The sequence below is a fragment of the Phascolarctos cinereus genome, unplaced genomic scaffold, assembly GCF_003287225.1.
Source record: "Phascolarctos cinereus isolate Bilbo 61053 unplaced genomic scaffold, phaCin_HiC Scaffold_4;HRSCAF=312, whole genome shotgun sequence".
Classification (NCBI taxonomy): Eukaryota; Metazoa; Chordata; class Mammalia; order Diprotodontia; family Phascolarctidae; genus Phascolarctos; species Phascolarctos cinereus.
This window is the reverse complement of record NW_027555847.1, coordinates 290838456-290910544: the sequence shown is the minus strand read 5'-3', so window position 1 is coordinate 290910544 and position 72089 is coordinate 290838456. Positions and strand designations below refer to the sequence as shown.

The 72089-nt window shown below is 37.5% G+C and overlaps 1 protein-coding gene across 1 annotated transcript; it reads right to left on the bottom strand.

Annotated features, from left to right (window-relative positions):
• Window positions 1-11973: 11973 nt before the first annotated feature.
• RIOK2 (RIO kinase 2) lies at window positions 11974-47029 on the bottom strand. Its single transcript, XM_021009158.2, has 10 exons — window positions 46905-47029; window positions 44224-44362; window positions 38670-38786; window positions 35729-35904; window positions 32060-32148; window positions 31287-31478; window positions 20212-20304; window positions 18583-19125; window positions 17167-17260; window positions 11974-13989 (listed from the first exon to the last, which is right to left on the bottom strand). The coding sequence occupies exons 1-10, from the start codon at window positions 46968-46970 to the stop codon at window positions 13828-13830; spliced, it is 1671 nt and encodes a 556-aa protein (XP_020864817.2). The 5' UTR covers window positions 46971-47029; the 3' UTR covers window positions 11974-13827.
• Window positions 47030-72089: the final 25060 nt, after the last annotated feature.

Below are 72089 nucleotides of genomic sequence, written 5' to 3'. Positions count from 1 at the left end.
GAATCAGAGTGGAGGTCCCCTATGGAGTTGCTAGAGAAGACATAAAGGAGAGAATGGAGACAAAGACAAACTTTTCTTACTTGCTCAGGGTCAGTCCTGTTTACCTTCAACTGGGCAGAGACAAATAGAAATTGAGCGGAGGCATTTTTGTTATGCTCAAGGCCAGGAATGCTTGCCACTCTACTTTACGTGATTTATGAAGATTTTAAAAAGATAGATATAGCAGACAGATCTTATTTAACCATTCCCCTATTGTTGTATAGTTATGCTTTAGTAAAGCAGCTGTCGCCAGGGAATTTGTTAATTTAGATAACACTGTACTCATGAAACCATACAGCAACAAGTGCAGATTGAATGCTTCTAATATATCAGCATTTAAGGATAAACAAGTAGCAGAAAACAGAAGAAAAATCACAGTAAATTCCTAAATTAGCTTATCTATATATTGAACAAACTTTATTATCTCTGCCTTATATATTTTAAATATACAAGAATATCCCTGCCTCCTTATTTTGAAAGAAAGGGAACAGAAGGATTTTTCTGGATACTTTCCCTCCTCCCCTCTTTTTTTTCTGTGGATGAAACTGGAATCTCTCAAATTCCTGAAGATTTTAAGATTGTTAATTTGTCTTTGGGAGGGCAGATATAGGGTTAACTCTCCAGTAAGCGAGCCAAGTACTAGAAAGCCTGGCTGGCTGCATATACATAATAAAGGCAGGAATGTGGCTGGGTTGAGGGAAGATAAAGACCTTGCCCTCTGGGTGAAATTTTATTTCAGTCTCTCACAGTGGGGTCTCCTTCACCCCAATACCTTCCAACTATTCTTTTTGGATGAGAAGAATCATAGAACCATAAATTTAGAGCTAGAAGGTACTTTAGGCCTTGTTTAGTCTAATTCCTTCATTTTGCAGATGAAGAAATTGAGACCCAGGGACCTAAAGTTACTTTTCCAACATACCAGGTCTTACATAGTTGAGTCAGGATTTGAACCCAGTCCTTCCCACTACAAATTATCTATGAGAGAATCCAGACCCTGAGAGATCAGGAAATTTGTTGGGAATGTAGCCTCTGAAGTGGATGCTGGTTAGGTGTAGTATGGCCAATGCAAACTAATAGAGGAGACTCAGAAATCACCCATGTTAAATGAGAAAAATGGTCTCCAATGGACAGACAAATTCTAGAAAGTTTAGTTAAAAAAAAATTAGTTTGAGCCTGAAGGCACTAGTTGCTGTAAGTGACTGCTCTGTATCTAGAGAGTTCCTGCTGGAGATTGGTGATGTCATCAGCTCCTAATGAGATTTGGGGTGCTAGGAACCCCAAAATGCAAGGGTACGGGGGGGGGAGGTGTTGAAAGAAGTCAACCACTCAAGGGTTCTTTGAGTCAAAGTAGCAGGGTTTATTGTAACGCCAAGGAGTGGACAAGATTCCTAATAAATCTGCAAAATTTAATGGGGTAAGATTGATACTTATATAAGAAAAGACAGTGAAAAGATCTGGATGGCAATAAGGAGTGGCAAGTAGCATGGGGTGGGTCAGGTGCAGACAATGAAAGGAGTTAAATGGTTGGAGAGCCACAGTAAAAGGGCAGTTAAAAGGAATATTAAGTATTTAGGTGGACTGGGCTGGGCCAGATGCTTCAGGCCAGACACCAGGGACTGGGTTATTGAAATGTATAGGAAAATTCAAGGTCCAGGTCCCATCACCCCATCACTCCCATCATCCCTCTGCCAATAATTCTCAGATCTACTTTTTAAGCCTTAACCTCTCTCCTGACCTCTAGTCTTGAATCTCCAACTGCCTAATAGACATCTTGAAATGGACATTCTGTTGTTGTTACTCAGTTGTTTTTCAGTCATATCTGACTCTTCTTGACCCCATTTTGGGTTTTCTTGGCAGAGATACTGGAGTGGTTTGCCATTTCCTTTTCCCGCTCATTTTACAGATGAGGAAACTGAGGCAAATAGGGTTAAGTGACTTGCCCAGGGTCACACAGCTACTAAATGTTTGAGGTCAGATTTGAACTCAGGAAGATGAGTCTTCCTGACTCCAGGTCCAGCACTCTATCCACTGTGCCACCTAGATATCTCAAAACCTACATGTCCAAAACTGAACTAACTCATTAGCTTTCCCCTTCATGGTCTCTCCTCTTCCTAACTTCCTATTACTATCCATCATTATTAGTACCATCATCTTCCCAGTCACCGGGTTCAAAACTTAGATATCATCCTCAACTCCTTACCCTCTCTCAGCCCCTCATATTCAAACAATTGTTAGGTCCTGTTGTTTTTCTAGCTTCATGACTTCTTTCATATTTCCCTTCTCTCCTTTGATATTGACACTTCCTTCATGCAATCCTGGATATCACCTCATTCCTGGGCTATTACAGTAGCCTTCTTTTTTTTTTTCTTTTTTTTTTTAGGCAGTTGGGGTTAAGTGACTTGCCCAGGATCACACAGCTAGTAACTGTCAAGTGTTTGGTCTGAGGCCAGATTTGAACTCAGGTACTCCTGATTTCAGGGCCGGTGCTCTGTCCTCTGTGCCACCTAGCTGCCCCTACAGTAGCCTTCTGCTTAGTCTCCCTGCCTCATCTCTCCCACTTCAGTCCATTCTCTATTCAGCTGATGAGGTGGTTTTCCTAAAGTGCAGGTCTGGCCATGTTACATCCCATGACACCCTCCCCACTACCTCAATAAATGCCAGTAGTTCTCAATTAACTCTAGGATCAAATATAAAATTATCTAGCTTTTAAAGTCCATCATAACCTGGCCCCTTCCTACCTTTTCAATCTTCTTATACCTTGCTCCCCTTCACATATGCTGCAATCAAGTCGCACTGGCTTCCTTGCTATTTTTCAAATAGGGCACTCCATCTACCACATTTTCAGTGGCTGTCCCCATACCTAGTATGCTCCCCCTCCTTATTTCTGCCTCTTGGATTCTCCAGCTTTTTAAAAATTCTTGCTAAAATCCAATCCTCTGCAAAATTCTTTTCCCAAGCCCCATTAATGCTAGCACCCCTCTCCCCACACTGATCATTTCCATTTTTCCTGTATGTATCATCTGTACAAAGTTGTGTACATGCTGTCTGTCCCATTAGATTGTGAGCTTCTTGAGAGAAATAATTATTTTTTGTTTTCCTTTGTGCCTCCAGCATTTAGCACAGTGCCTGACAATTTAATAAATGATTGTTGATTTGACTTATTCTAGGAAATACTGTGAAAAGAACATTAAGACCATTCCTTGACCAAAAAAGGAGGTTTTTTTCTTCTTTTTTCCCCCTCTAGGGAGGCCTTTTCTAGTCTGTGGCTGACTGGATTAAGAGTTGCTGTTTGCTAAAGAAGCTATAAAAAACCTCTGGTCTTTTATGGTAGTGTATGTAGAATACCATAGAATATGGTACAGCCCGCTCTTCTGATGAGGCAGATATTAACCCACCAACTGAGGACTTTAGCTGAAGCCAGAAACAAGGAGAAGGTCTGTAACCACATGCTCAGTTGATCCTTGTTTGAAGAAATACAAGAGAACCAGGGGACCAGAGAAGCAGCTCACAGAAAAGAAAATGCGTCTTACGTATACAAAGAGATGGTTAAAATAAATCTTCATTTGGATATTAACGCAGCAAACTCTGGAAGAAAAAGTTAAAAGGAGTTTATTCAACCTGCCAAATCAGTGAGCTTTGGTTGGGTCTGCCTCAATTTGAGCTGTGCTCTGCCTTTTACAGATAGAAGTAGGCAACTTCCATTTTAGAGCAAAAGTATGTGGATTGGATAGGCAGCTAGGTTGTACAGTGGATAGAGTGCTGGGTTGAGTCAGGAAGATTCATCTTCCTGAGTTCAAATCTAGACTCAGACATACTAGCTGTGTGACTTTGGTTAAGTCACTTAACCTTGTTTGTCTCAGTTTCCTCAAGAAAATGACAAACCACACCAGTATCTTTGCCAAGAAAACCCCAAAGTCACACAGCTAGTAAATGTCTGAGGCCAGATTTGAACTCAGAAAGATGAGTTTTCCTGACTCCAAGCTCTATCTCTACTCTTCCAGTGAGCCACCTAGCTGCCCTGGCTGGCCCAGCTGCCACGTAACTCAGTTTTAAACAAGGTTTTAAAAGGCAGTCACTCAGACTGACTCAGTACAAATAGCTGACTTTGCACAAGATAGCTCGTCTTGAGGGTGAGGGGAGACATTGAGGAGGGGGCCCATTGGCTACAATGCAATCTCATCAGAAGACATTGCTGGGCTGCAGCCCCTTCATGAGTGAGATAGGGCCATTTATATTCACTATTTGTGTGCTCCTTCATAAATATTCCCCACCTATGCCCACTCTTCCTACTTCTGTGGGAGTGCCCCAAATTTATGGGGAGATATATATTTTTTCTTTTCTTACTTTTCTTCTTTTCTTACTATGCTATTTCAGCAAATGCCTTTGCTTTGAAGTAGTTATGCCTTCTAGCTGATTTTTAAAGACAATCACATTTAGTGGGGGTTCATGAGCTATGATTTTGAGTAGATGCAGATAGACAAAATACCTTGAACTTGGTACTACAAGACACTGCCTTCCCTGGGAGACATATTTTACGAGTTGAGAGTGCCCCTGATAACACTCAGAAAACACAGTTAACCAGAATGTCCCTCTCCTGAGCATTCTGGTTAGCTGAGCCTTTACTCTGCCACACCAATTTGATTTGGAGATTTTGGATAAAAACCTTATGCAATTAGTGGTAATATATATCTCTTTTACTCTAGCACTAGCAGATAATTTGGTTTTGTGAAAAGTTGTTTTCTAAAAAGGACATTTTAGAAGGTTTGACTGAAATGAGAGTTTTACCTTACTTGATTAATTTGGCTCTATTTAAGGCAGGGGATTTGGCTCTATTTAGACCAGGAAATGCAGATATTGTAATTTAAAATATACTGAAGGATAACATCAAATCATTAGTACATGTTTTATACTACGTAGCTGTACTATAATAAGCGGAAAATTTTGCAGGAATTTAGCTGGCCCCCAGAACACATTCTGAAAATGATAGTGACTTCTCTAACAGCTCAATTTACTATGACCTTTACACAAATATTCACCCTAATGGTGAAAGATTACCATTCATTTTCTCTCTCTCTGTCTCTGATTTTCTCTCTGTTTCTCACTTCCTCTTTCCGTCTCTCCTCTTTTTGTCTCTTCCTCTGTGTAAAATATGAATATAAAATACGTATATGGATTTACATTCATGGCTTGTAAATTCAATTCCATTGATTTATGATCACATCTCATACAATATATATAATGCTTTCACAATTGTGATATTGGGGAAGAAGTGTAACAACCCTCAGATTATATCTGGCTTTTTCTGCATGGAGTTATGTTTCTGGTGATAGGATTTCATTTGTGGTATAGCTAAACAAGTGCAATTATAATGAATTATATTATAATAGAGGTCTAGCATATTTTGAAAATAAATGAAAATGGCCTAAAATAAGACAAAGACAAGCTTCTATTGATCATGAGTAAATCTTACAAAAGATACTAAAAATAGTTTGCAAAAATGTTAGGATCAGGAAAGCCAGTAATTATATAGTTTTATGTAGTTAGTTAATGTTTCCTGGCACGATTGCATTATCAGCATATTCTGCATTATATTGCTGTAGGCTACACTTACAAATATGCTTATATTAAATTAAACACTGTACTTCTCCATTTTGAACTAAAAAGGATAATTTTGACTGCACTACCAATGCAGTTGCTGTCACAACATCGCATGTCATGGTCATGTTTTAGCACCTGTTGCTAGACTTCTTATTGTCGTTCAGTTGTTTGGTGGGATTCCCCTCTTCATGACCCCACGGAGTAGAGCATACCAACTCTATCCTCCACTACCTCCTGAAGTCTGTCCAAGTCCATGGTTACTCGACTAGACTCAAACTAAGACCAAAACCACATATATGTCACCTTTTAATTCCAGGGATCCAAGCAGGACCAGAGCTTTAGGAACCAGGACTCTTACCTCAATGACCAGGACCCAAGACTCAGATCCCAGACCTCAGGCTGCCAGCACCTCATCTAAAGGTAAAGTCACTAACACCAAACCAAATCTCCTTTCCTTTCTAACACTTGAAAGAAAACTAATGCAACTGGGGCCATTCGTTGGACCCTAGCAAACTCCTGCCTCTTCCCCTTCCAGCAGCTGGAAGTTCAGTGGAGGATTCTGATTCATAAAATGAAGAGCCATTCCTCAATATCTAAATGATCAAAGGATGTGAACAGAAAGTTTTTAAAGGAAGAAATCTAATCTATCAACAACCATTTTGAAAAAATGCTCTAGAACACTAATAATTAGAGAAATTCAAATTAAAGCAACTTAGAGTAACCACCTTGCACTCATAAGACTGGTAAAAGTGACAAAAGGACAAATGTCGGAGGGGCTGTGGCAAACAGGTACATTAGTGCCATGATGGTAGAGCTATGCATTGATCCTGCTACTCTGAAAAACAACTATGCCCCCAAAGTTACTAAAATGTGACCCAATTATACCACTAGTAGGCCTACATCCCAAGAAATTCAGAAAAAGGTAAAATCGCATATGTACAAAAACATTCATTGCAGCCCTTTGTGTGGTAGCCAAAATTCAGAAACTAAGTGGCCATTCTATTGGGGAATGGCTTAACAAATTGTGGCATATGAATACAATGGAATATTCTTGTGCTAAAAGAAATTATGATATGCCACAAGTCCTCAGTCTCACAACCTTGGAATTATCATGGATTCTTCAAAATCTCTCACCTCTCATATCCAAACTCCTGTCAAGGCCTGTCAATTTTCTGCTTTACGATATCTCTCCAATCCTCCCCCTTCTCTTCTCTGACACAGCCACTACTCTAGGACAGGCCTTCATCTCCTCACAGCTGGACTACTGCAGATTGGCGGATCTGAAGGCCTCAGGTTTCTCCCCAGTCTAGTCCATCCTGCTCCCCAGATTAATTTTATTTAAAGAAAAAATTAAGCTGTAATGAAAAATGGATATTTCTGCTATGTTGTACCACTTTTCTTTAGGTTCTTCCTTCCTTCCTTTTTCCTTTCTTTTCTTTCTTCCTTCCTTTTTTCCTTTCTCTTTCTCTTTCTTTTTCTTCCTTCTTTCCTTCCTTCATTTCTCTCTCTCTCTCTCTCTCTCTCTCTCTCTCTCTCTCTCTCTCTCTCTCTCTCTCTCTCTCTCTCTTCCTTCCTTCCTTCCTTTCTTTTTTTTTGCTTTGTGGTGCATTGCTCTGAATTGAAACAAGTACTGAACTGCACTGCCAAAGAGGAATGGTGAAAATACCCTACATCAACCTGCTACCCATATCTTGATCCATTATCTTAATGAGGCAGAACTATTATTGGTGTTGCCATTGTTGGTACTCAGTGGAGTAGTTATATATTGGGGAAAAGAAACAATTTAAGTGCACAGGATTTAAAATGAACATCATTTGTATTCTAAAATAATTATATTGCTAAGACATATATGCCATGTAAAAGAAAAGAAAAGCGCAAGCAGTTGTGTCAGAATGAGAGAAGTCCCCACTGGAAAGCCACTTTAGGAGTGTAACTTGTCCTGACTATCAACATTCCGCTTCAAGTGATACTGTTTGAATTGGTGGAGAAATACACCACTACGTATATGGTAGATTCTCTCTAGATGTCTAATTGAGTGCCTTTTGTTTCAAGCTGATTTCTGGTTAGTCCAGTAAAAGAGAAGCATTGGTTGGGACTGTGGTTTTGAACAGATGCTGAATCAAAGCATGCCCTGAACTTGGGGTAACTTTCATAGGCTTCATGTTTGGGGGAAGGGAGGAACTGGGCTACACTTTAGTTTTTATCATAACACTCTGATTAAAATCTTCAATGGTTTTCCACACCACAAAACCTAAACTTTTCTTCTTGGCTTTTTTGGTTCTTACTGATCTGGATACTTAAATTCCATGAGGACAGGAACCTTCCTTTAATATTTATCTTTTCCTAGCACTTAGTACAGTATTCTCACATTTTATTTAACCCTTGCACTTCCCTATGCTAATGTAGCACTCTGTATATGGTAGGTAGGTAAGGTACTGTCCTTTGTTTGTGGAAAGGGGCAGAAACAGTTTTGAGAGAATCTTGGAGAAAATAGCCCCTTAGAGAAAAGTACTTGGGGATTTGAAAACACAGACAGTTAATAATAATAGTTAACACTTATAAAGTGCTTACTACATGCCAAGCACAATGCTAAGTGATTTACAATTCTCTAATTCGATTCTCACAACAACTCTGGGAGGTAGATGCTATTATTAACCTCATTTTGCAGATGAGGAAACTGAGGTAAGTGACTTGCTCAGGGACACACAGCTAGTAAGTATCTAAGGTGGGATTATGAATGCAGGTCTTCCTGATTCTAGGCCCTGTGGGGCTATCCACTTCACCACCTAACTGTCCCATATCTGGGAAGACCTGAGTTAAAGCAGACCTCAGAGAAAGAGATCCTTTATATGTCTATTAGGAGGACTTTGAGTGTGATAGGTGAGAACTCTGATAACTAGGACTCTTTGGTAGTTATGGGACAATTTTACATTGCCTATTTGTAGTGAGTCTGCTGATGTGATTTTTGGTTTCTCACCCTAAGGTAGAAGTGAGTCACTTCTCACAAGGAAACCTACCTTGAGACAGGAGAAGGAACAAAAGCAAACAGAGAAGATGGAAAAAGAGGAAGCTGATAAAGGGCAGTGCAGAAAAGCTAAGCCCAAATGAGTGAATGGCATGCAGAAAATCAGCCAAACTGAGAACTGAAAAAACTTTAGAGCAGGGGTCAATTTAGGGTCCATGGAAAGCATATGCATTAGCGTTCTTTTCAATTTGGAATTAAAGAAATAAACATTTTTTTGAGAAGGGGTCCAAAAGGCTTCACAAGACTACCAAAGGGAATGACACAAAACAAGCTAAGAACCTCCGGTTTTGAGCCTGTGTTTCTGCCTGCCTCCCCCAGATTTGGTCTCCCTACTCCCTCCCCTCCTCCTCCCCCATCCCCACCTGCTGAAAGGAAGACAAGTTCTGTATCTACTGCTAAAAGCTAAGCCTATCTGAGGAAAAGCCTTATGGTTGGGAGTCTGCTGGAAATTGCTGTATTGACTGGAACAGAGACTCAGAGAATGGACAAGCTTGACTGCCTTGCCCTTTATCGCCATCTACAGCTTGAGGGAGAAAACTACCCCAGAATGTAGTCTAGAATAGCCTTAGTGGAACTCCTTTTGCTAAGGCGGAGAGACCTTTAGAATTTATCAAAGTCTAGGCACAGGAACCAGTGGAAAAAGGGCTCCATTCCCGAGGCAGCTTCTAGGGCAGACTATTTCTTAAGGAGACCAAGGACATCAAAGACTGCAATGCAGAGTTAGAATTTGCTTTGGGCCTATGAGTTCCCCCACTCCAGGGGGTCTTCACCTCTTTTATGTATGTGCCATGGATCCCTTTGCCAATGTACTGGGGGCCCCTTTCTCAGATATATGGACGTCTACTGTACAACAATACAATTATATAATCAATATATGATTGATAATGTCTCAAAATAACAGAACCTATCTCCAGTTATGGCAATTGGATAGAAATCAGCAGAGAATAAATTGTTTGATTATGCTACACAAAATATTTTATTTCTTTTAAAAATTAAAGAAGTTTGTTGATGCTTTTAATAGTCATTTCTAGAATAAAACATTACATTTTAGTCATTCTCAAACTACTATTAAGTCAATTAAGTGGCACCAGCAGAGAAATGTAAAGTCAAAACCCCATACAAATCTGAACTTTAAGAACTTAGTCATGGTGCAATGAATGAAATCAGAGTCCCCAGACAACTCTCGCACCTAGAGGAGGTGGTTTTACGTGGAACCAATTTTATTACGAGGAACGTTTGATGTACTACATACTTGGAGGCCTCTATGTAGTGATGACTATAATGACTGCTCTGAGGCTCAGGAGTCACCTGCATGGTGAAGGTGTTTCTTGTGTAAAAAAAAAACTCAGCATTTTTAACATGGCCAAAACATGTAGAAGTGACCTAACTACAATTATGTAGACAGTGCTAAGCAGAGAATCCTTTGTCTTGGAACTTTTGTAAAAAGGGTAGAGATTTTACTGAGTTTAGCCAACAACAAAAAAATCCCTCCTATTCCAGAATAGAATCAGGAAGACATCTTTTTTTATTTAATCAATTGAGGCTCCTTAGTATTTATTTAAACTCTTCTGAATGCTTTTAGTTTTTCTTTAATCTTCAAGTCCTGGATTTTGGTTATGCCATTCCTGGGATTTTTCATTTTGGGGTTTCAGGAGGTAATTGGTGGATTCAATTTTCATTTCACCCATTGCTTCTAATAGTTATAGGCAATTTTCATTCATATTTTCTTGAAATATATCTAGGATTCTTTTTTTTTATCATTTAGGTTTTTAGGTAGTCAGATTATCTCCTCTTGACCTATATTCCAGGTCAATGGTTTTTGTTAGATTATACATTTTCTGGTTTTAAAAATATTTTGGGTTTTTACTATTTGTTGTCTTTTGGGCCTATTTTTCAGTCTTTTACTTGAGTGTTTTGTATCTCTTATACTAAGCCATTTATTTATTCTTCCAATTCTTTCTCTAGAATTCACATTTACATTATCAATCATTTTAAAACTTACTTCTTCCAGGAACTCAGAGCATTTGGCAAACTTGTGATTTTGACATTTTGCTTATACACGAGTTCCTTTTTTTCCCCTGGGTTTATGTCTATGGCTCTAAAATATTATTGTCGGTGTTTTCTTATCTTTACTCATTTTTCCAGCCTTACTTCCTGAATTGAGCCTTCTGAGTCAAGGATAAGCTCTGCCCTTCTACAAAGAATGGTGAGGCTTTCTTTGGTACTTATCTGTATTGTCTGGGCAATCTGTCAGATTCTTCAAGGACCCCATGAACAGCTCTCTACGCAGTCAGGCAGTTTACATGAGAAATACAGGGCTGAATAGTGAAGAGGTGCTCTGACCCAGGAGGTGCCCTGATAGTTGTCACCTTTGTCCTATTCCTCAGGCTTTTGTCCCAAGAGAGATCAGAATAGAAGCTACAGGATCCAGGCACCCTAGACCCCGTACCACGTTCCAGCCCAACATTCCCTGGCTAGATCTCATCCGCAGTACCACAGGCTTCTGTCTGCTTATGTGGACTTGTGCTGGCAACGTGCATTTACTGTAGTTTCTCCTTGGGTTTTTTGGTCATTTCTGTCTCATTCTCTTTTTCCATCCTGACTAGAGTAGTGAGATGGACTGTTTTGCTTCCTCTCACTCTACCATCTTGACAAGTACTGTCCAGTGAGTATGAAAGAGCTATGATGACTTCAGAGACGGAAAACTGTGCAAGTAATTAAAAAACAAACATGGACTATACATATAACATGAGATGAGAGGACAAGTGGATTGTGGAACAAGTGAGAGGAGCTTTTCTGGGAATGACTGAAATCACACATTCAGTAATCAGTCAAAAAACACTAATGTGCATAGAACTACACTAGGCCCTGTGGGAAACGCAAATTTTAGAGAAGACTGAACCCCTGCCCTCATAAAACTTACGTGGATTAGCATGCAAATAAGGGGGAAAGGCAAGCAATTCTCACATGGGCATCCCTGGCAACAGAGAGGAGAAGTGCTATGAAGCCTTCTTTTAGGAACTGTAGGACCTGGCAGTGAGGGGCAGTATCCTATCATTCTGACCTTAGGTTGCTAGTTTTTTTTAAATATGGTGTTGAGTGTGTTTTCATTATTCAGTAAAGTGAATTTCTCAGGACTCTAGATAGGGCTCAAGCCAAGAATATCATTTCTAAAGGGTAACCTGGGCCTATGTAACGCTTTGTACCATATGACAATCTGGACTTCAAATGCCAAGAAATTACATTTTATGACCAAGCAAAACAGGGTCAAATTTCCCACCAAAATTAGTACTTACAGAAGATACAACTGGTCAGCATTGTCTTACATTTGTTATTAGATGTCTTACATTTCTTTAACGTCTTCTATTCAATTTTTAAGCAACTTTAACAATTGTTTTCCACTTAAATTTCTAAACTTCCAACAGTGCCTAGTACAGGGCTTCATACAAAGCTGAGTCAACTGAGTGTCTGGACAGTTAAACTAATGAAGTCAGTTGAGCATGAAATCACATTTATTTTCTCTTTTGGATTATATAGTTTAAAAAACAATTACTTTCATCTGGATTACAACTAAGTTCTTTTGGTTCTATTAAACAATTTTGCCATGAAATTATCATGTCAGCAATTTAAAAAACTAAGTGATACTATCATTTGGTGGTTTTTATTTTTTGATTTTTTTGTTGGCAGCTCCTACCACTACCTTGTCTACAAGGCAACATAGGTCATCAAAATCAAATGTATTTAATTTAGCATCTATCCATCTGCTTACAGGGATTATTTCTTTTCTTGGACTTTGTATAAATGAATGAAGTACTTATATGTGCAAAGCTGTGGTTAAGCTCCAGGGATACAAAGAGAAAAGACAGTTCCTGCTCTCAAGGGGTCACATTCTAATGGTGGACACATTTAACACATACGGGAGGGTTTTCAGTGGCAAGTCTGATTGAAAGGTCCCAACAAAACAGATGGTAATGTCTCTTTTTAAATGTCACTTCCACTGATAAAAATACCAGTTTTTGATGTTGAACCATTTGCCAGTGCGGAGGACTCTGGAGACAATAACTTTCTTTTCTCAATCTTCAGGTTCTTAGGCTGTGTCTACGGGGTCTAGGTGGAGCTGATGGTTAAGGTGGTCGTGGTGGTTTGACTTGTCTGCACATGCTGGGTTGTTTCTTTCCTAACGTACTCTGTTGCCTCAAGCAGGCTGGCTTGCCTGTCCTGTGAGTGGCTGTTGGTGGGAATGGCTAGAATTCCAGGAAGACTGTTGGTGTAGGGGGTGGGTATGCTGCCACTCCCAGGACTCTTGTGCTGTCCATATGTTGGTGGCAGCTGGTCAGCTGTTGGTGCAAGTGATGAGAAAGGTGAGCCCTATTCCACAATGATTTCTCCCCTCAGTAATCCTCAGTGCCTAGCATAGTTCCAGGCATGGAGTAGGTGTTTATTGATTGATATTTCCACTTACAGTTAGGCTACCACATGCCCAATGCTGCCCCTTGTACAGATGCACTCAATAACTAGGTGTTGATGATCTAGTCAATAGTAGGTAGTAGTCATGTGAGTTACACAGACATGGTTCTTGTCCCACACACATAAGACACATAATACTTTTATTGTCTCTTATTCTTAGGTCACACTTGTATAGAAGTTTATAATTGCAAATAACTTCAAAGAAACAGAGTAACTTGAGAAGTTCTTGTGGTTATGTCAAAACTTATTTGTAGGCTTCAAGTATGAATGACTTGCTGGGGATGTTGTAAAGGTCCAGCTCAGACGAGATGAATTTAACTCTGAGGAGTCGGTGACTCTATTACTCTAAGGGCATATTTCAGCTGGGTATTTAGAATATATTTTCTTTGTCAAACTTCCACGGCATTGAAATGCTCTAGTTACCAAAGGCTCAAATATGACAATTCAGTATATGTAATATTGCTCCAAATGACTTTCAGAAAGTTACCATTCATTAAACTGGCAAAAATTTTTGGTAAGTGTTCTCTTGAAAAAATTAATTACTTCAAAATAGAGTTTCCTATTAGAAAAGGCAGAGTGGCCAGCTATACATATACACACATTTACATAACCAAAAATTACAGAAAAATAGGATCTTCAAGATAACACTTTCCCTCCAATATTTTAAAAACTACACTTTTAGAAAAAAGTTTCAATAATTATCCCCAAAAACTAGCTGCTTCTAAGCTTGACTTAATGTTGTAGGCGTTTTCTCTCCTTTGCTTGGTATAAATATTTGCCTCTCCCTTCTGTAACCGTCGTCTCACTATAGCTTTTTGTTGTTTGGTCAACTGACGTTTCACCTTCTGTTTCACCAGTTCCTGAAAATGAGAGGTAGCACATCATTAGCATTAATGACAGCTATCTTTGGCAAGAGGTTAGAGTCACAGGAACAGAAACTTAAAAATTCCTGCTCTAATTTTACACTCTTATCAACATAAACTTGGCCAACAGACCAATGCTAACAACTAAAAAGAGACAATAAAATCCAAACTGTCAATGACAGATTCTTAACAAAAACACTGGTTTTTCAAAAAAGAAAAAAAAAACTGTTCCAGCTTTCCTAATTCGATGAAACACTGCCACCTACTGTTCATTATAGGGGGAAAAAATAGACATGTTTCCTACTGACCTATAAAATATTTATAGCACACTATTGGCAATTATGCTGTTTTTAAAGGTACTTGCCATTTGGTCAAACTACATAAAACAATTTCCTTATTTACTTCAGAAATTTCCTGTTCTGATAGCAGGAATACATAAAAAAGCCATAAATAATTTGGAGAAGATATAGAATGCTTTCTTGTGGTAAGAAAAACCAAAATTAGCTCAACTTACTTTAAGTCTTATTCAGTTATTTATTTCAATTACACAAAATAAGCCCAATGGGAACATATCAATAGAATTTTCTCCCTTTTTCTAAAGTCCTAAGGAATTTAAAATCTACTTCAGAAGGACAGGACAATCTATATTTTCTCTTTTGCCCCTGGTGTCAGGCAAGACATTCTAGTCTACTGAATTTAACTGAATTCTGAATTTATTGCAGTAACTTATTTCACCTTTGTATCTTCCATAATGGCTGGCTGTGCCCTATACATAATAGGTGGTTAAAAAATGTTTGCTACACTGAATTAATAAATACACATAGAATTGGATTATTAGAAAATAATATTAAGAGATACAATGACTAGAAGGATCACTGCATTGTTTGTGAACCTGATTTTCCATATCTAGAGCATTTTATCCCTGGTTGGAGGAGCTATTGCTACCCTTACCCCCTATATAGGTATGATAGGTTTCACAAAATTTAGATCATTTTAAACAGGCCAGACTAAATAAACCTGAAGAATCTATTAAGTCAGCAATTTTGCTATTGTCTTTTGCTTTATAATAGAAGACTGAGTCCTATATGGCACATCTGAGAATCTGGTTGAAAGCTAAATTTTAAAACAGGTAGTGGGAAGGCAGGTAGGGGAAAGGTAAAGGAAAGAACACTGACTCAGAGTGAGGACAGAACTGGGTTTGACTCCTTACTCAAACCAGCTGCATAACCACAGTTATGAAAGTTCTTATTAACCTTTCAATATATTTCATTATGGACACAGTAATATTGTAGCATCTACCTCATAAGAATACTGGAAAGATCAAATGATATAATAAATGTAATGTATTTTGTAAATGTTAAAAATGCTATACATATATGCTCCAATGAATATGACCTCATTGACATATGCTGTCCCTTCCAACGATGTAGACTGAGAATCTACCATGCCTACACGTTCTGTGTGACTTATCCATGTCCACTCAGAAATCTGATAAAGGGGGTCTACCCAAAGAACTGATTGGACTGGGGATCTTTTCATATATTGTGACTATCAGTGAATCATGTGTCCATCAACTATTCTTTAACTTACGCAATAATATAACCTATTCATTGTTTTCTACTCATATATTTCTGACATTCTTTGCACCACTTTGCCTGTGTGACTTGTCACAGCCTGTCTGCTCATATCCTGAACGTCTATAGAATTCCATGACTTGAAGCCATATATCACCATAAGAATATTGGCATTAAAAAGATAGGCCTTTGTTTCAGAGAAGTCTCAGGTCATTAAATGCACTGTGTAATTTCCCAAAGAGCAATCCAACTGACTTTTCTCTCCCTTGTTTATTTCTAGGCCAAGCTTCGTGTCCATTTGCATTTTTAAACCCCTAGATAGATGTACTGATGGATAATCAAATTTAAAATATCTAACAAATGTCACAGGAAAATTACATTGCCTTTCCACAAATAACAGGCCAGAATCAAAGTTCAGGGCAAGTACAACTTTTAAAACCTTTTCATAAAATACTTTAAATTTCCTCCTCATATTTTAAAAGTGAAAAATTAGTTCAATTACAAAATTAGTTCAATGAAAATTATAGAGCATGAAATAAAATTGTCCCCAATTCTGTGTACTGAATAATAGATGCTATTTATGTACAAATGAATCCTATGTTATCACCAATATGAATGGCTCCTTCTAAGAATGAAGCCTGTAACCTATTCATGCCTGCCAATCTGGTGTGAGTCTAGTCTATGTCTTCCTATAAATCTGTCAAGGAGATCCACTGAACGTTTTGAGGCAACTTTTGAATTCCTCTCCACACTGAGAGGATACTAGGGTAATACAGGGCTATTCACTGTCACTTTACCAGCCCATCTATTTTGGCTCACACTATTTGGATGACTTCCTTTTCTCTATAAAACCCTTCAGAACACAGTATCTCAACTGATCCTTTCAACAAAACCCTGTGAGACAGTATTATTCTACATTCTCTATAATTTTGACTCTAGTTCTGTATTTGCAGAAACGCAATGTATTTTTTTTGTACTATTTGTTTGGTATTTATATTTGTTTATCCATTAGCACATCGGTCTGGTTTTTTTAAAATGCTGCAAATGGACAGCAACCAGATGAGGAAACTGAGGCTTAGGAAGATTAAGAGACCTGTGTCAGAGGTGGATTCAAGCTCAGCTCTTTCCTGACTCCAAATCTAGTACTTCTGTTCTGTATCACACTGTATCACATAGAATTGAGACTATGTGATTACTAATTGTTTCAAACCATGAAAACCAATAAAATACTAATTAAAGCATTTAGGTTTCTGATCCTAGGGAAGGAAAAAAAGGGGAATGGAAGAAACACACAACTTCTCTGAAATCTAAATTTCTTTATCTGTAAATGGGAAAAATAACTGCTTTGCCTCTCATGTTATTAAGGAATAAATGAAATTTCTGTAAAAGTGCAAAAAACCATAACTTTTTATACAGGTGTTAAGGTGTTAACACGTTACTGTTAATAATAAAGTTATTTATATTGTAGGTATCTTAATCTCTCAGCTAGATTATAAAATGAGCATAGAGACCATATTTTATACAACTCTACACTCTCAGGAGCACTTAGCACATTATCATGTCCACTGTAGGTAATTAGCAAACATTTAAAATTACTTACCGGAGGAATCGTGGAACAGCTTACAATACTGCCTACAGAAGTAACACTCTCAGTTCTTGTTCTATGGTGATTAATTTGTTCCATGTTTTCATCCCTAAAACAGAAAGCAAATGTTACTGTATCAAGCAATAATTTAACTTTAATGTACAATTATTATAGTATAATTCAGCACATGAAAACCTAAAATCACCATCTAAGTGTTTCTAACAATACTTTAAGATTCTAGTCAACAGCTTAAATGCTCCACAGATAAGAGACATAAAATATCTCTGTTTTGGCTTTGTTACTTCAGAATCTATCAAACTAAAGACATATTACTATGTAGGAAAAGTTGAAGTACTGAAATTAAGACTCTACTTTCTGATTTTGTAAATTTAAAATCTCACCTGGCACTCTGACACATCTTTTCATGAAAAGCATATGAAGGCATCTACTTGTTAAAATCTCTATAAATCAATGATGTATGTCATTGGAAGTACTAATGATTTGATCAAATAAATAAATAATAGATATTCTTTACATCCTCTAAACCTTCTACTTCTTCCTTGATTCTTTTAATTAAATTATTTTTCCATTCAATGAAACTATTGAATGATCTATAAAAATCTACTACTGGCGCAGTCTTCTCCTTCACTTAACACAGAGCTCAAGGAAGCTGAGCCTACAGTTTGTAGTGTTAGAAAAATCGCAATTTAAGGGATTCCTCTGCCAAACCATCCATTTCTACAGATCAAAGCTGTGATATTTATGAAGCATTAATTCCTAATAGTCATTATTTTCCTATCTGGATGGAGGGAATTTATTTAGTCACTATGTCACATTGCTTCAAACAGAGGTTATATCCCTAGAATTTATTTTTTGAAATATAAACACACATATAAATCTATAATAATGTGCCCCCCCCCCACTCTTTCTCTTTTTTTCTTTCCCCTTTCCTCGTCCTCCTTCCCAACTGATACTTCATCCTTCCACCGTTCTGGAGGCAGATACACTCTGGTCCCAAATCTGTGACAGAGACTAGATGAATAAGCATCAGTATTTACAAAAGAAGCACAATGTAGACATATGTAATAAGAAAAAGAAAAAGCGAACACAAAACCTTTTTCTTTCAATAGCTTGCAACTAATGACTGTTCAAGAGCACCTGCAAATTCTTTAGAAGTTACCATTATGCATTACCATTAACAGAAGTCTAATAAAACATTTACTTAAAAGCAATCAATAGGCTGCCTTGGATCAAGAGAGCAAGTGTAAAGGAATAAAATTTGGGGCTTTAAAGACAAAAAATTACACATTACGTTTCCATTTTACACAAGGGCAACATGTCAGGCTTTTTGAAAGATGATCATTTATGAGAATCAAGAGAAAGTATTGAAGCAAAGATTAAAGGCATGGTCCAATCAATAGAAATCCATACCTGAAAGGCCTGAGTTCTTTGTTTAATGCTGACAAGTTAACCAGATCAGGGCATTCATCTTCATATTCCTGACAATCAGGAGGAACTTCTCCTTGAAGCAGTTGATCTTCTCCCTCGGTGATATTTTCAGTGCTGTTTTCCTCTTCTCGAAAATCAGTCGCAGAATGCTTCATGCAACTTCTCTTCTTTCCTTCAACAATCTCTCCCTGAATTTCTCCTAATGAATGACTGAATTCAGTCATTTCCAAACACTGTGCACTATCCTCATCCTCAGACAGCACATGTGTATTCCTTTGTACCAGGTCTTCAGAAGAGTTCATTTTACAATCATCATCTGACTTATCTATGAAGTTTCTTCCATTTTCCAACTCAGAAGTCTTTACCTTCTCTGTCAGTTCTTCAAGTGATGAAGGATATTCAGATCGTTCATCTGTTTCAAGACTCTCATCATCAGGACCTAGTGGATGAAGTAGTTCATCATCTTCCTGCATTTCTTTTGTATATCCACTGGCAGAAATTTCTACATCAAGAGAGTCCTCCTTCCTAGTAAAAACAGCAATTTCAAGCATTAAAACTTCCCAACAAAAATCTTGTACATTCAGAAAGTGAGAGTTTTATAGTGCAATGTTTTATAATTACTCAAGAACATATTGTATACATATTTTAAGTATATGGATTTATAAAATTTAAGCTATTATAATTATATAATTACAATAAATTGAGTATGGAATATACTAAATATAATAAAAAGGTTACAGAAAATTTTAGGAAAGATCATTACCTACTAAGTTTTTAATAGTTTAGTTTTATTTCTCCCCTGTGTAAGCAGTAACCATTTCTACTAGGGTGGGAGAAATTCTCCTGGGGCCTGAGCTCTGTGCTCTTCAGGGCCCCTCCATGGAGGATGTGGAGAGAATTATTCTGAGGTTCAGGGGTAAGTTCAGGGGTAAGAACAAAAACTTGCCTTGATTTGGATTCTCTCATGGGTGGGGTGTGGGGAGGTTACTTCAGGGCTGCCACAGATGGCTGGCTTTATCCACATACAATCGTAGTTATTGATAACTGCTGGCCCAGCTTCACTGTCAATTCCAATAAATGAATAGTTTACACAAATATGACACCTTTAATGTGGGTGAAGCTTCCCAAACTTCCCCAAGACTCTTCTGGACTGGGCCCAACTCATACCAGTCTCCTGGTAGTTTAGGTTTGATGCAGAGATGCCGCTATAGGTCACTCAGCAGTTAACAAAGAGAGATTTGGTTGGCCACAGCAGGAAGATATTATACAAGGACAAGCACTGTGGACACCTCGGAGCGATTCAAGTGAGTGCAGCTACCCTGCTGGAGGTGATCAGCCAAACATCAGAGCATGCCTAGAGCTCCGCCTCGTGGCCAGAAGAATGCGAACAGCTTCAAGTCTTATTCTCTGGAGCCAAACAAATCTTGAGGATGGTCTCAGTATCTTTTAAGGAAAAATTATCCTAACCTGCATGGGGGTAGGAGCTCCTACCACAGCAATGTTCAATATTTTCCTCAGTTAGCGAAAAGTATCAAGGTTTGAGGCTAATGAATCATCACATAAGCAGGGCTACATCAATTAAAAAAAATCTAAACATTTCACACAACTAACCTGATATCTCCAAAGGCTGGATAAAGTTCACTTTCATAATTGAAACGTCTTATGAAGAAATCTCGGATGCATTTAACATCTCTGTCAAAGTACCTGCAAAAGTAAGAATCATTCTGTATTATTTAAATTGCTCCTATATCCTCCTTTTCTTATTTGCCCATACATATTGCTGTTCACTTATTCTAATATGAGAAGAAAATATATTATTTAAAGACAGAGACAGGGAGTAGATCTGTAATTTCACTGGTAAAGTGAACTACCACTGCAAATCTCTGCAACTTTAAGTCTTAGAGAAAACGGGCAGCATGTGTGGTTTGAACCTAGTTCTTCCGGTCTCTTGACTGACTACACCAAGCTGTTATTCAAAGATAGTCTTTAAAACAAGGACACAATAATGGCTCATACTGTGATAACGTAAAATACTATAAAAGAAGCAAAATCAAACATTTTATAATCAATCATGAGAAACAAATGCTGTTTAATACTTTATTGTGAAAACTGAGGCTATGCTCCACAAGCTCCCCTCTCTTCATCTCAAAAACCACTGACCCTATTCCCAACTCTTTCCTTCTCTACTCTAGTCTCTGATAGTGACAACATTTTCTTCAGTCTTCTCCAGCAGATTGTTCCCCCTAACCTTCCACCTCTCCCAGTTCCTTCCCAATTGCCTTAAAACACACCGAAGACTCCAGCTTTAAAAAAAACAAACAAAAAAAACCGACCAAAAAGCCCTTTACTAAGCCCCAACATCCCTTTGTTAGACTGCCAATCAGTCAAATATTACTTATTAAGTCCTTGTAACCTACCAGGTTCTATGCTAAGTTCTGCATTTACAAAAGAGAACAAAAACATAGAAATGGTCTCTGCTTCCTAGAAGCTTATTTACTGATGGAGGCATGTAAATTAACAGGTATATATATATATTTATATCTATCTATCTATCTATCTATCTATCTATCTATCTATCTATCTATCTATACACACACACATATATATATAAGCTATAAAGTGGAAGGAAAATAACCTCAGAGGGAAATTTATCAAGTGGCTGGGAGGCAAGGGACCATAAAAGCCGCTTGTCAATGAAGATAAGGATGTCAAGAGATGGAAGGGAGACAGAAATGTGGAGGACAGTCAATGCAAACGTTTAATAAGAGGAGATGGAGTGATGTGTGGGAGGAACATCAGGGAGGCCAGTACTGACTCACCATAGAATACACCGAGGGAAGAAAAATGTGAGAAGACTGGAGAAGAAGGGGCACAGGTGTGAGGGGCTTTAAATGCTAAATACAGGGCTCTATATTTGATCGTGGGGGAGCCAGTGGAGTTTAGTGAGTAAAATATACTTTAGAAAAAACAGTTTGGTACTAGCATGGAGGAGAGAGACTTAAGGCAGGGAGATCAAATAGAAAGCTACAGCAATAGTCATTAAGACAAAAGATGAGGGCCTGAAGTAGGGTGGTACCTGTGAGAAAAGAGAGAAGGGGACATATATGAGATACTGTAAAGGTAGGAACAAAAAGAACTGTGAATGGATGGGATGTGTGGGGTCAGTGCAAGAGATGAATTAAGGATAACACTGGGAGGATGGTGGTGCTCTTCAACAGTGATAACAGAAGTTGCGAAACTACATGGAAAAGGGGAGAAAGGAACACAAATGTGTAAGTTTAACTCTCTGTCCTCAAGCAGATTACAATGTAGCATTAAGTATCATACGAATGGTATTTTAAGAGACTATCAATTTTTTTTCAAGTTAAAAAACTTGCCCAGGGTCACACAGCTAGTAAATTTCAAGTGTCTGAACCCAGGTCCTCCTGACTCCAAAGCTGGAGCTCTATCTACTGTGCCATCTAGCTGTCAAGAGACTATCAATTTAAAGGAGAAATCACACCTATCTCTCTCCTTCCTTTCTCAGACAAACCCTTAGAGAAATCTGCCTACACTGATTACCTCCACTTCCTTTCTTCATTCCTCAAGTCACTGAAATCTGGCTTCCAACCTCATCACTTAGTCTCTAGAAAGTTAACACTGACCTTTTACTTTATTTATTTATTTATTTGAAATGGAAATATAATTGGGTTTTTATTTAAATGTAGCAGGGAGTTTATGCTCATTATAGAAAACAAATGAATGAAGACGAATCACTCCTTGGCTTCATCATGCACACAAGTACTGGTGGTTAGGCACAGTCAGTGGACTTGGGCACACACCCAGAGCCTTGATTCTGCTGCAGCTAAGCTGCAGAGCCAGCAACATTAACCCTGATGATCAGGCTTCTGCAAATATGCACACACAGGTTGGTTTAAGAGAAATGTTTTTTTTCTTCACATGAGGAAAGAGGTGAATCCAAACAGGATTAATTATCAGGGGTGGACAACCTGCAGCCCCAAGGCCACACGTGGCCGTCCAGGGCCTCAAGTGCAGCTCTCCGACTAAATCCAAACTTCACAGAACAAATCCCCTTAATAAAGGGATTTGTTCTGCAAAACCCAGACTCACTCAAAAGGCCACGTCAAGGACCTAGAAGGCCACATGTGGCCCTGAGGCCACAGGTTTCCCACCCCTGAATTTTTTTTTAAATTTTATTAATTTATTTTGATTTATTAACAATCACTTCCATATGCTTTTGAGTTGAAAATTTTTCTCCCCCTTCCTCCCCCCACCCTCCCCAAGACGGTGCACAATCTGATATGGCTTTACATTTACATACCCATTAAACATATTTTCACATTAGTGAAGTTGTAAGTAAAAATTTAAACCAATAGGAGGAACCATCAGAAAGATGAAACAAAACTCAACAGAAGGTAAAAATAAGTGATAGCAATTCGACTCCATAGCTCTTTCTTTCGATGTGGACAGCACTTTCCATCCCGAGGCCTATGGAGATGTGTTAGATCCTTCTAATGCTGAGAAGGGTTCAGTTTAACAATCTTAGTCATTGCATAACGTGGCTGTTATTGCGTACAAAGTCTTGGTTCTGCTCACTTCACTCAGCATCAGACCATATAAGTCTTTCCAGGTTTTTCTGAAGTCAGCCTGTTCATCATTTCTTATAGCACAATAGTATTCCATTACATTCATATACCACAACTTGCTCAGCCATTCCCCAATTGATGGGCATCCTCTCAATTTCCAATTCTTTGCCACCACAAAAAGAGCTATGAATATTTTTGTACATGTGGGTCCTTTTCCCATTTGTTTGATCTCTTTGGGATATAGCCCTAGAAGTGCTATTGCTGGATCAAAGGGTATGCACATTTTTGTAGCCCTTTGGGCATAGTTCCAAATTGTTCTCCAAAATGGTTGGATCATTTCACAACTCCACCAACAATGTATTAGTGTTCCAATTTTCCCACATCTTCTCCAACATTTATCATTTTCCTGTTTTGTCATGTTGGCCAATCTGATAGGTGTGATGTGGTACCTCAGAGTTGTTTTGATTTGCATTTCTCTAATCAATAATGATTTAGAGCATTTTTTCATATGACTATAGATGGCTTTAATTTCTTCATCTGAGAACTGTCTGTTCATATCCTTTGACCATTTATCAATTGGGGAATGGCTTGTGTTCTTATAAATTTGTCTTAATTCTCTATATATTTTAGAAATGAGGCCTTTATCAGAGAGACTGGTTGTAAAAATTCTTTCCCAATTTTCTACCTTCCTTCTAATCTTAGTTGCATTGGCTTTGTTTGTGCAAAACTTTTCAATTTAATGTAATCAAAATTATCCATTTTGCTTTTCATAATGTTCTCTATCTCCTGTTTGGTCATGAATTCTTCTGTTCTCCATAGATCTGATAGGTAAACTATTCCTTGTTCTCCCAGTTTACTTATGTATCAGCCTTTATATCTAAGTCATGAACCCATTTTGACTTTATTTTGGTATATGGTGTGAGATTTGGGTCTATGCCTAGTTTCTGCCATACTCTTTTCCAGTTTTCCCAGCAGTTTTTTTCAAAGAGTGGGTTCTTATCCCAGAAGCTGGGGTCTTTGGGTTTATCATAGTCACTGACTACTGTGTCTTGCATATTTAACCTATTCCGCTGATCCACCCCCCTATTTCTTAGCCAGTACCAAGCAGTTTTGATGATTGCTGCTTTATAATACAATTTAAGATCTGGAATTGCTAGGCCACCTTCCCCTGCATTTCTTTTCATTAGTTCCTTTGATATTCTGGACCTTTTGTTTTTCCAAATGAATCTTGTTATTATTTTTTCTAACTCTATAAAATAATTTCTTGGTAGTTTGATTGGTATGGCACTGAATAAGTAAATTAGCTTAGGTAGGATTGTCATTTTTATTATATTAGCTTGGCCTACCCATGAGCAACTGATGTTTTTCCAATTATTTAGATCTGATTTTGTGTGAGAAGTGTTTTGTAATTGTGTTCATAGAGTTCCTGGGTTTGTTTCGGGAGGCAGACTCCTAAATATTTTATAATGTCTACAGTAAGTTTAAATGGGATTTCTATCTCTTGCTGTTGGGCTTTGTTGGTAATATATAGAAATGCTGATGATTTATGTGGGTTTATTTTATAGCCTGCAACTTTGCTAAAGTTGTTTATTATTTCAAGTAGTTTTTACTTGATTCTCTAGGATTCTCTAAGTATATCATCATGTCATCTGCAAAGAGTGATAGCTTTGTTTCTTCTTTGCCTATTCTAATGCCTTCAATTTTTTTTCTTCTCTTATTGCTAAAGCTAAGGTTTCCAGTACAATATTGCATAACAGTGGTGATAATGGACATCCTTGTTTCACCCCGATCTTATTGGAAATGCTTCTAGCCTGTCCCCATTACATATAATGCTTGCTGAAGGTTTTAGATATATGCTATTTATTATTTTAAGGAAAACTCTATACATATGCTTTCTAGTTTTTTAATAGGAATGGGTGTTGTATTTTATCAAAAGCTTTTTCTGCATCTATTGAGATGATCATGTGGTTTCTGTTGGTTTTTTGTTGATATGCTCAATGATGCTGATAGTTTTCCTAATATTGAACCAACCTGCATTCCTGGTATAAATCCTACCTGGTCATAGTGTATTATTCTTGTGATAAGTTCTGCAATCTATTGCTAGTATTTTGTTTAAAATTTTTGCATCTATATTCATTAGAGAAATTGGTCTATAATTTTCTTTCTCTATTTTGACTCTTCCTGGTTTAGGTATCAACACCATATTTGTATCATAAAAAGAATTTGGTAAGACTCCTTCTTCACCTATTTTCCCAAATAGTCTATATAGTATTGGAATTAATTGTTCTTTAAATGTTTGATAGAATTCACATGTAAATCCATCTGGCCCTGGAGATTTTTTCCTAGGGAGTTCATCAATGGCTTGTTCAATTTCTTTTTCTGAGATGGGGTTATTTAAGTATTTTACTTCCTCTTCGTTAATCTGGGCAATTTATATTTTTGTAAATATGTATCCATTTCACTAAGATTGTCAAATTTGTTGGCATATAGTTGGGCAAAATAATTCCTAATTATTGTTTTAATTTCCTCTTCCTTGGTGGTAGCTTCGCCCTTTTCATTCTTGATACTAGTAATTTGGTTTTCTTCTTTCTTTTTTTTTTAAATTAACCAAAGGTTTATCTATTTTATTGGTTTTTTCATAAAACCAGCTCTTAGTTTTATTTATTAGTTCAATAGTTTTCTTAATTTCAATTTTATTAATTTTTCCTTTGGTTTTCAATATTTCTAATTTGGTGTTTAGTTGAGGATTTTTAAGTTTTTTTTTCTAGTTTTTTTAGTTGTATGCCCAATTCATTAATCTCCTCTTTTTCTATTTTATTTATGTAAGCATTTAGAGATATAAAACTTCCCCTAAGAACTGCTTTCTGCATCCCATAGGTTTTGGTATGTTGTCTCATTATTGTCATTCTCTTGAATGAAATTATTGATTGTTTCTATGATTTGTTGTTTGACCCAATCATTTTTTAGGATTAGATTATTTAGTTTCCAATTATTTTTTAGTCTATCTTTCCATGGCCCTTTATTACATATTATTTTATTGCATCATGATCTGAAAAGGATGCATTTAAATATTTTCTGCCTTTCTGCATTGGATTGTGAGGTTTTTATGCCCTAGTACATGGTCATTTTTGTGTATGTGCCATGTACTGCCAGGAAAAAGTATATTCCTTTCTATCCCCATTCAGTTTTCTCCAGAGGTCTATCATACCTAACTTTTCTAATGTTCTATTCACCTCCTTAACTTCTTTCTTGTTTATTTTGTGGTTAGACTTATCTAGTGCCAAGAGGGGGAGGTTCAGGTCCCCCACTAGTATAGTTTTGCTGTCTATTTCTTCCTGTAACTCCCTGAACTTCTCCTCTAAGAATTTGGATGCTATACCATTTGGTGCATATATATTTAGTAATGATATTACTTCATTGTCTATGGTGCCTTTTAGCAGGATGTAGTTTCCTTCCTTATCTCTTTTGATTAGATCTATTTTTGCTTTTGCTTTGTCTGAGATCAGGATGCTACCCCTGCTTTTTTACTTCAGCTGAGCATAATATATTCTGCTCCAGCCTTTTACCTTTACCCTGTATGTGTCACTCTTTTTCAAATGTGTTTCCTGTAAACAACATATTGTAGGATTATGGTTTTTAATCCATTCTGCAATCCCTTTCTGTTTTATGGGAGAGTTCATCCCATTCACATTCACAGTTATTACTATCTTTTTCTCCATCCTTTCCCCTCCATTTATGCTTTTCTTTCTCCTTTTTCCTTTCCCCCTTCACTAGTGTTTTGCTTTTGACCACGCCTCCTTCAGTCCCTCCCCCTTTTATTATCCCTTTCCCTTTTCTTCCCCTTTACTCTTACTGCTTCTTCCCTCCCTTCTTTCCCCCTCCCTTTTCTTTCCCCTTTTCCCTCCTACTGCCTATAGGGCAAGTTAGATTTCTATACCTAACTGATTATGTTATGCCCTTCTTGAGCCAAATCTGATGAGAGTAAGGTTCAAACAATGCTCCCCCCCCCTTCTTTCCCTCTGCTGTAATAGGATTTTGTGTCTTTTCCTGTAATGTAATTTACCCTTGTCTGCCTCCTCCTTTCTCAGTACATTTTCTAAGATCAGATTGATCCACTTATTTGGATCCATTTAACCCACTTGATTAGATTCTTTTTTATCATTACATCAAAGTCAACTAATATCCACCCTCTTTATGTATACTCCTTTAACAGGTGTAATAACAATACAGTTCTCAAGGGTTGCAAGTGTCATATTCCCTTGTAGGGTTTAAACAGCCCCCCCCTTATTAACAACATATTGTATCTTTCTGTCCCATTTACCTTTTTAAGTCCTTCTTGAGTCCTGTACTTGAAGATCAAATTTTTTGTTGAGCTCTGGTCTTTTTATCAGGAAAGTTTGGAAGTCTCCTATTTCATTGAATATCCCTCCTCCCTTGAAAAATGATGCTCATTTTTGCTGGGTAATTGATCCTTGGCTGCATTCCAAGCTCCTTTGCCTTAGGAATATCATGTTCCATGCCCTGGTCTTTTAATGTAGAAGCTGCAAGGTCCTGTGTAATCCTGACTGTGGTTCCATGATATTTAAATTTCTTTCTGGCTGCTTGCAGCACCTTCTCTTTCATCTGGTAATTTTGGAATTTTGCTATTATTTCCTTGGTTGTCAATTTGGGATCTCTTTCAGGTGGTGATCAGTGGATTCTTTCTATGGTTATTTTCCCTTCTGGTTCTAGGACTTCAGGGCAGTTTTCCTTTATGATTTCCTGAAAGATACTGTCCAGGCTCTTTTTTCATCATGATTTTCAGGTAGTCCAATAATTTTTAAATTGTCTCTCCTGAGTCGATTTTCCAGGTCGGTTGTTTTACTGATGAGGTATTTTATTTCATCTATTTTTTCATTTTTTTGTTTCTGTTTGACTGATTCTTGCTCTCTCATAGAGACATTAGTTTCCATTTGTCCAATTCTAGTTTTTAACAGATTGTTTTCTTCTGTTAGTTTTTGTACTTCCTTCTTCAATTGGCCAATTTGTTTTTTAGGGACTTGTTTTCTTCAGTGTATTTTTTTTCCAATTGGCCAATTGTATTTTTGAAGGACTCTTCTACCTCTCTCATTTGACTATTAAAATCCTTCTTGAGCTCTTCTAAGAAGGCTTTTTGGGCTTCAGACCAGTTCATATTCCCTTTTGTTGTTGCAGATGTGGGTTTGTTGACAATGTTGTCCTCTTCAGAATTTCTGTCTTGATCTTCACTCTTCTCATAATATGAATCTATGGTACGTTTCTTTTTACTCATGGTGTTTCTTTATTCCCTGGCCTTTAAAGAGATTGAGCTCTCCTGCTGGGGAACAGAGGGTACTGACCCAAGCTTCTTGTGTTGGGAGCCTAGGTCTTGGTCACTGGCTTTGTGTGCTGGGGCCTCTTATGCTGGCAATTGGAGGCTGTAGGTTTCTGGCAGCTTACCTCGTGTTGGGCTGGAATCAGCAAGGCTGGAACTTTCAGGCAATTCTAGGTTGCCTGCTTTTCCTTTCCTTTAGCTTTCTTCAGCTCCTTTTAGATGGGTGCTGCAGGTGTTTATCTGCCTGGGGCCCCCTGCAGTGTTGTCTCCCTCTTTCTGCTAATGCACTGGGAGATTCCTTTGTGGTAGAGTGCTGAGGCACCTGGTGGTTTTCTGAGCTGGTTTCCACAGGTTCCCCCCACCCTCACTGAGGCACTCGGAGGTCCAGGTGTTGGTATTTGCCTGTTCTACCACCTGGGCTTCAGGATTTCTTCACAATTGGAGGCTGCAGGGCTCCGACAGCTCACCTGGTGTTGGGTTGGAATCAGCAAGGCCAGGGCTTTAGGAAGCCTTTAGGTTGTTTTCTTCACCTCCTTTCAGATGAATGCAGCAGGGTACTTATCTGCCTGGGGCCCCTTGTAGTTCTGCCTCCCTTATTTTTGCTGAGGCACTGGGAGACCCGTTTGCTGGGCTGCTGCACTGCTGCTCCCCGTCTTTCTTCTAGTTCAGGTGTTCCAGGGTTTTTTTTCTGGGGTGATATTTTCTGGGTTTTCAGAGGTTGATAGGGGAGAGTGAGAGCAACTACCTTTTCACTCCACCATCTTGGCTCCCGGAAGCGGAAGTCTCAACACTGATCTCTTAACTGCCAAATCTGATGACCTTCACTTTGTTCTAGCCTTCAGCAGCTCTGCAGCACCTGACACTGTGGACTATTCATTCAATCACTCCTTAATACTCTTTCTTTTCTGGATTTTCATGAGATTCTTCTTTCCTAGTTTTCCTCCCACCGACAGACCCCTTCCCCTCCTCAGTCTCTTTTGTTAGCTCATGTTCCCAATCACACCCTCTAACTGGTGCTCTGGCCCAGGCCATTTCTTCCTTCTACATCAGGGCTTCTTGACATGGATAGATTTCAGAGGTTCTGATAACTGTATTTCAATATAAATGGTTTGCTTCGTAAGCCTAGGTATTTCAATAATTAAAAAAGGTTACTTTGAAAAGGAGTCCACAGACTTTACCAGACTACTAAAGGGGCCCACGACACAAAAAAAGTTAAGAACCCCCCTCTACATCCTCTTGGTGCAGTATATTGTATTACAACATTGGAAAGTGAAGTAGAGAGAACATTAGACTTGGATTAAAGAGACTTAGATTGAAAGTATGTCTCTGATCACTACCGTATGACCACTTAAGCTCTTTATTCATTAGCTGCTATGAGTATAAATATTCTTAATAGAAATGACTCCCAGAGCTAAACATCCAGCCTTACTTAGTCTTTCCTGATCTCAAATGCCACATGTCCAAAAGAGAACTCATTACTCCCCAAACCTACTTCTCTCTTCCAAATTTTCCCACTTTTAGGAGCACCATCAGTTTTCTAGTCTTCTGAGTTAATAACCTCCATTTATCCTTGCCTTCTCTCTCTGCCTCATCTTCTACATCGAATCAGTTGCCAAATCTTGCTGGTTTTTTTACCTTTACATTTCTCAAATTAGACCCTACCTCACTACTTGCAAAGTTACCACCTTAGCTCAGGGCCTCATCACCTCTCACCTTAACCATTACAATGGTTTCCTAACTGGTCTCACTGCTTAAAGCCTCTCCTTCTTCCAATCCATCCTCAAGAAAACTGTCAAAATGATTTTCCTTAAGTATAGGTCTGATCATATCACTCCCCTAACCAATGAATTCCAATATCTAACTACTACTTCTAGGACCAAATAAGAACCCTTCTGTTTGGATCTCAAAATTCTTTATGATGTGGCCCTAACCTTAACTTTCCAGCTTCCAGATCCATGTCTCCCCTTCCCTCACTCTGGCCTTCTTGTTGTTCCTCACATGTGGCATAAATTGATCCTGTCCACTTATTACAAAAATAACTCATTAAAAGGAAAAAAATTTCTAGTGAAGCAAAAATTGTGATTATTTTCATAGACAGGGAAATTAACTTCAATCTAAAACCATGGCCTTCTCACTCAATGGAGTAACTGGAATTCTTGATTATAATTTTCTGATTTGAAAAAGTATACATATTTACATGTACATGTCCCCAAGAAAAAAATATTCTCTTCCCCAGTTTCTACTACACTGAATCAAATTTATACAGAGGATTAGTTTATATGATTAATAACAAAAATGATCCCTTCTAGGAGGGAAAAAAAAATCTTAATTATTCTAAATGCTGGCAGTTTGAAATCTTCTGAAAAGGACACTTTTCCCCTCCATAATTCAATTTAATTCAGTTATGTGCAAGGCAGTTCTGAACTTTTAAAACCCGATGGTAAATAACATGGAGAAGACTGAGGAAGGGCGTAGTCCAGGAGAAAACTCACAGGCTCTGGTGTCAGAGGACCTCATTTCAAACCTTATTCTGTCATCTACTACCTTTGTCACTTGAGAGAAGTCACTTGATCTCTCTGCCCTTAGTTTCCTCATCATGAAGGGGCTGTACTAGAGGCCCCTGAGGTCCTTTCCAGCTAGATCTATGACCCTGTGACTGTCTACCACAAATGCTATGGTAGAAAACTAGGAAAGAACAGAAAGTAATCTTAAAAAAGACTGATCAATAATCAACCTTAATTTTAGCATCCAGACATTTCAGTACATACCATTCTGCATTTGGATGAGACGTTGAGACCATTTGTGGGAAGTCAATCATGGTTATGTGGTCATCTTTATCCAGCATTAGATTGAATTCATTGAAATCACCATGAATTAGTCCATGATTAGCAAGTTTAATAATTAGTTCCATTGCTTCATTATATACTGCTGCAGGATCTTCAATATGATGTACCTGGCACCTAATACCATTTAAAAATGCAAGCAAAGCATTAATACAGACAATTTTAATTTGTCACTTCAAGAAGTCATACACACACATACTGTTTAATGTACTGTATCACTCAAATGCTAATTTACTATTTGATTGCGATCATGATGGCAGTTTACCTGAATAAAAGTGAATAAAAGATCTGGAAGATACATTTCAGAATTTAGGGCACTTCTCTAGAACAGAGATATAAACTTGCTGCCCTTGAGGCAGGAACCAGATAAAACTAAAATTGGAGAAGGCTTAACAAAAAACAAACAATACAATACAGATGTTAATTTATGGTTTTCTAAGTCAATATGCAGCCTGTAGGATCCATTTCTATTTGAGTTTGACATCATTTTCTACAATATATCAGTGTATTCTGAAATATGTTACGGCTACCAGGTATTATAAAGTCCCAGTTTCAAACCAAAATTGAGTTTGCAACCTATCTTTGTGTTCACTCTTTTAAAATCAATCTTAAAGTCACTAAAGTAGTATTACAGTTAGTTCTTTTAAAAAATTAGAACACTGTTTACAAAGAATTCATGCTTTAAAAATAATACTTACAAAGGGTAACCATTTATGAGTTCCATGACAACTGCATGTCGATTATAATCGATTGGTTTTGGAACTGGGAATTTCCTCTCATAGAGTGCCTGAAAGAATGAAAAGCATGGAGAGCTAAGGAGGAGATCAATATTCAAAATGAGATACCAGCTCAGCTGATTAACACTTAGGTCCTTTTAGCCTCTACCCATTAAGCCTAGCTCTGTCCTCTGGAGATATACTAGTAGGTGTTGTTCCACATGAACATCTTTCAAGTATTTTGGGTCCCTTTCTGTCCAGCTTAAAGTATGGTGTTAACATATTTTAAGTTCTTTATTATGTGTTTCTACGAATGCAACCTAAGACAACACTGACTTTTGGGGAAACCACTTCCTACCATCATATATACTGAACTTGCAGTCAACCAAAACTCTGATTCTTTTTCAATCCATATGAATTACTATTAAGCACATTTCTCCCACTCTCTACTTCTGCTGCCAAGCATAAGTATAGGACATTTCTTGAAATGAAAGAAAATGGTAAAGGACTAATTTGGGATGCCAGTTTCCAGTGAGATTATTTCTGTGTCAGCTGAATTTGATTTAGGGTAGAGAAATCACACTATTCAGGCTGCTATTCTTCTAACACTTGTAGTGCCCTAGTCTCTAATTTATGATTTTATTTGTTTGAACAATCTATTACAGGAATCAGCTGAGTGATAAGGCAGATAGAGCACCTGACAGGGAGTTAGGAAGTCATGAGTTCAAATCTGTCTCAGACACTTAATAACTCTAACACAAGTCACAACCCTTCTCAGCCTCAATTTCCTCATCTGTAAATAGGGGATAAAAATAGCACCTAGCTCACAGGATTGTTGTAAGGAGCATATGAGATAACATATGTAAAGTGCTTTGCAAACTTTAAAGTGTTAAAAACAAATGCTATTAATCAAAAAGCATTTAAGCTTTATGCACTTATGCAGCTGAAGCCACTTATATATGCTGTCTTCCCTCTTTAGAATCTGAGCTTCTTGAAAGCAGTGCCTATCTGGCTTTTCTATTTGTACCTCAAACATTTAGCAAAGGTTTCTGCACTGTAATCAAGAGCTAAGCAAATGCTTCTCCATTCAGTCATTAAACATCTAGTATGTACCAAAATATTCACCTTATGGTTGTGCCAGTTTCCCTACTTCTTACTTAGGCGCTTATAAAAAGAAGCCATTTCTATCCAGTGGTCTCTACACCTACATATATTTTAATGATATCATAGCTAACACTTACATAATGTGTTAAGATTTGCAAAGCGTATTTCATATATTGTCTCACTGGATCCTGACAACAATCCTGTGAGACAGATGTTCCATCATTATTCCCAATTTACAGATGATGAAACTGAAATAGAGAGAATGACTTGCCTACGGTCACAGAGCTAAGTAAATATCAGAGAGGGGATGTGAACTCGGGTCTTCTTGGTAGCATGTCCAGCACTCTGTCCACTGCTCCACCTAGCTGCTTCAAGGTTTCTGAACCATTCAGGAACTGTTCTTCATCTTCTGGTCAGTGTTTTTTCCTCCCTCTTTAGTAATATTAGTCTCACTGTGATGACAGAATCTTGGTACAGCAAACAACGGGGAAGTGATTTTTAAAAGCAACAATCTGCCCCCAGAGACAGTTCCTAGCAGCTGTGGTTGGTAGCAAAGTAGAGAGAGCTTGCTTCTTCCTCCTCCCTTCATCAAGCAAATACACTAACCCAACTTCAGCCCTGTGGCGATGGTTTCAGAAACCAGGGTTGATGCCCTGACATTCACTGTTCTCTAAAATAAAATCTCAGAGATGTAAAGAACTTTAGACATGATCTAGTACAATTGCATCTGGACAAGAGCTGTCTCCTACAACATCCCCAGAATAGTCATCCAGGTTTTTTTCCCAGATAATAAGCCTCCCTGAACTCAGTCCAAGACCATATTAGCTTTTTTAGCTACCTCTGTGTCTCTGCTTGTCTTCCCCATGCCTGTAATATTCTCAGCTCTAGCTCTATGTCTTAAATGAGACAAACATACACTAAAAGTTTCTGTGCTGGTGACTCTGCTAAGCACTTAGTGACATAGAGAAAAATCATAAACAGTTCCTGTCCTTGAGGAGCTTACATTCCATTATGAGATACAGCATAACTATATCAAAACATACAAAATATACACTAGTTTTAAGCAACAAATATGCTCCCCAAAAGTTGAAATTTAATAATTTAAAAGGTACTACAGAAGCTTCCTATACTTTATAGAAATCGTCTAGTCTATCTACCTCTTTTGTAAATTTAGATTTTAATTCACTGGATTTTCTTTGAGGGATGGCAACGGATAGAAGACCTTGTTAAAGGTGCCACTGGACATAGGAGCTACTAAAGAAACTACCATCTTGCCTACAGAAGAAGAATGGGAATAAGCAGAAGGAAATGAGAGAGGAGGGAAGGAATTTCAATTAAGTTGAAACCTGAGCAATTCAACTGTGCTATGTAAAAAACTTAGGTAAGTGAGATCACAAAGGAAAACAATGTATCTTTCCAGACTCACAGGCTATTACTCCCTTCTCCTGAACTCTGCCATCCAGCAAAACTGGCCTTCCTGCTGTTCTTAGAGCACTCTGTCTCCTACCTCCAAGCCTTTGTCCTGACCTTCCACAGATTTGAATGCACTCTCTCCTTACCTCTGCTTCACAAATGCTGGCTCTTCCTTTAAGATGCAGCTCATGCACCATCATCTGCATAAAGTCTAGCTGGTATGTCCAAACTACCTTGTGTGTAGCTGCTTTGTATATGTTTGTATTTGTTAGCTCTATATGTTCTCATGTGTCCTTGTTGTCTCCCTAGTCAGAATGGAAGCTCACTGTCAGCAGAGATCCTTTCATTCTTCACACTTATATCCTGCCCAGACACTAGCACACAGCCTAATAAATACTTGCAGATGGTTGACTGAAAGACATTAATTCTCATGACACAGAAAAAAAATTTTGCTTTTAAAAATCAATTCCCCACCGTTTGTTGTGCCAAGATTCTGTCATCACAATGAGAAGTTGAAGAACAATTCCTGAATGGTTCGGGAACTTTGAAGCAGCTAGGTGGAGGAGTAGCCTTAAAGGAAACTTGTTTAAAATTCTGTTAATCAGATTACATTCCACAGCTTAAAGAGAAGCTAAATCAAGTGGTACTCTCCTTATTTTTGCCTGACACTTCTGCAGATGCCAAGGCCATAAAATTACTTCTGGGCTCCAGGGTCTTAACATGGCTGCCTATTCTCTTTCTGTGGCCCAAGCAAAAAGAGGTCTCATTACTTCTGCTTTGCTAACCTCATCCCCACAAAACATGTATATGGAGGTGAGCACTGAACAGCAGGGGGGCCTTTCTACAGCTTTCACTCTCCATGGGTGGAGGCTGCTCACTTCAGCCTTAAGGAATCTTCCTGAAAATCAGGAGATTTATTTTTTAGGAATCTTAGGAGATAAACTGGGAATCCAGATTTCTATGTTTGTACCAATTAACTTAGCAATCACAGACCCTCAAACCACCATATTAACACTATCTGGCTAGTCATAATGAATATGCAGAAAATTTGTACCAATAATTATCTCAGGTTGCTGCACAGAGCTAAGGAAGAAATATGAGAAAGTGAGTGCAAATATTTATAATTACAAGTACCTTCATATAGGCAAATTCCTTCATGGCAGACAAACGGGATAAATAAAGCCATGACATATTATGTCTGTGCTTGTGGTAATCACGTTTGTTTTTCAAATTACGGAATGAAGTCCTTCCTAGTCTGTGAAGCTTCAGTGCAAACTGCTTCTTTTCTTCATTTGCAACAATATAAATATCTGAAGTTCAAAGAGTGAAAAAGTCATTATTATTACATGCAGAGTAATTCTTCCCCTTGAGTTAAATCAATTCTAACGTCCCATCATTACTCTATTTAAATTTCTTTTTCTGTAAAAATGACATTTCCTAACATAGGTAATTAGAAAGCCTACTGTCCATATCACGTCAATCTATAAGTGGAGGGAAACCAAAGAACAGGTCCTTCAGTACATATACCTAGAAGAGACGACATTTTGTTGTTCAGTTGTTCCAGTCGTGTCTGACTCTGTGACCCTGTTTGGGGTTTTCTTGGCAAAGACACTGGAGTGGTTTGCCATTCCTTCTACAGCTCATTTTACAGATGAGGAACTGGAGCAAATAAGGTTAAGTGACTTGCCCAGGGTCACGTAACTAGAAGGTATCCAGATTTGAACTCAGGAAGATGAGTCTTCCTGACACCAGGCTCACACTCTATCCACTGCGGCGCCTAGAGGCCCCTGAAGAAACACTGAGCAAAAAGTTTGGCTCAAAATCAAACAGGCAGAACAGAGTGAGGCGGACAGATTTTGAAAAACTGCTCAGAGCCTTTTCTCCCTGAAAAAAAGGCCTATTTTTTGAATACCAATAGTTGCAGAATAACAGACACTGAATACACATCTTCAACCGATAAATAGTATTATGAGAGAAATGGTATAAAGGATGTCATCAGAGATAGCTAGTTATAACTGGTAAAGAAAGTGGGCCAATCATGAAATGAGACAGGCAGATGACTGACAGTCCTCATGTTCCACTCATACCCAGCTGATGCCAAGAGCACTGCAGTGGTCTTTAAAGTGGGATGTGCTGCAAAGAAAACTTTTATTTATATTTATTATCTTAAATTAAGCTTTACAATAATACACATTGACAGCAGTACCCTCAGTTAGGCTGCATGTCAGACCATGCCAGTCATACATGTCTTGTATGAAACATGAGGTTTTCTCAGGGAAGACTGAGGAGTTCCCTAACACAGAGGGACTAAGGATGACTTTTACCTGTTGGTTCATTTTCAGTGAATTGTGATAATATTACAGTTTTCTGTGTTCTTGGGTAAGTGGATTTATGGATATTATTCAGTTATCTAAATTAGCCTTCAAAATAGACAAATGTTATAAATATCGTTGTAAAGAAATCTCTGTGAGCACAATGAAATGGCAGAGCTAACATTCTACTCCTATGAGCTATCAGTCACATTATGAGGTTAAAAATAGTGATGAATCAATTAAGATCTGACAAGACAGACAAAATAAATTTGAAATTATCAAGATTATTTAAAATATAGATTTACATCAATTATTACCAATGACGGATTTCACTCTGGGTGTACTTTGTACCCTGCTTTACTAGCTACGGCTTTAAGGTCTATAAAGTGCTTTAAGCATTGTTTTTTTTGTTTGATTCTCACAATTCCATGAGCTAAATATTTATTATACACTTCAATTTTACAGACAAACTGTGTTTCAGAGAGGTAAAATGATGTCACATCTTGTAAGGGTAAAAGGATTGGCCTATTTTTCTAGAATTAAGAGCGCAAGTCCAACGCACTGAAGACTAGAAATTCCTTTAGTGCTATTTTTAGAACAGTTTTTATGTACATTCTAAGACACCATAAGACAGGCCTGCACAACCTGCGGCCTGCAAAAGATTTTGGGTGGCCCATAAAAACATAGAGAAAAATACCCTTTACATTTTTCGAGGGTCGCGTGAAATCCTTTGGCCTGCTTGCAGGCTTCTTATGGCCCACAGGCCACAGGTTGTGCAGGCCTGCTATAAGACGATATCTTTCTTTCCTCATATGATATAAAACTGTTCAAATGAAAATAATTATGGTCCTTGGGTACTCACTTATTTTGAATATCCTCACCTGACTATAACTGCTTGTTAAAAGATTTACAAGATAACAGTTTAGTATCATGACAAAATTTAAGAGTAATTTTTTTTAAAATAAAGAAAAACAAAATCAATATATTACATTTGAAGACAATATACTAGACTACTTACAAATAGAGTAGCTTTAACTTGAAGACGTATGAACTGATGCAGAGGGGAATGAGCAGAACCAGAAAAACTTGCACAATAATAGCAATATTGTGAATACAATCAACTGTGAAATAGTCTGTAACTGACACAATGAGTCACCACAATTCCAAAGGAATCTGATGAATCATGCTATTCACCTCCAGACAGAGTGGATGGACTCAAGAGCGCAGACTGAAGCATATTTTCTTCTTTTTCTTTCCTTTTTTTGGGGTAGTGGCTAATGGGGGAATTTGTTTTGTATATACATATTTTTTTAATACTCCCTATCCCCATCTTCTTTATGGTTGGAGGAGGGAAAAAATTGGAACTGATAACTAAAAAACAAAATAAAAACATAAAAACAAACCCATGAATAGCTTTTAAGAGTTTTTTATAGGCTTTTTAATCTTGGATCTGCTACTGAATATCTGTGTGACCTTAAACAAGTGATTTCACCTTTCTGGGCCAACATTTTCTGCATCTGTGAAATGAAAGGGCAAGACAAGATAACCTCTAACCCTTATGGCTCTAAGTCTATGGTACTAATTATGAATATCTGGAAAAAATGTGTAACTTAGAAAACTAAAGAAGTCTTTCCTTTATTTTCTACACAGATACCACTCTATTTATACACTTACACATAGCAGAAGAAAGATAAAAAAGAATAAAGGAAAAGGGAAGCTAATTAAAAAAAAAAAGAAAGGAATTCAACATTTTAGAAAATTACCTGATTCTTTGCCAACACCCATCTGGTTTCCAACAGAGTCTACCACCTGTCTTGAAGAAAGTGCTTTCAAAGCAAGGTAATCATAACCTCCATTTGTTAACCGATAGCCTTGGACAGCTGAAAAAAGAAAAAATGAAAATTCTTTTTAGTTACATATTGCTCTATATCATGTCTGTTAATGAGTTCAAATTCTTATGTTATTCTTTCTAAAATACATACTTTTTCCTTGAGGATCTCTTGATAAAGTTTTAATGTTAACTGTTTTTTTCCCCTTCTAAATACAGACGCTATACTACATACTTTTTGGGGATATGTTCTGCTTATATTAAAAAGCATTACTTACATTGACCTTATAGGCATCTGCCTATCCTTTATATCCACCTGCCACTAATTACCATTTAGCAGCTACAATGTATTGTCATATTTTTAGTAATACCTCATATTCATATAGCTTTTTGAAGACTTACAAAGTATTTTCCTCACAACTACTATTATTTCACAAATGAGAAAACAGAGGTACAGTGAACTGAAGAGAAAACTTGCCCAGAGTCACAGGACTAGAACCAGGACTTGAAACCACATGTTCAGATTTTCAGATAAGTATGTGTTTTCTATTATATCACACTGATGCTCCCATAATATTCCATGATGTTGACATATGAGTTGGTTCATCCATTCTCTATTTAGTTTTGAAATGAAGAACAATGAGGCTCTATCCCCAGTTAGATAGTCTCATGTTTTGGTAATGGTTCTGGTTTATATTTAAAAAGTAAAAATTATTATTTTTATAATAATCTGCACTGTACTGTCAGTATGCTTTCCCCAAAGAATTCAACGTATATGGAAACCATTAGACGAAAGGTTGTACAAATATCATTTATCCAACTTTTACAGTTGAGGAAATTGAGGTTAACTGACTTGCCAAAGGTCATAAGAGAAAGTAACAGTCACAACTAAAGCCCAGGGCTTTGATTTAACTACAATGCTCCTGTCAGACTGCTGGATTTGAGTGCCTGCTAAATATACGTAAGGCAGGTGTGGAAAATATGAAAGAGAAGAAAGACAGTCTCTGCCCTCATGAAGTTTAGTCTAGTAGTGGGGATAAAATAATATGTAAATAATTCCTCGTATTATACAGGCCATCTCATGTTCCCACTCTGTTGTTGAGAATTCTACTCTCTACTTTAGATTTTTCTCTCAGTATCATTCTATTTTCTTACACTCGCAGAAACCTGGCTCTCTTCAGGAGCTCCCTCATCTGCTGTCTCTCTTTCCAGTACTGGTTGTCCTTTCTCAGAGGCTCCTTCTCCCACACACTGAGTCAGAAGGAACCAAAATCCACATTGCTCTCCACTACTTCCCCTGCTGCTTTCAGATTCTCTTCTTTCAAGGATCACTATGTTGGACCACATCACGTACGTGGTTCTTATCTGCCACTTCCAGGGTCATTCTCACACCTTTCTTGAGGAATTCAGTCATCTCTACATACTTCTTAATGTCCCCTTGAATATTCTCAATTCCCATGACCACTAGGGATCTCACCACCACTTTAACCTGTGCCATCTCTGATGGAGTGCTGTGGCGCTTGTGTTTGGGTGCTTGCGCTTGTACCCCAATTTCTCCCTGGCCTCAGAAACACTGTCTCTGACAACCACTCCCCAGCCCAAGGACACTGTGCCTAGCAGTTATTCATGCATGGGCCTCAGCACGACTCTTATCTCTCTCCCTGGTACAGCTACACAGAGCTGGGCTGCTCAGGCCCCAGCACTCAGATCATGTCTCTGGAAGCCTCCCAATTCCTTAGTAGTTCCTGTCTTGTAAGAAAGCTTTCCCTTGTTGCAGAACATTCTCTCGTCAAGACAGAGGGAGAGGGGTGCCTTGCCCAGCCCAAGGAGTTTTGTCCTTGGCCAGCCCAAAGCCTTTTCCTCCTGCCAGACTCCAAAGATCCATACCTCTGTCATCTCCCTCCCTGTCCAGTATACTCCCTGTACTTTCCCATCCATAGCCCCCAAAGACACCTGAACCTTTGGATTACCTCATCAGTGTTCCTGGCATTACTTTCCCATGCTCTTTTCCATGTAAACCCTAGCTGCATTCTCAGTCTCTTACAGGATCCTTAAGAATCCCTGCCCGCTGAAAAGCCTAACAATAAATCTTTGCCACCTTGAATTAAAGAATGCTTGAATCTGTGAATTCATTCCAGACGATCCGTCCTGTATTCCGGTCTTTGAGGGGTCACAACCTCTCAACCTCTCACACCGCAACATCTCCATGATTTTGAACTCTGAAATTATCCCTCTTAATCATAATATATGATCCTTGAATTTCTTCCTCTGCTTTTCTGTTCTGAGAACTAGTTTTTTTGTCCTTATTCTGACTTCAATTCTACTCCCTGAAGATCTCCTAGCTTTTCACCCCTCCTTTGGCCTCACTTTCTTCTCTTCATAGTAGTTATACTATTAATCAGTTATTCAGTTAAACACAGTCCTAGAGCACCAATTCCTAGCCAGTGATGTTTTCCTGCAGTTCACACCTTGCCAATTACCAAGTCTGGGTAACTCCCACCACCCACCTTCTTTGCTTTTACTCCTGCCACTACAGGAATTCACGAAGCTATTCTTACTGAGTTCATAAGGAATTTATGTTACTTAATCGCAACCAAGCCCACACTATTATCCTTTGGAGATAATATCTGTATTAACTACTTTATGGAGTTGCACTGAGGACCAAATAAAATAACACTGTAGAGTCAAAGTGCTACATAAAGGTCATTTATTCCCTGATACTCATGTTATTTATACCAGCTGTTCCAAATCTTTTCCTAAAGCCCCTAATATTATTCATCCTGTCTTTCAACAGATGGCCTTCCTGCCCACTTTGTTCAGAAAGCCCAGGCCATTCATTTGGAATCTTCACCTCCCCTACCTTACATCTTGCCAATCTTCTACATTTTCACTCATCTTTTCTCCTTTGTTCTAATCTCTAAGAGGCAGTCCTTTCTGACATAGCCAACCACCCTATGTCTGCCCTTGATTCCACCTCTTCCTTCAGGAACAGACCATGACAGTCATTCTCATCACCCTTCCCTTCTTCAACCTCCCCCTTCTGACTACTTCTTCCACACTCCTTACAAACATCTACAGGCTTCTCTCATCCCTAAAACAAATAAGACCCCTGTCGTGTGGTTCTACCCCCTCAAAATATCCTCCTGTCTCATATACTTAGCAGCTGTGAGACCCTAGGAAATAACAACCTCTATCAGGCTGCTTCCTTATCTGTAAAATGGTGATGAAAATAGTACCTACCTCACAGGGCTGCTGTAAGGATATAAAGAGATAATAATATACGTAAAGTGCTTTGCAAACTTAAAGCACTATATGAATATTAGTTATTATCAGTTCCAATGTCTATGCAGGTGATTCCAAATTTCTATATATCCATCCCTATTTTCTCTCCTGAACTCTAGCACCTCATCTCCAAAGGCTTCAAAAATGGAAACCATTATCTCCCCTCTGCTGACATTCCAAAAAACAAAACCTTACCATCTACAAATGTCTACTGAGTGTACCTCTCAGTCATCCAAATTCATAACCTTAGTCATCTTTGACTTTTCCTCTTTCTTAATCCCCATATCGTATACTTAGAGTAGTCTAGTACACTAGCCATAGTTCCTAGAAGGAATCTCAGTGATAACATAACCCAGACCTGCACAACCTACAGCTGTGGGCTGCTTTCGGCATGCAGGCCGCAGCTTATACAGGCCTGATATAACCCAATCCTCCAATTTTATTGATGAAGAAACCAAAATCCAGAGCAATCAAGCAACCTGCCCAGATAGGAGACAGATAGAAAATATCAAAAATGTGATCTGATGCAGGTCTGACACCAAAACAAGCTATCTTTCCACTGTACTATGCTGCTTCCCATGTTGATTCTACTCTTCCAACATCTCTTACTTCTAAATCCTTCTGACCACCTGCCAAAAAACCAATTTGGCTCCTTACTGTCTCTCACCTGGACTTTTGTAATAGGCCCATAATTAGTTTCTCTTCTTTTAGTCTCTTCTGTTTCTCTTTATAGTGTCCAAACTAATCTTCCTAAGGCACAATAAACCCCTAGAACCCTTGTGAAGCTGATTTCAACCCATCTTTCCAGGCCTATTTCACATGACTCCTTTCCACACACTTTATTTTCCAGCCAAACTATTTCTTCTTCAGTCGTGACCTTTCATATATTTTAAAAAGGCATGTCCCATGCTTAGAATGTCCTGTTTCTTAGGTTCCTTACCTTCCTTTAAAAGTCAGGTTAGCTACCACCTCCTCTAAGAGGCCATCCTCTCCTCCTTCCAGATACAATCATTCTTATAGCAAAAGACAAAATACTTCCTCAGTAGATTGAACATGGGAATTACTTTTTCAATGCAGATCATCCTTTTCTTCCTTTTGGGACACAATTAAAAAAGTAGGCCACTAGGTGGACTAAGTGTGTGCTGTTCTATCTCTTTCGACAGGAGCTACAGAATGAGTGTATAAACACTGCAAGAAAGGAAATTTAGATTTAAACGAGGCAGGTTGAATGATCAGAGCAGAAATGCTTATTAAGATTATGTTGTAGTATGATGAACTTCTTATAATAACTTCTTGGCAATTTTTCAATACTGCTGGGAAAGTCTTACTATTCAGTGTTTATAATAAATGCTTTTTTATATTAAAAAAAAAAACACTAAAACCCAAACATCAAAACTTCTAAAAATAGTCCTAAAATCCCAGAGACTTTAAGCAGATCTTTGGAGACAAATATGAACAATAAAACATGAAGCTTTTAACATTTTTTTCTAGTTGCTATCTAAATAATGGCAAGAGGCAGAGAGGTACAAATGATGTATTTGGTAAGAGACATAAAGGATCAAAGTTCTGGATTTAAAGTCTGCAAGATCAGGGCTCAAATCCTGCCGATGACACTAACTAGCTACATCATTCTGGGTGAGTCACTTAAATTCTGTAACAGCTTCTTAACCTAAGGTCGAGTGAACTAGCTTTCAAAAAATATTTTGATAACTAATTACAAATAAGTGTTCCCTTTATAATACTATGCATTTTGTGCATTTAAAACATTATTCTGGGGCAGCTAGGTGGCCCAGTGGATAGAGCTATGGACTTGGAGTCAAGAAGACCTGAGTTCAAATCCTGCCTCAGACACACATCACTTACTACCTGTGTGACCCTGGGCAAGTCACTTACCTCAACTGCCTCACCAAGAGCAAAAACCAACCAACCAAAAAAAACCTTCCAACATTATTCTCAGGTGTTTATAAGCTCTACCACACTGCCAAAAGGGTCCACTGACTCAAAAAAAATATCAAGAATCCCTGTCCTATGTTATCTTCCTATGTAAACTCTTGGACTTAGCCACAAAGTCAGAAATGGAGGCTGACCCACATCATCTTAAGGAGTTGGCTATGTTGAGAAAAATCAGATTCGTTTCACATTAAAGAATCCAAAAAAGCATGTCAATGTTACATATGCATTCATAAAATGAACTGTATAATACTTACTTTTAGTTCGTTCATAAGCTAAGAGCTTATGTTTTGCCAGTTCTCTCAAAATCTTATTACAACCACCATGTTTAAGGCTGGCTATGGAGGCGATCAAACTGCAAGGAACTATTTCATGGTTCTTCATGCCCATTTCGACCTGAAGTTAAAAACACACAACAAATAACAACATATATGCAGCTTCTAAAACGATTTTTCTCTAACTGCTAAAACAAACACAAATGTATCATCGCAGCTCTTTTAAAATGTCGTTTTATTTAATGCACTAGAAGCTGAGAAGTAGTTTTTAAATGATATAAATTTTGAACTTTAAAATAGATCTTTTCAAAAGCCACAAAACAACTCATTACCGCAAAAGCTGGGTAACTTAAGTTCAAATTAGGTAATTCACTTTCAGCCTTACAAGATAATCTAGGGCAGGAAGGCTGATAGAAATAACCCTTCTACTACCCCAACATATAAACACACAAACAAGAACACCTGAAAGCTTAGCTCAGTGCCTGGCATGCAGCAAGTGCTTAATGAATGTTTATTGGTTCAAAAAATTCCTTTGAAGATGGATTGTGGGAAGATGGTGGAATAAGGCAGGAAATTATCTGGCTCTCTCAAATTGCTTAAAACAACACCTCAAATTGAATTTTAGAATGGCAAAAATAATTCAAAAGTTAGGGTAAAGCAGTTGTCCAGCCCAAGATAACTTAGGACAATAGGAAAGATCTGGCCCACACAGTGGTGGTATGGCTGGGGTGAAATGCTATGGTAACAAAAGCAAGCCTTGGGGGCAGCTGTACCAGTTTAGGGAAATTTCACCCAGGAAAGTTGGGGTGGTTGGGCAGCTGATGACGGAAGACTGCAGAGGGTGCAGTCCCTTTGCTGACACTAGACGTGGGGCCCAGAAGCTTGGATGTGGCCCCAGGCTGTGGCTATGGGAGGAGCAGTGGCAACCATATTTGGGTAAGGTCAGAGAGGTGGGGCTCAGCTCATGGAGAGGCCTGGTTGTGGTCACTCACAGGAACATCAGTTCCAGGGCAGAGGAGTGAATGGATATTTGGGGTGGCAGTGGTGGTGGTATGGGTTTGCTGGTCTTGGCTCAGGGACAACAAAGAGTACCTGTTGGATACAACTAATTTTGTAATCTCATTTTTATGATTCAGGGCCCTGAACCCTACTTGTCCCCCTCCCAATTTGACTGAAACTCACTTCTTTCCCCTACCCTAACAAAAAGTTAACAGCTAAGAAACAGACCATTAAAAAAAAAGAACTTGGCCATAGATAGTAACTATGGTGATAGAGATCAGGGTTCAAACTCAGAAGACAATGAAGTCAAAACAGCTGCTTATAAAGCTTCAAAGAAAATGTAAAATGGTCACAAGCCCCAAAAGAATTCTCAAAAAAAGCTTAAAAAGGACTTTAAAAATCAAGTAAGACAGGCAGAGGAAAAACCTGGGGCAAGAAATAAAAGTAATGTAAGAAAATTATGAACAATTGGAAAAAGAGGTCCAAAAACTTACTAAAGAAAATAACTCCTTAAAAATTAGAATTGGGCAAAAGGAAGCTAATGACTTCATAAGACATCAAGAAATAACAAAACAAAACCAAAAGAATGAAAAAATAGAAGACAACATATAATATTTCATTAGAAAAAATGACCTGGAAACAGATTAAAGTGAGATAATATAAAAATTGCTGGATCATCTGAAAGTCACGATCAAAACAACCGTCTAGACATACTTAAAGAAATTAAGAAAAACTGACCTAAGTTAAGAGCTGGAGGGTAAAACAGAAATTGAAAAAAATTCACCTGAAAGAGATCCCAAAATGAAAACTCACAGGAACATTATAGCTAAGTTTCAAAGCTGCGCGGTCAAGGAGAAAACATAACAAGCAACTAGAAAGAATTCAAATATTGTGTAGCTACAGTGGGGTAATACAAGATTTAGCTGCTTCTGCATTTCAAAAGGCATGGAATATGGTATTCTGAAGAGCAAAAGGGCTGGGTTTGCAACCAAGAATAACCTACTCAGCAAAGCTGGGTGTGAAATGCACATTTCATGATTTTAAAGGACTTTCAGGCATTCGTGAGGAAAAGACCAGGACATCTATTGATACTAAGTGTCTAAGGTCAGATCTGAACTCAGAAAGATGAGTCTTCCTGGCTCCAGGGCAGGCACCTCGCTGCCCTTCAGAAGATCGTCTGACAAAATAAGAGGTGCTTAGAAAATGTTAGTTGACGGATTTAACCTCTGTTTCTTCATCTGTAAAATGGAAGAAAAACAACAGTCCCTCTATATTGCAGGGTAATTGTGACGACCACGGGAGAGAACACACGTGAGAGCGTTGCAAACCTTCCAAGTGTTTCATACACAACAGCTGAGCCCGGAAGCTCAAGGGGCCGGTACCAGAGCCCCCGGGGGCGGGCCGGGATTCAGCACATCCCCCGGCTGCCCCTCGCTGTGCCCCCGCTCGCTCCCAGCAGGGCGCCGCCCAGCCGATCCAAACCACCCGGGGCCTGGGAAGGCCGGACTCGCGGCACCACAAGCGCCCGCCCGGTTTTCCGGGACAGCCTGTCCCGGTGGATTCGCTCCCTTCCTCCTCCCGACCCGGATCCCCGGCCCGCGCCCAGGTCGCGGCCGCTGGGCTGGGGTCGGCAGATGTCGGGATCGGCGCACGCCGGGTCTTACCGCGGTCAGAACCCTGAAGTCGTCCCGTGACAGGTAGCGCAGCTTGGCCACATTCACCTTCCCCATGGCTGCTCCAAGAAACAGCCAGCGAGAGACTGCTCTCAGCGCGCGTGCGCGAGCGAGAAGGCGTCTGGGGCGCATGCGTCCTTTGGCTTCCAGGTCCCTGTCGATATATAAAACCCCAGGATTTCCGTTTCAAATAAAAAAATAAGCATTGTTCTTGATTTCGGTGAGCGGGCAGGATAACAAATTTAGTGTTTGTCACGGTAAATCAAAGAATCGGAATTTAATCCATGGACGTAAAAAGGCGCTCTTTCTGGAAGACTTCTTTTTAATCTGCCAGGATTGGCTGCCTAGGTGAAGCGTCCTGCCGGGGCGGCCCCGGGAGATTGATTAGTGGTGGGCGGAGCAGTTTTTTTCAGGTTAGCTTCTATTGCTCCCGCCTGGCACCGCGGTCTCATGAAGACCCTGAGAGAGAGAAAGACGAGGCTGAGGGCTTTGGACTTAGAGAATCTAAGGTAAATAAATGAATAGTAAAATAAAATCAACCTGGAGGAAAAGTCAAGGCCCCTGGTAGCATCTGCCTGGATAAAATGCTGGTCAAAGTGGTTTAGACTCACCATTGTGTACTGGAAAGGGGGTGGATTTGGGAGTCCCAATTCGAATCCTGGAGGTGACATTTACCAGCTTGTGCACACTGGGCATATCGTGTCACCTCTCTCAGCCCAACTCTGATCCCCATCTGTAAAATGGGGATCAGGACCCTTTCTGTTGCAAAGGAGTTGTACATTGTGAAGCTTAAAACACAATGTAGATGTGAGTTTTCTGGTGAAGCAGCATGGAGCAGCTGTGGGTTGCTGGATCTGGGGTGCAGAAGACCTGATTTAAATCATGTCTCAGATACTTACCATCTAGGTGACTCAGGACAAGTTGTTTAACCTCTCTGTGCCTGAGTTTTCTTTCTCTGTAAAAGGAAGGAGGGGAGTGGATCCCATAATCTTTTAAAGTCCCTTCCAGCTCTAACAATGATCCTATTGCCATTAGGATTATTATTTTACACCTATTTGTGTAAGTGTATTCACCAGTAAATTGTAAAGTCCATGAAAGTGGGGACATTTTATTTTTTGTTTTCATATTCCAGTATCTTATATTTAATAAATGTTTGTTGAATTGAACACCTTCCCAAGAGCCTCTTGCCTCTAGTCTCTTCCCCTCTCCAGCTGATCTTTTTTTTACTCCCCAACGCAATTGGGGTTAAGTGACTTGCTCAGGGTCACATAGCTAATAAGCCTCAAGTGTCTGGTCGGAGACCAAATTTGAACTCAGGTCCTTCTGACTCCAGCTGATCTTTTTTACACAGCTGCCAAAATAATTTTCTTAAGGTACAGCTCTGTGTCACTACTTACTGGAAAAGCTTTCAGTAACTCCCTGTATAGATTAACTGCTAATTCCTCAGGCTGCTGTTCCATAATCTGACTCTGACCTACCTTTTCCAGCTCATTTCACATTATTTTCCTTCACAGACTCTTCTTCCCAGACTGGATTACTAGGTATTTTCCGAACTCAACATTGTGGCTCCATGCATTGCCACAGGTTGTCCTCCATGCCTGGAAGATACTGTATAATCCAACCCTAATTCTCCTCTTCCGTTGAGGCTCAACTCTGGGAAATCTTCACTTATCTCCCACCTGAAGGTATTCATTCTAGAGGACTTTAATCTTTCCTTTGCCTCCTTCAATACTGACCTTTTATCATACTTATCTGTGTACATGCTTTATCCTCCAAACCAGGATTTCTTTGAGGGCAATGATAGTTTCATTTTTTCTTTATCTCTCTGGTGCCTAGCATGATGCCTTTTATGTAGTAGTTACTTAATAAATATTTGTTGATTTGTATGCTTATATACAAGGGATATCAAATATACTATAAACTTTATATAAGGTATTTGAAAATATACCTGTACTGTAGCACATATTTGACTCATCTTCCTACTCTCCTCCCCCACATTAAGTTGAATGATCTTTAACTTTATCTACCTCTTTCATCTGTGGCCCACCGAGGCAGAATTCTCATTGCATAACTAGGAACGGGGCTCTGGAAGGTTGAGGAATGTTAAAGGGTACCCTGAACTTGTCATTTTGAGTTGTCATATTTTCCAGGAACACTGGACCTTGAATGTACCAAGGATTTTTGCCAGAGTCTTCTTTAATAGGCTTATCCTTCACCCTGATGATGGTCATCTACCTGAGAGCCAGTGTGGCTTCAGAAAGGGCTGAAGAACTGTCCATGTGATGTTTGCTGCCAGACAACTCCAGGAGAAATGTCAGGAGCAAAGCAATGGTCTGTACACAATGTTTGTTGATCTGACCAAGGCCTTTGATACTGTCAGCCATAAGAGCAATTAGATTGCCTGGAAAAGTCTGTCAGTATGGTACGTCAATTTCACGATGGCATGCTTGCCTGGGTTCTAGATGATGGACGATGCTCTCAAGCTTTCCCAGTCACCAGTGGAGTGAAGCAAGACTGTGTTCTTGCTCCCATGCTTTTTAGCATGATGTTTTTAGCAATGTTATCAGGTGTCTTCAGTGAGGATGAAAATGGCATCAAAGTCAACTGCTGCACTGATAATAAATTATTTAATTTGAAAAGACTACAAGCCAAGACTACAGTGGCGGGAGAGCTGGTATGTGACTTTTTGTTCACAGATGGTTGTGCACTCAATGTAGCCTCTGAAGCTGAGAAGCAACAAAGTATGGATCAGTTCTCTGCTACTTGTGCTAATTTTGGCCTAACAATTAACACCAAGAAAACACAGGTTCTCCACCAGCCAGCGCCACACCATCCATATGTAGAACCATCTATTACAGCAAATGGAGAAGTTTTGAATACTGTGGACCAGTTCATTTACCTTGGCGGTATACTTTCCAGGGATGTATATATTGAAAATGAGATTAATGCATGCATTGCCAGACCTACCTCAGTGTTTGGGAGGCTCTGAAAAAATATGTGGGAGAGAAGAAGTATTAGACTGCATACCAAAATGAAAGTCTACAGAGCTGTTGTGCTGACCTCATTGTTGTATATTTGTCTGACCTGGAAGTATACCAGTGCCATACCAGGAAACTAAATTGCTTCCATTTGAATTGTTTCAGGGAGATTTTGAAGATCACCTGGCAAGATAAGGTACCTGACACTGAGATCCTTTCTTGAGCTGAACTCCAAGCTGCAGAGACAACGCAAATGGGCTGACCATATTGTTTCAATGCCAAATATATGCTTGCCTGAAAGAGTATTTTAGAAAGAACTCATGCAAGGAAAATACTCATATGGTGGTTAGAAGAAGTGATACAAGGACACTCCCAAGGTCTCTCTGAAGAACTTTGGAATTGATTTCATGATGTGGGAGACCCAGCATGGCATGCCCACGTGAAAGATGATATACTCTGTGAGCAAAGCAGAATTTCAGTAGTTCAAAAGAAGTATGAGATGTGCAAATTTAGAGACATCTCTCTCCAAATATTCATATGGACTATTTGTGCCTGGCCTGGGGTAAAGCCTTCTGATTTTTGTTTTGCCACTGAATTTCGATGACTCTGGAAGAGATAGTGAAGCTGATGCCTTCACACAACTCTGCCTCACTTAAAAACAATTTACTATTGAGTCAAAAGGCATCACCCATACCATTTAACCATTTCATTATTTTACTATTAAATAATTTTACAATTTTGTCAATTTATTATTTAATTATCCAATTATTTTACTATTTTATTCTTTATTATTTTATTATGTTATTATTTTACTATTTTGCTATCTTACTGTTCTACCTACCTCAAAGTCCTATGGCAGTGTGCTAGTGATGAAGAAGCAGTTGTGGATACATTGGACCCTGCAGTCACAACCCTGCACATAGGCGACTCAAGTTGCTGGGATGAAGCAGCAGTGGGATTCTGGATCCTCCTAGGTCTGAGCAGCTTTCTTAAGGACTTCACTGCTCATCTGCTGGCATGAGGAAGAGGCTAGAAAATTGCCCTAAAAATTGGCTGATTCACCTAACTCTGGTCTACTTACTGTGACAGGTGGAGATCACACTCGTGCAGTTGAAACACAAAAACGTGTACAAAGATTCTGCTCACCATTGGTACATGGAATGTGTGCACATTTCTGGACAACAAGAAATCCTGTAGCCCTGAACAGCTCTTGTTGTGAGACAACTTAGCAGGTATTTTGCAGGCCTAAGTGAAACAAAGTTGACCAATGAAGCTCCGCTTACTGGCATCAGAGCTATCTGCATATGTGTTTTTTCTGGAGGGGCCACAGTGATGGGGAATGCTGGGAAGCTGGTGTAGGTTTTGCCATCAAATCTACTCTAGTCAGCAAGCTTGTGTGCCTCCCCAAAAGAGTCAATGACAGGCTCATGACAATGCCACCATCATCAACACATATGCTCCTACCATGACAAATCCTAATGAGGTTAAAGAAGAATTTTATGAAGACCTGAAGACCCTTGTCATCAATGTGCTGAAAGAGGACAAGCTTGTAATTCTGGGTGATTTTAATGCTAGAGCAAGCACAAACTATCAGACGTGGCAGGGAGTCTTTGGGAGCAGTGGAGTCAGAAACAGTATCATTTCATTCCTTTCATGAACCTAAAATTCCAGGAAATTGGCCAGAGTCAGGCCTTTCTTGGATCCGAATAATGTGCCTTGGGCCACCAGGAGACTATATGGCAGTCAATGGTTCTAGCCTTAGTTCTCTGAATCAATTAAATCTCACCAGTTTCCTTGCTTTTCAGGGAAAAAACAAAACAAAACAACTAATTTACCCTATATGTCTGGAACCTTAGAAGATATTATTCTTACTGTATAACCTGTTGACTCTTCTGTGGCTTAATGGAGAGTTAACAGTGGTGAAAAAATTCATCACCCTTTGCCCAGTGTGGTTACAGACTTCTCTGAATATAATAGAAGGGGTGATGAACACCAGTATGTTGTTTCCCAGCTGACAGATGGAACAGCAACACCTCCCTCACATGTGGGGCTCCCTCAAAAGCTACCCAAGGTTCAAGCTCTTCAAAAACATGTCTCATGTTCTCTCCACCCCCATATACTTTTGCTCATTAAAGGATAGAGGACCCAGCCGGTTCAAAGCAAAGCATTTCATGAAACTGAATAATAAACAAAGCAACATCAGAACATTCCTGCCATAAACCTAGGAAACACTTTTCTGCAAATATGTACATCCTTGGTAGGAGGAATAGCTATGTAGAGGGATCATGCTTGTAGGGGAAACTCATGCTTCCATGCTGTAGAGTGTGTGTTTTCTGTTAATGCTACGGTATTGGTCCTTGGGTTTGCTCTCTGCTGGGCAGTGCTCTCTCTTGGACTTATATCTGGTTGTCAAGTTATGTCTGTGCTAATCTTTGCTTCTCCTCCCTGGATTCTTTGTTCTCTTTCTCCTGGTCATATCCTCCTCCTTTGGTCTTATGGGTTGCTGCTTGTTCTAAATTTCTGGTCTTCATCTCATTAGGATCATCTGCCACCTGTCTCATCTCCTGTTTGCTAGGCTATGGTAGAGAACCTCCTTCCTGTCCATATTAATGGACAGGCTAAGAACTCTTTAGTCATAGTGGTCATGGCCATCACACCCAGCTAACTAGCCAAAGCCAGGCAGAACATATCTAGGCCAGGTCTTCTTAAACTTTTTCCCCTATCAGCACTTCTTGAACTGTAGGCCGCTACTCCATAGGCTAACAGTAAGTCTTTTCTTTTGACACCTTGTGTGTGGGTCTGAGTTGTTGCCATAATAGACAGCTGCCTTAATTAGGGTTTGAAATTCTGAAGATCTCTGGTTTGGCAGGAAAACAAATTTGATCCAGAACAAAATTTAAGCAAAGAAGATAAAGGTCACCGTTTGCTTCCCACCTGGCCAGCATTCTTGCTTCTGTTTGCTGCATGACAGCCACAGAATCCCTTAACTTCAGTACTATATTTTGTCCACAGAAAAATCTTGCTGACCTCTTACATACTTTCTATATGAAACTTACCATGCTTTTCCAGTTTGATAGTATCTTTCTGGGCTTGCTCTTCTCTGGTATAGACTTTGATAAACCAGGGGCATCTCTAGAGCATGAAGAAGCATTGGAGTAGAATTTGAGTGTCATTATTACTTGTGGGATTTATCATTCAATTCTAACCTTAAATGAATATTTAATTCTCATTGACATTTTTTTTTAAAAAGATAGTAAGAAGGTGCCTGCTATAACACCTATGAATGATGTAGAGCTCTCTAGTGAATGGGTACCAGTTGGGTAAATAATTATTAATTTTGATAAAATAACTAATAACACTGTCAGATAAGAAATTCAATAGCCAGTCAGAAATGAAACAATGCATATCTTGAGAGTCAGATCTGAGTAGTGTCAGTGTCCCAGGGAAATAGATTCCAAAATTTGGAAGTCATCTCTTAGAAATTCAAAATCTTGGAATTTTTGGGGAAGCTACTCTTTATTTGTTAGAACCATTGAGCTTTTATATGTGTGTTTTGTCAGAAATTCCTTTTAAAGTGGAGTCAGGTTTGATTGGGAATGTGTACTTAGAGCAAAGCTCCTGACTGTGGCTGTTAATGCTGGGAAATTTTGAGGAGCTGGCAGTGATAATCAAAATGGAAATCTGCCAGGTAAGACTTAAAGATCTATTGATTGAGGACTTCTGTCCTAGGTGATAGCCAAGTATAAGATGTAAAATTGGCATATAAAAACACAAGTGTTATTAAAGATAACAGAGAGATATTATTAGGAGTCCTAATGTTTGGGGTAAATTCATTTGGGAAGGCATTTCATGCTTTTCAGTCTCAGCAACATCCAGAGCAGGATGGCTTTTGATCAGGAGAATCAGGTTCTAGTTCCGTGAGGTGGAATTGTTTCAGGAGCCTGAAACTCTAAACCTAGGTGGCAGGTACAGAAGATCACTGTAGTGGTGGTGGTTGTAGGGAAGGTGGAGTTCTTGGAGGTTTTGACACATGTATGTGGCAGGGGACTGCTTTGATTGAGAAAGCATGCCCTTGGATTTCAGTGCCTTGAGACAAAGCCCTTGCTCTGTTTTAGTTATGGTTATTGATATAGGATGGAAATCTTTCATATAATTTAACCTTAAAAACATCATAATAGCAAATTATTATTTTATTTTTAATTTTGTGGACAGAATTATCTAACATATAGGTAAATAGAAGTTCTTTTTGATCTGAAAGTAGCTGAGATAATTTGAGAAAATACAATTTAGTGTATTGTTACTATTTCCTACATTTGCTCCCTCACAGTTTGTAAATGGTGCATGCTCTCTTTGATATAGATTTTTATTGGACAATCAATAATGTAAAGGAATATTTAGCAACATGCTTCTTGTTATATATGCATTTAGATATCTCAGCACTTTATTTGCAAAACACTGCTGGTTCATATCCTTATCTTATTAGCATTTCTGTTAGGTGTAAATAGCCAATTTAATGTTGATTGTGCTTTCTGCAGAGAACTCAAAGTAATTTATAGACAGTTATTTTATTTTCAAATATCCAAACTCAATTTGTTTAAAATGGAACTCATATTTTCTCCTAAATCTCCCCTTCAAAACTTTTCATATTTCTTTTGAGCACATCATCATTCCTTTAGTCACTCAGGTTCATAGTTACAATACAGCTGTGATATGCTTTTCCAGTCAATTTTGTATTACTCTTCTTCATGCAGTCTTCTTTTTAGTCTAGAGGCAGCTGGTGGCACAGCAGAAAGTACTGTGCCTAGAATCAGGAAGATTTGGATTCAAGTCCCATCTTGCTTACTAGTTGTTTGACCCTGGGTGAGTCACTTGCCTTTTATTTACTCCAATTTCCTCAACTGTAAAATTATAATAATGGTGCTGAGAGAAATGATTTATTAATAATCAGTGATATGAGGATATTCAGAGTTCTCCCCTTCTTCTAAAGTCCTGATTTTTAAAAGTTCCATTTTCAGGACATTACGATGAGATTGGACTACCTTCTTGTTCAAAACCCCACCCTGGTGGAGTAGCCTTTGTGTTCTGTTTAAGCTTGGGTGGGGCATAAAATTCTTCGAATAGATTGCCCTGGGGGTAGGTGGTCTGGGCATAAAGTAAGTCTCTCTGTCCAAGGATGACATGATGTCACTCTCACCCTCATTGAACATCTTCTCTTCCAAGAGTGTATAAACTGTGAACCTGCTGCCATGATTATCTTTGGTTTAAGAGAAATGGCCAAATAACCATCCTTTTATTAATAAGATGCTGGCCTTATTAATAAAATGATTAAGTTACCCAGAAATTAAGTCTCTTGAACCTTATCAATCGTCACAGCACCTACCTCACAGAGTTGTTGTGAGGATCAAATGGAGTGATATTCGTGTGTCTTGCATGTAGTGCTGTGTAAATGCTTGTTCCTTCCCTTTCCTGTCCCCTTCAGATTGGTCTATTTGATGTTCCCCATGGTATCCCATCCCTCACTTCCTGCCTTGCCTCTCATGTCCTGTCACGTCTGTATTAGAGAATTCCTATCTTCCTGAAAGCGTAATTCAGACATCACCCTGGAGGTCTTTCTTGATTAACTGCCAGTTGTTAGTTTTCTTGAAATACTTTCTTTACTTTGTTTTTCTCTCTCTATGTGCATATTGTTTACCCTCAGTGTAATGCAAATTCCTTGGGAGTAAGGGTTGTTTCATTTTTGTCTCTGTTTCCCCAGGATCTAGAACAGAGCTTCCCACATGAAAGATGCTTAAAAACTATTTACTGAAATGAAGAAAAGGAAAGTACCTTTCAAGTAGACCAGTCTTACTAGAAAGGAGGTTGCAGCAAGGGGAATAATGGAAATCACTGGAAACATGTGTCAGAGCTATATTGTAGAGGGATGTAATTATGAGGCTGAGAATTTGTGTCTCATCCCAGAGACAATAGGGAGATATTGAAAATTTTAAGTGGGAGAGTGATGTGGTCAGTATCTGTGTTTTGTCACTATCAATCGGCCAGCCATGTGGAAGGTGGATTACAGAGGAGAAACTAGACGGAGACAAATGAGGAGATTACTGAGATAATCCAGGAAAGAAGTGAACAGGGCTTGGATTAGGGTAGAGACTCAATATGAGTCAACAGCATAACGTAGGAGTATTTTCTGTTGTGTGTTCCCCTGTTTGTAAATGCAATATTTTATTCTGTTCTTGGTACCACATAGGAAGGAAATTGACAAATAGGAGAGTGACAGGATGGTGAAAAGAAAGGATACAGACAGCACTCCATTGTCACTGAATGGGATTGGGGATGTTTGGTGATGGGAAGACATGAGAGAGGACACATTCATTCTTTTCAGTATTTGAAAGACTCTCATGTGGATAGCTTGGCCCCTGAAGGTAAATATTCAGAGAAGAGAGTAGAAGTTACAGAGAGTCAGCTTTCTGCTCAATGTAAAGATAGATTTCTTAACAATTAGAATTTTTTTACAAGTGGAATGGGCTGCCTAAGGAGTTGGTAGATAACCCCTCCCTCATTTGAGGTCTTTAGATAGAGACTGCATGACTACTTTTCAACAGTGTCACTGAGGGTCAGACAGATACTGGTTGGACTAGATGACTTTAGGTCTCTAATTCTGAAGTAATGCAATTTTCTATTTGAATTTCATTATTATTAAGAATCTTATGAATTTTTTTTTTTTAGTGAGGCAGTTGGGGTTAAATTACTTGCCCAGAGTCACACAGCTAGTAAGTGTTATGTGTCTGAGGCCAGATTTGAACTTAGGTCCTCTTGACTCCAGGGCTGGTGTTCTATCCATTGCACCACCTAGCTGCCCCAAATCTTATGAATTTTAAACATTAACTGATGTGCTTTTTTTTCCCTAAACAATGAAATAATTTTTAGAAGAGTCAAGAATTAGTTTAATTTTTGTCATGTTGACTTGAAGTAACAGCAAGATATCTAAGTAAATATGTCCAGATGTGGTACCAGAGTTCAGGAGAGAGATTAGCGTAGCATATTTGGGAATCATTTGTGTAACAATAATAATTGGACATATGGGAGTGGATAACATCACCAAGGAAGAGAATTTAGAGAGAGGAGAAGAGGGCTCAGGATAAATCTTTGTGGGGGACACTCACACGTAGTGAGCCTGAGATGTGTGCCAGCGAGAGTAGTTGGTTAGGTAGAGGTAGGTAATGATCAACAGCGTCAAAAACTTCAGAGACGTTAAGGAAAATGAAAACTAAGAAAAGACTTGGATTTTAATGGTTTAGCAGGTAACAGGTCATTCATAATCTTTGAGGAAATGATTTCAGTTAAAACTGGAACTTTTCTTTCACTTGACAGCCATGGGGAACACATACCTCTGACACTGCTGAGGCTTGCTGACTGCTTTTACTACAACTTTGCAACTTATTGGGGAGGTATTAGTTAAAGTCCATTCTTAATGTTCTCAGTTCTCAGGGCATACCCTTTGTTTACTTATTTAGGTTCACAGCGTCTCTTTTAATAAAAGAGAAAGTAGCTTTGACTGCTCAGGTTGCACAGATTTGACTTTTAGTTTCTAGAGTTGTTGTTCTTCTCTCAACCTGCATATAAAGGCATTCCACTGAGCTTTAATGCTTCATTGATTCTGCGGTACCCACCTTAGCCAGTAACATTTCAGAGTAAAGCTTCTGATTTATCGTCTCTTTGGAGATTTTTTGTATATCATTGTTATCTAATAATGATTTTTCTGTCATACAGAGATAAGAGTAAATTAGAGAGTTCTGAGTTACCTAAAACTATTTTTGAAGTATTGTCTTGAAAAATTGGAAGACTTTAATATATTATACCTAATTTTTCTTTCAAAGATGGGGACTTTAAATGTTTCCACATGTTAAATTCTATGTAACTTTATGAATTTTGACTTTGGACAAGGAATGTTAACTCTAAAAATATTCTCCAGGCTATTTAACAGACCCTCTCTTATAACACCTCTTCTAGCATAGGCTACTGCTTGGCTCCCTACCCTGGTTAAACATTCGTAATATACCTCCTCTAACATGGCTTAATATAACCCTCTTTAATATGAAAACTTTTTTGCTCACAAGGTCCTCATGAAAGTGGATTTTATATAAAAAGCAGTGTTAAAGTTTCAGAAGGAAATGGTCAGAATAAATAAAGACTATTAAAAAAGAGGTGTTCAGAAGTATTAGGTTGTTTAACTGGCTGAAGAGTACTTTAAAAATGTCCTGACAACCCCCCCAAAAAAAAAAGAAAAATGGAAGTATAATTGTGATAAAAGTCCATCATTTGAAGCCTAATAACTAGCATTTTGTAAAGAAATGTGATAGTTTAAAAATGTATGTGCAGTACGATTAGAACTGTGAACATGGGTACTAGTAAAGCCTTAATGAACGGCTGTGATCTTGCCAGACTTACAAATACTGTACATTCCTTTCTGAAGGTAGATTTATAAATACCCCAAAATGCTTGTTGAAAAGCATGGCAATACATATACTAGCCTCTTTCATTCTAGTATTAGAAAACCACTGTTCTCCAGACACATGAGAATGGTTACAATATTATTGCTGCAGGTGTCCTTTTTCAAATGAAAAAGCTGTAACAGGTCTTCTTAGTTTTAGATTTTGTTATTGAATTTCGCTCTGTTTCACTGTTGTCTACATTCAGGGAACATTGGGAAGATATAGTATTATGTCACAATAACTTTTAAAAAACAATGAGCATGCTCATAAAGAGCATAGAGTGATAATCCAAACTTATTTAAATATCTATGAACAAAATTACTGGTTGGCATTAATTGGTGATCATCCATGGTTGGCCCTCACACTTTGCTTACATTATTTTCCCAAAATTAAACACTTATATGAAATAAAATCCATGTTTGTGAGTCTTTTAAATGTCATCTTGAAAATTACATCACATAAAAGTTTCCTGTTTTCAGAACTCATGCTATTCTTAAGTTTTAGAGGATAAGTATATTTTAGAACTACATCTTAATCATTCAAGAAGTGATTATATATTTTGTGAATGACTCATTTAGCTAGATGTCATAATGGATAAAGTGATGTACTTGAAATCAGGAAGATGAGTTCAAATCCTGCCTCAAACACTAGCTGTGTGACAATGAACAAGTCGCTTTGTCTTTCTCAGTAGCTTCCTCCTAGAGATACCATATGCAAAGCACTTTAAAAGATAGAGTGTTCTATAAGTGCTATTATTACCTGAACTGACCTCCTCTTTCTCTCATGCTTCCTAACTCTGGCTGCTTCATTTATTTGCAATTATCTACCCCAGCAGATAAATTTTGGAGAGACAAAACAGGAATTTAAAAAAAATTATTTTAGACTAAAGTAAAAGTCTTATTAAGAGTTTGAAGGTATTGACTTGAATGTGATGACCAAGGATTTAAGTTTTCATTGTTTTTTGTTTCACTTGATCCTTAAAATAGTTTTGAGTATCATCAGAGTGAATATTGGGATGCAACAACAGACATTTATTTCATCAGTTCTGTTCTACACCTACTCTGTAGACATTCTTTAAAGACTGGATGACATACAAAATTTAAAATTCTTGCCCTCATGGAACTTATGTGATACACATAGAGATAACTATAACATACAGTAATATGTGATTAGTCTTCCATGAAAGCATGAAACAAAATAGTTTGCGAAATATGAGGGGGGAAGGTTTTCACTGATTTCAGGAGGAATTAAGGTAGACATCATAGAGGAGGTAGCTTTTGAGTTGGACTTTGAATTATATTGTTGTTTTTATTAAGTTTCATCCAACTCTTCGTGACCACATGGGCTTGTCCATGGGGTTTTCTTGGCAGAGATACTGGACCCAGCTCCTTCTCCAGTGTGTCCCCATTTTACAGATGAGGAACTGAGGCAATTGGGGTAAGTGACTTACCAAGAGTCACATAGCTAAATAAGGGTCTGGAGCAGGATTTGAACTCAGATCTTTCTGACTTCAGGCCCAGTGCTCTATCCACTACATTACCTAGCTGCCCCATTTGAATAGTATATTGTATAGTAATTCAACATGTAAAGAGAGTAAGAGAAGAACTTCCAGGGATAAGGTGTGAGTAAAGTCATGGAGGCAAGAAAGCAAGAGGACATATTACAGAGATAGAGATGTCCATTTTTTCTGGAGGGTAGACTGGGTGGAAAGGAATGATATGAAATATAGTTGGAAACAGCCATGGGAAGCTGAGCATGAGGCAGCATGCTGTAGCAGAAAGAGATCTGGACTCAGAGATCTGGGTTCAAATGTTACACTTGATACTAGTAATGTGATTATTTTAAACCCTCTCTGAGCCTCAGTTTCCTAATTTATGAAATGAGGATGGAAGTACTTAAAGCAGGTAAAATAAGGGAATGTATGCCAAGGACTTTGTAAAACTTAAACCGTGTATAAATGTCAGATATTGTTGTTATTAGTCATTAAGCAATTGAGAGCTACTGAAGTCTTCAGAGTAGAATGACATGCAGATCTATATGAAGGGAAGTATTTTTTTTTCCTGACAACTGTATGGATAGATTGGAATGGGGAGAAAATGGAGGTGAGAAAATTTGTAACCACAGACTTAACGAAATAATGCTGGTGAGTGGTTACTAGTGTTTGTGTAGGGTGGTGGCAGAGTTGATATAGTATATATGCATATTTAAGTTAGAGAATTAAACTTAAGAGTATATTTTTGATCCAAAAAACTTATTTAACTTTAGAATATCAAGGGAGAAAAAGATAATAATGAAGAAGAAATTATACTTCTAGCCCTGAAACTATATTAAAAATCATTAATCATCAAAATAATTTGTACTGATTTAAAAAATAGAAAATAGATTGTTGGAACAAACTAGACAAGAAACCATCAGAAATAACTTAATAACTCAAGTATCCCATAAACACAAATAGGTAAATTGTCTAGGAAAGAACTCCCTATTGACAAGGACATATAGGAGAACTAGAGAACGGTCTTGCAGAATTTACGTTTAGACCAGCATCTTACTTCATATGCCATAATATATTCAAGATGGATATGTACCTGGATATTAAAAATCATATCATAAAAATTAGAAGAGAAGCAGGTGATTTAATTGCCATAACTGTGGGTGGGTGGGTGGGGGTGAATCCTTAACCAAACAAGAGTTAGAGACAACAAAAAATAAAGTAGATAATTTCAGTTAGATGAAACTGGAAAGATTTTTCATGAACAAAATTGATGCAGGCAAGCAGTTGGCTAGGGAAAAAAAATCTTTACATCAAATATTTTTAATAAGGGTCTGACATATGTAGATAAAAAACAAAATATGTAAGGCCAAAAGCCATTCCCTAGTAGATTAGTGATCAAATGGTATGAATAGTTCTCAAAAGAATCACAGACTGTTAGTGACCATATAAAGGAATACTCCAAATCACTAATAATAAGAGAAATGCAAATTGAGCCAATTCTGAGATTTCGCTTCACACTCAGCAAATTGTCAAAAGTGACAAAAGGTGAGAATTATTATTATTAGAGGGGTTGTGAAAATATGATCACATTAATACATTGTTGGCAGAGCTGTAAATCGATCTAATTATTTTGAAAAGAAATTTGGAATTATTCAAAGAGATTGACTAAAATGTTCATACCTTTTTTTTGAATGTCATAAAAGGCCATTATTGTTATTCATCAAAGAAACTAACATATTCTGATGGAATTCTGATCTCCCCAATTCCCTCCACCAATGCCAGTTACAGCCAATCCTGTGAGACTTTGTATTCTGTTCTCTCAAACATGCAGCTTAATGAGTGCACCAACATCCCAAAGGTCTTGCCTTTTTTTCTCTACTTTGCAGGGGTACAAGTTTAGCAGTCTAGCCTTCCAGCTGTCATCTCTCACTTTTGCGGGCTAACCAGTCTTTTAGACGTTTCCTTAATGCCACTCTTTACTCAAGTTCTTTTGAACACCTTGTGGAAATACACAGACACATACACATGCACATGTATACATATGTACACATACCCAAATGTGTCATATACATATTTGCATGTTTATACCTGTTTATACATTTGTACCACATGCATATGTGGCATACATATACTGTGTATAAATGTATGTCTTGAGTAAATTTAATAAAGGTAGATTGAGGTACAACTTCTGAGCAAGATCGGTTTATTAACAGTGATGTGCATAACAAACACTTTGTTAACAAAGTGGTTCAGACTGGAGACCTCAGCAGTCAGGACCTCCAAGAGAAGGAGGAGACCCTCTTTATTGATGCACAACAAAGGAGAGATCTTTATAGGTATGGAGTAAAGTGATAGCTTGTAGGGTTGGGGCAGGAACATTATGGTCAGCTATATTAAGAAAGGTGGGCTGGCATTCAAGTGAAGCTAGTCATGCCCCTCTCTAACAATTAAAGAATGTTTATTATTTTATGGGACCCATCTTATCTCCTTGGAAGAGACAAAAACTTCCCCAATTACACAAAGACAGGCAAGGACAGATGGCATATCTTTTAAGGATGGTAACAAGTTAACTTGTGGGGCTAAACAAATAGATGTCCAAGAAGTATCCTGGGGGTTACCATTATGAGAGATAACAACTTTTCTTTTAAACTAACTTGAAGCTAGCTCAGATGGAAAGCAAAATTCCTGAGCTTAACTCAAGGACATAGAAAGGTGACTTTAGGCAGATGTAGACTCAATTATAAAAACCTATATAGTATGAAATCAATTATATTGTAGAATCAATATAGTGGAAAACCATACAGTAGAAACTAGAGTTAACACTAATTTTTATCTTTTCAGGTACATGGGCACATGGACAATCCTGGCAGGTATTATTAACTGGATGCAACATACATGTATGCATGGAAATACACGTTTATATGTGTGCAAATATGTTTGTATGTGCATATGCATATATCTATCTGTCACTTAGAGGGCAATGGAAAAGCCACATGTATGTTGAATCCTGCTCATACCCACCATGTACTTTTCCATTGCTCTCTGAGTGATAATAATTGTTAGTTTTTAAAAATTCAGTTTTGTTTTTTGAGTTCTGAATTCTGTCCCTTCCCTTTCCCTCTCTTCTACCCATAGAGAAGGTCAGAAAAACAATATATATGTGTATCTATATCTATATATCTATATCTATATCTATATCTATATCTATATCTATATCTATATCCATAGTCATGTAAAACACATTCTTGCATTTGCCATCTCCAAAAAGAAAAAAAAAAGAAAAAGAGAAGAAAATATGTTACAATCTATACTCTTGAAGTCCATCAGTTCTCTATCTTGGGTTGGTTGGCATGTTTCATCGTGAGTCTTTCAGAATTATGGTTGGTCATTGTTTCGATCAAAGTTTTTCCTACCCAGTACCAAATTGTTTTTATGATTACAGCTTTCTTACCCAGCACCAAACTGTTTTGTACTATTGTTTGAGATCTGGTACTGCTTATCCTCTTTCCTTCTCAATCTTTTTTCATTGATTCCCTTGACAATTTTACCTTTTCTGTTTTTGGGTGAATTTTGTTTTATTTTTCTAGCTCTAGAAAATAATTCTTTGGTATTTTGATTGATGTGGCACCAAACAAGTAAATTAATTTATGTAGCATTGCAATTTTTATTATATTGGCTTGTCCTACCCATAAGCCATTAAAATTTCTCCAATTACTTAGATCTTTTGTTTGTAGAAAGTATTTTGTAATTGTGTTTATAAGATTCCTTTGTGTGTACTTTTGCAGATACACTCCAAAGTATTTTATATTGTGCAGTTATTTTAAATGGAGCTTCTATCTCTTACTGCTGGATTTTGTTGATAATATATAGAAATGCTAATGATTTATGTAATTACTTTTATATATCACAACTTTGCCGAAGTTGCTAATTGTTTCAAGTAGTTTTTTAGTTGTTTCTCTAGGGTTCTCTTAGTAAACTATCGCATCATTTGCCTATGCTTATTCCCAGAATTTCTTTTTCTCGTCTTATTGTCATAGCTAGCATTTCTAGTACAATATTGAAAAGTAATGGTGAAAATGGACATCTTTGGTATACCATAGATCTTATTGGTGGCATATGGTCATGACAGATAATGCTTGCTCTTGGTTTCAGGTAGATATACATATCATTTTAAGGAAAGCTTCATTTATTTCTATGTTTTTTTAGTATTATTAATAGAAAAGGGTATTGAATCTTGTGAAAGGCTTTTTCATACCTATTAAAATAATCATAGAATTTTGGTTGGTTTTCTTATTAATAACGTCAATTGTGTTTATAGTTTTCCTAATATTGGCTGATCTGCATTCCTGGTAAAAATGCAGGGTAGTCATAGGGTGTGATCTTTGTGTGTTGCTGTAGTCTTCTTGTTAATATTTTATTTAAAAATTTTGCATCATGCTCATTGGGGAAATTGGTCTATAGTTTTCTTTTTCTGTTTTGACTTTCTTTAGTTTAGGTATCAAGACCAAATTTGTGTTAGAGATTTTTTTGTAGGATTCTTTTTTCAACCTATTTTTCAAACAATTTATATAGTATTGGAATTAATTGTTCTTTAAATGTTTGGTAGAATTCACTTATAAATCTATCTGGTCCTAGGATTTTTCTTCGGGGCATCATTTTTGACTTGTCCAATTTCTTTTTCTAAGATAGAGTTATTTAAGTTTTCTATTTCTTATGCTGTTAATCTGTATAATTTGTATATTTTAAAGAAATAAATATTCATCCATTTATTTAAGATTGTATGTTTTATTGGAATATATTTGGACATAATAGCACCTAATATTTACTTTTTTTCCTATTTATTAGTTGTGAATTTACCTTTTTAACTTTTGACAATGGTAATTTGATTTTCTTTTTAAAAAAATCAAATTAGCTAATGACGAATCTATTTTATTGTTTTTCTTTAAAAAAGCAGTTTGTAGATTAAAAAAAATCAATTTTTTAACTTTCAATTTGAATTATCTGCCTTTGATTTTCAGGATTTCTATTTTAGTGTTTAGTGATTTTTCATTTGTTGATGTTCTAGTTTTTTTATTTGCATATCCATATTATTGATCTGCTTGCTCTGTCTTTTATTGATGAAAGAATTAGAGATATAAAATCACCCCTTACTACATCTTTGGCTGCATTCCACAAATTGTGGTCTATTCTCTCATTATTGTCATTATCTTTAATGAAATTATTATTTCTATAACTTGTTCTTTGATTTACTCTTTCTTTAGGATTAAATTATTTATTTTCCAATTAACTTTTAATCTTTGCTTCAAAAGCCCTTTACTGAATGTAATTTTTATTGAATTATGGTTGGAAATTTAATTGTAATTAATATTTAATTTAATTTAATATTTATTTATTATTTTATTTATAAATAAAGTTTATTTAATTTTTATTTAATTTTTAGATTTAATGAATTTAAAATTTAAAAATATTTAAAATTTAATTTATATTTTTAAAATCTTTTAATATTTTAGTTTTTCTGAAATTTTTTTGAGGTTTTTATGACTTACTATATGTTCAGTTTTCTGTGAATGTGCCATAGATATCTGAGAAAAAAGGTATATTTTACTGTTCCCATTCAGTATTTTCCAGATGTCTCTCATATCCAACTTTTCTAAAATTCTATTCAGGGCCTTAACTTCTCTGTTGTTTATTTTATTTTTTTTTTTTGTTCTATTTATCTAAATCTCATAGGGGAAAATTTAAGTCTCATAATTTTACTATTTCTTCTTTTAATTCATTTAATTTCTCCTTTAAGAATTTACATGCTATGCCATTTGGTGATAGGTTTAGTTTTGATATTAACTGACTGTCTATGGTAACTTTTAGCAAAATGTAGTTTCCCCCATTATCTCTTTTAAAGTTTTTTTCTTTTGCTTTATCTGAGATCATAATTGCTGCCTTTTACCTTTTTTGTTCATCTGAAGTATAATAGATTCTACTCCAGCTCTTCACATTAACTCTATGTATCCTCTTTTACATGAGTGTCTGGCAAACAACATACTGTTGGGTGCTGTTTTCTAACCCATTATGCTATTCTCTTTCATTTTATAGATGACTCGATTCCATTCACATTCACAGTTATAATTGCTAACTGTGTATTTATTTTGCTCTATCCTATTCTCTTATCCTTCTCCTTCTTTATCCCCTCTGCCCACTCTTTAAGAGTCTGTTTTGCTTTTGACTAATGCTTCCCTTAACCTATCCTAGTTTTTCTTTTTTTTTTTATTACTGATACTTACACAATAAGAAAAGAAACATATTATAAACTTTAATGTTGAAACTTAATACATTAAGTGAAAAAAAGCATGTCGTACACAACAGGACGTAAGAGAGTATTCAAAATATATAGCAATAAATTTCCATTTCAAAAAAGTCTACATAATAAATACTACTACGCATTGTGTTGAGAGCTGTCCATTTTTGCTTTCTTGTTAATGTTCTTTAGTTCTCTGCTGTGCACTTTTTCGTTCTTTCCCCCCATCTTATTTTTTATATCCCACTTTTCCATTAACCCCTTTCCTTCCTATTTCTTTGTAAGGTGTATTTCTGTGACAGCTATGTGTGTATGTGTTCTTCCCTCCTTTAACCAGTTCAGATGAGTTCAAGTATTTTGTTTTCCCCACTACCTCCACCTTATTGTATAAACCCACTTTTGTGCACTGTATGTAAGATAATTTTCTCCAGTCTTCCTTTCCTTTCCCTCCTCTCCTAGTGCATTCTTCTTCCCTACTCATTCCACTCTTATTTTGAGATCATCCAAACACAACAAAATCACAAATGTATACACTCCTGATTGTATTTAAATTGTTGTTCTCTGTGTGACCCTGGGCAAGTGACTGTACCTTTGTGTTTGCCTCAATTTTCCCAACTGTGAAATAGGGATAAGATACCATCTACTTCACAGGGTTGTTGTGATGATCAAATGAGATAATATTTGTAAAAAGTGTTTAGCACAGTGCTGGCAATAGAACTTATATAAATGTTTATTTCCTCCCCCTTTTCCCCCCTTTTAAATTGAGAATATTAAGGTAAATGTAGGTGATGGAGAAACAACACTTTTTTTTTTTTAAGCAATGAATTAATAGCTAGGAAAAAGGTGCCTTATTGCTGGAATTGTAAATTAACCCTGAGTTTTGGGATAGTATTATAACTGTAAAAGTTGTAAGATGGATTATACATTTTCACCATTTTGATCCTGTTTATCCCCTTCCATGTAATTTAAAAGAGGGAAATGAAAGCCCTATTTGTATAAAAATATTCATAACTTTTTTGGTTTAATACCTAAAACTTAGAAATAACTTCTATCCAATGGCTAGGGAATGGTTGAACAAATCATACTATTTCCATGATTTCATTAATGTTGATTCTCCCTATATCCTATTGTATATCTGCCATAGGGGAGGGTAGAATATTTTCTCATTCACTTTTTTTGGGGGAAGTAGTTATATGTTTTTTTAAAAACTGTACCTCAGTGAATGGAACATTTTTGATTTGTATATACATATATGAACAATGTGAATAATATAAATAAATGCAGAAAACACAAAATTAAGAGAAAAATCTGTATCAGTATAGCAAAATTGACTATTATTATATAGTAAGTGACATGATTTTCATACATATGGAAAACCAATTAGAAGGTAGCATCAAATAAGTAAGTTATTATTATTGGTCATGCATATCCCATGTAATCTTGATAATTGACCTCTCTTTCTGTGATATCAGAGATGAGGAAACCACTCAGATGACTGGAGTGAGATCCTGTCCAGTGGCAAAGGCTTCTGAAAGTAAGGGCCGGGGTCTCCCATCGCGTCCTGAGCTATCTCCAGTTGTCTTGATGAATATCTGGCCACTGGACCCAGATGGCTCTGGAGGAGAAAGTGAGGCTGGTGACCTTGCACAGCTCTCCTTCACTCAAAACAAAGTAAAATGCAAATCATGGCATTACCTCCCTGATGTCATGGTTCTCTTCCAAAACAGAGGACAAACACAGCAATAACAACCTCTCCTAACTGTTGTGTACTTTTTTTCCCTGCCCTGACACTCAAGGGCCCTGGCTCTTTCTAGTTATATTCTTGTTTCACAGATGACTGTCCCTGAATAGTCTGTCTGTTGCTGCCTTTTTCAGATTCCAGCAGATTTTTCAGATTCTCTTGCGCATCTCCCCTTTCCTTCTTCATACCTGTGGACATTAATATACCAGTCCTCCCTTGTGAGTTAAAATGGGACAAATACTGTGCTCCTAGTATTTTACATTACTGGCCCATCTAATTCTTTTATGAAGTCTTCTTCAGTCTTAACAATGGACCACCTCTTATGTTTTTATTAAGGGTAGTTTCGAATAGGATATAGAATATGATAAGTTCTGATGATGAAAAGGCTATAATTAGTGATAATTGAAGGATAATTGTAGTAAATAATTAAAACTAATCTTAACTGAGTACATGATGGAATTATTAAAAAAACTTTGTAAGACAGTATTATAAATTGATTAAAATAATTGTATCTAAAGCTTTACATTTCAATCAAAATTGCCTTTTGAGCTAGAAATTCCTAGATCCTAACTAGTTATTGGGCAGCTAGGTGGTTCAGAGGACAGTGCTGGGCCTGGTGTCAGAAAGACTCATCTCCCTGAGTTCAAATATAGCCTAAGACACTTACTAGCTGTGTTACTCTAGACCCCTTTGCCTCAGTTTCCTCATCTTTAAAATGAGTTAGAAAAGGAAATGGCAAACCGCTCCAGTGTCTTTGCCCAGAAAACCCCAAATGGGGTCACAAAGGGTTGGACATGACTGAGAACGACTGAACAACAACTCCTCTAATTATTACACTACAGTGTTGACATGAGAAAGAAGCCTTAATTAAATAACTTTAAATCTCTTTAATTTGGTGTTTTGTACATTGTTGGAATTTCTTCCTGGAATCAGGTTCATCTTTCAAGTTTCATTGAAAACTTTTCTGATTCTGTAAATCATTTCTTCTGCCCCAACTTTTGTTCATAAATATTACATAAACCACAGCTTAATTAGACAAGGATCTACAGATTAATAATTTCTTTCCCTCTATATATATTTATACCAAAGAATTTTTTGTCTCATTATTTTCTACTCTGCTCTCATCACTTATAAAAAGCTAATTTTTCTTGATATCTTTTGTTTTTACATCACCTTAATTTGAGCATGTTATCTTCCCCCTTCAGTCCTAGAGAGCTGTTCCATATATTTTTTTTAAAGAAAAAAAGAAGAGAATGATCAGCAAAAATGATTAATAATTTAAAAAAAAAGCCTGAAAATATCCATTCCACACCTGTGAGTCTCCCACCCCTGCACAATAATGGGGGGCTGGGGGGAGGTGCTCATTCAATATCTCTTCTTTGGGGTCAAGCTTGTTCTTTGTAAGTTTTTGACATTGATTTTCGACTATTTTGTGGTAGTTCTTTCAGTTTACGTTGTTGTAGGCATCATGTACCTTTTTCTTGGCTCTGCTCACTTTACTTTGTATCATCTAAGTTTCTTCCAGGTTTCCACTCTCAATTCTCATGAGGAACCATAAAACATAGACATATAGGTATATATCACAAGTTCTTTTGCTTTTGAGTTTCATCCTAATAATAGATAAATCTCTGTGAACTAAGACCTTGACTTGTGAAAATTTTTTTAATGAGTTATCTTGTAATTTAGACCAGTGTTATTTCTTTGTATTAGTTCCAATGTGTCTCACCATATGCTTTATCTCACATCTCATTATATTACTATAAAACATTTTGTCATATGCTTTATCATACTATAAACTCCAGTGGCTCCCTATTGCCTCCAGGATCAAATATAAAATCCTCTGCTTGTCTTTCAAAGTGTTTCATAACCTGATCTGTTCCTACTTTTCCAGTTTTCTTATACCTTACTCCTCTCTACATTTGCTCTGTGATTCACTGACACTGACCTTTCGGTTTCTTGCACATAACACTCCGTTTCCTGATCCCGAGTCTTTTCACTGAATGTCCTCTAGGCCTGGAATTCTCCTTCTCCTGGCCACCTCTTAGCTTCCCTGAAGTCTCAGCTAAAAAAGCCGTACCTTCTGTAAGAACTCTTTTATTCTTAATTTTGACGCTTTCATTTTGAGATGACTCCTGTCCATAACTTGTTTGTACATAGTTATTCACATGTTGTCTCACCCATTAGACTGTGCACCCCTTGAGAACAGGGACTGTCTTTTGCCTTTCTTTGTATTCCTAGTGCTTTGCCCATATTAGGTGCTTAATAAATGCTTATTGATTTGACTGTAACTAAAACATGACTCATGTTCCCGATGAGTGCGTTCTGATGGTATATATTGAATATCCAGCTTCTAAAAAAAAAATTAGATCCCTCTAATATTTTTTATAAGAAACCTTTCCCCAAAGTAGATAATGCAGTAAAATTTAAAACACAAACTTTTTGTGTTTGACACAGTGTACATATACCCTTCCAATTTGGAAATATACTTGTTTAGTAAGTTCCTTAAAGTCTGTTTGTTTTTGGTTTTATATCCCCATTATCTGTCCTGGGGCCTTATACCTAATAGATTTTTAATAAATATTTTTTGAATTTTATTTAATTGAAAGTCAGTTCTATTAGGAAATTCACTGGAAACTTTCTTTAGATATCTTTTCAGTGAACCTTGTAATTATAATTTTTATGATTTTTATTTTTTATCCAATGTATATATCTGGGGTAAATTTTATTTCTGCATACAATGGCAGTTTCATCCTAACATATTTCTGACATTTTTTGTAGTTACACTTGCTTTCATTCTTTATTTCTGTAAAATCATCTACGGAGGAAACATAAGTTGTTTTGTAGAATGTATTGATGGATAGTTGTGCCCTTAAATTTTCATAATAACCAATGTATAAAAAAAGAAAATTGAAGCTGAAATTTTCAGTATTGCCTTATAATTTGTGTAATTTAAATATTTAGCATGTGAATCTGGGCTCATTATTGGACTTATTATTTGACAGTTTGCAAATACTCATATTGTGCCAAGTTCCAGGGGACAAGAGGCAACATCAAAGTCTGACATATGCCTTCTTATCTCCTGTTTTATTAAAATTTTGTAAATATAATTTTGTTGCAGAAAAATAATTCATATCTACTGTATTATAAAATAATATTTCAAAATGTAGCAAATGAACCAATATTTGAAGGAAAAATCATAATTAAATACTTGTAAGGATTTCATAGACAGAAGCAAGCAGAAAAAGATTTATAGAAATGAGAGTTATCTGTCAGCTGTGTGTGCACAGGCCATCAACAAATCAAAGCTAAGATCAGAATGTATAATAAACAAGAAGGATAGTAATGAGAAAGATATAATTAAGAGGACAACTCTGAATTAATTAAAATTCTATTGAAAATAAAAAATTGAAATAGACAACATGAATGCTATTTAAATTGACTATAATAACTTCATATTAAAAGTTAATCCAGCGTAAGTTAATTGCTGCAAGGAAAGGAGGAAGGAAATAAGCATTCATTAAGTGCCTGCTATGTAGCAGACATTGTGCTTAACACTTCCCATGTGTTATTTAATTGATCTTCACAACAACCTTGGAAGGTTGGGAACTGAGGCAAATAGAGGTTAAATGACTTGCCCAAAGGTCATATAGCTATTAAGTATCTGAGGTCACATTTGAACTCAGGCCTTCCTGACTCCAGGCCCAGAACTCTATCTACTGTATTACCTCTCTTCCTAGAATTGAAGATAACACCAAGATTTTGAACCTAGGTGACTAAGACAATGGTGGTGCCCTTGATAATAATTGGAAAGGGAGGAAGAGGAATGATTTAGGGGGAAAGATAATTATCAAAGTGATAGAGGAGATCTAGCCTACAGTCCAGGTTGAGGATAAATTCCCAATGGATGATGTGCTCTGCCAGGTGCTCCTGTTTGTAGATGACATTTTGTTGGTTGTGTCAAGCTCAAAGATATTACAGAGCATCCTGGAAGAGATTTGTAGTCCAACTACAAAATTCACACGGGAGAAATCAAGCGGATGAATAATATCTAATTGCCTAGGTTTTAACATACATCTAAATAGACCACCAATAGAGCTTGTCCTACAGTATGTATATCTGGGACAGGCTATTGAAAAGGAAAAGGAGAAAAGAGGATTGACTTTCTTTCAGAAAATTCTAAGGCACTT

Coding starts and splice junctions, on each gene's coding strand:
- RIOK2 (XM_021009158.2), bottom strand. CDS start 46,970: ATGGGGAAGGTGAATGTGGCCAAGCTGCGCTACCTGTCACGGGACGAC. Junction 35,905..38,669: donor GGGTGTTGGCAAAGAATCAG/GTAATTTTCTAA, acceptor TTTGAACTTCAG/ATATTTATATTGTTGCAAAT. Junction 20,305..31,286: donor TCTCATCCAAATGCAGAATG/GTATGTACTGAA, acceptor TTACTTTTGCAG/GTACTTTGACAGAGATGTTA.